Consider the following 70140-nt stretch of genomic DNA (forward strand, 5'->3'; position numbering starts at 1 on the left):
GACAACGTTGTATGTGAAGTTATAAGATCCCCCTGGATGATGTTATTAACACATGTTCCAAATCCCACAGCTCTGCCCAGGCAGAAGTCAGGTCTGTCCTACACAAAGGAAGGAATGTGTGCTTGCCTTATATTGCATTTAAGTGGCTTAGAGAGTCATCAAGCAGGAATGGAAAACAAAGGAAGTTCAAACAGGTTGAAGAAATCCACAAGGAACAGCCTTCCACATAGACTTTATCTCCTGGGTCTCAGCTGCAAGTATTTTTCAGGAGGAGAACAAACTAAAAAAAGGAAGGACAAACACCTCCAAGGTGCCCCACTCTCTCCCTGCCCATTACAGTCTCTGTACCCAAGGAGAAAAGGAACTTTCCCTGGACTTGGGGGGCTGGGTCCTGACCTGAAAAATTTGGTCAATAACCTTGCTAGAAATATGTAGTGAGAAAGTTTGCTTTGCAACTAAGTTAGTTAAGTAGATACTAGTAAGCGTTTCATCATTACTGTTCTTGTAACCATTTCTGATTTATGTCTCATTATTTATACTCATTTAAAATCTCTGTAGTTAATAAACTGATTTTACCGTTTGATCTAATCCAGTGTGTTTAAAGAAATGTCTGGGTAATTATTTAAGGTAATAACTTGGCATGTTTTTCCTTTAAAGGAATAATAGACTTAATATAGTGGTCCCATCCAGGAAAGGGCTAGGCAGTACAGGACATGCATTTCTAGGGGGAGATCTGGGACTGGGGATGTGTTAGGGTCAGGGCCGGTGCAACCATTTAGGTGGACTAGGCGGTTGCCTAGGGCGCTGAGATTTGAGGGCGCCAAAAAGCACCCCCCAATTTTTTTTTAAATGGTTGAGCAGCCGCTGCTGCTGGGACAGAGAGGGAGTCTGAGCTGCCAGCGGCAGCCGGCAGCCCAGGTTGTCCCTTGGGTCAGGGCGCCGCCGTGGCAGCCAGCAGTCCAGGGTGTCCTCTGGGTCAGGGCGCCGCCCCGGCAGCGGGCAGCCCAGGGAAACTCCGGGCTGCCGGCTGCCGTGGAGGCGCACTGACCCTGGGTCAGGGCGCTGCCGCGTCAGCCGGAAGTCCAGGGTGTCCTCTGGGTCAGGGTGCCGCCGCGGCAACCGGCAGCCCAGGGTGTCCAGAGGGGGCGGCAGACAGCTCCCGTGGAGCTGCCGCAGTCGTGCCTGCGGACGGTCGGCTGCTTGCGCGGCTCCAGTGGACCTCCTGCAGACACCACTGTGGCAGCTCCACCGGAGCCGCGGAGCACCGGACCCTCCGCAGGCACCACTGCGGCAGCTCCACCGGAGCCGCGGAGCACCGGACCCTCCGCAGGCACCACTGCGGCAGCTCCACCGGAGCCGCGGGACCAGCCCGCGAGGTGGCGAAATTGCCATCCGCGTAGGGCGCTCAAAACCCTAGTGCAAGTCCTGGTTAGGGTCACGCTTCAGTATAACCAAAACTGGTGAGAGCCAGGATGTAGCTGGCAGGCTGCAGTTACACACAGACACTCAGGGTGTGGCTTGTATGCTAAAAGATTGTGAGCAGCCCAGACATTGTAAGGCACCCAAGGTTACAGGGAAGGGGTGACACAGCCCCCCGCACTAGTCTGAACTGTATCCCTGGTATGTCACAGCATTACAGCAAAATATCCACAGTGAAATATATTTTTTGGTTGAAATAGTTTGATTTTGGGGTGTTCATTTTTTCCAATACATTAATCAAAGTTTTCCATGGAAAACAGATTCTTTTCACAAAGACTTTTAGTCAAACCCCCAAACTGTTTTTTGACAGAAAATTATGGCTAGCCCTCTTGGAAATATGTCAGGGATTCAAACTGCTGTGAATCTCAGATACTCAGGATGAGCTGCCACTGGTCAATGTGTGTTACTCATCCTCCCCTGTGCCTGATCACAAGAGGAGATGGGTCTGTTATATCTCAGCTTGAAAGCTTGGGTCTGTCACTCTAACTGCAGAGACTAATGCTTTTTGCTCTAGAGATTCCCCCAAGGCAATCTCTGATGATGGCTAAAATGGTGTCTATCACATGAGCAGCTTTGGAAATCTATAGTCACCTTGGGCCAGTTTTGCCACCCTTACTCACCCTGGAGTGTAGTACCTTACTCCACAAGTAGTTCAACTCATGTCAGCCAAAGACATGAAATCTGGAAGAAGAATCTGGCTGGAGAAAAATGTCATTGCTGTCAGTCCCAATGCTGATGGTGCAAGATATTACTCAAGGTGAGTAGGGGTAGCAGAGCGGAACTCACTGGTAATTTTACTTTTATTGATGAACTGCTTCTCATGTCCATTTTGGCTCCAAGTGTCTTAGCCAAGAAGTAGGGCCACCTAATGTATCTTTAAAACAAAGGTGCTCTTCACATATGGAAGTATTAATTTAGAAAGATGCACACTCTATCCCATGACTAGCATGCATATTTTAAATAACTGGCTGAGCAAGTTTAAAACTAGTTTGACTGCACCATTAGGAGTAAAGCTTTTATTAATAGGCTCATCTTTAAGCACACCAGAAGTGGTGTGTCTAATACCACGTACAGCCATTAACTGGTTGGCTTTCTGTCTGTTAGAAAAAATTACTGTGCGAAAAAAGTTCAAGGCTTTGAGTGTATTTCTGGTGGTTTTTATGGACTGAAAATAAAACAATAGGTAGAGCAAGATGAAATACATAAAAAATTACTCTTCAGGCTCACAACACTTGTTATTAATTCAGCAACTTGGATCCCCACCAAGCACGATTGCTGGATTAAGTCAATCTGCCTAATAGCAAGACAATATTTCCTCACCTAGAGGAGCATTCCTGTTGCAAATTGGGGCCTCCATTCCTAGTGGTTGATGCATTACCTTTGAGAGGAATGAGAGTTCCCTTTCATTTCACCAGGGTAGGAGTCTAAGCCCTTCACTATTGCAAATTTTATGTGGATTATAAATCTTCTCACACACACCCCTTCTGCCAGTCCCCTTAAAGGGAGAATGTACTTGTAGTGTAGACATGCATAAAAGGATCTAGAGCTTCAGGATATTGTAACAGGGAGATCTACTCACAGCTGGGGTGACTCTTGGTGGCAGCATCTGGCGAATAGCTCTGCCTAGTCTGACTCCCTTTCCAGTTTCTAGTTTGTGTTGTAGCACCTCTCACACTCCAGGAGTTGCAGTGCTTCCCTTTTGTGACGTGGGTGCCCTCTCTTCATGGCTTAAGTCTCCAGCTAGGTCATTATGGTTTCCCCTTGCCAGGGTATTTAGTCTCTCAAGACTAACTATCCATCCACCATGCCAGACAGTCCTCCATGCCAATTCCTATGCTGTGCCGCTTCTTTAGGGGCCAGGAGGGGAACCTAGGCCTACTTACTACTCCAGCTCCAAGCCCAGGGACCCTATCAGTAGCCAAGGTCTACACAGGCTCAACTGTCATTTCTCTTTCCCTGGGCTTTTTCCTGCTGTGCCTTCTACAGGCTCACTTCCCTACACCTCCTCTGGGTAAACACCTTCTGCCAGGACAGGCTCCTGGGGCTCACACTCCCCTCAGGTTTCTTCCTAGCCACCTGTCTCTGCCCTAAAGGGTAGCTGCAAACTGCCTCCCTAGTACCCAACCCAATTCCCTTTCTCTCCAGGGAGCAACTGCAAAGCTTCTACCTACAACACCCTCCTGTTCTCACTACTTGGCCTTATATCAGCCCTGTCTGCTCCTGTTCATCTGGGCTCCATCCTCTATCAGGGATTGTTTATCAAGACTAATCCTCCTTCAGGTGTGGTTATCAGGTTACTTAGCCCCTCCTGAGCCACATTAACCCTTTCCAGGCTAGTGTGGGGGTGAACATCCTGTGACACTCTGTACCCCACATTCATCAGAATGGTAGGATTATGATATGACATAAGGATGATGCATTTTCTGCAAAATGTGTCATATGAGGTGTCAATGGAAAAGTTATGGTTTACTGAATATGATTATCCTATTTGTATGAATGTCTCATTTTTTTATCTGGAGTTTTGAATATTGACTATGGGCTAGTCTATACTGGCAACACTAAAGCTCTGCTGAGGCAGGGCTTTAACGTGGCTTGTGTGGTCACAGCACAGTGCTGGGAGAGAGCTCTCCCAGCGCTCTAAAAAAACCACCTCCATGAGGGGCATAGCTGCCAGTACTTGTGCACTGTCTACACTGACGCTTTACAGTGCTGAAACTTGCTGCTTTCAAGGGGGTGTTTTTTCACTCCCTGAGTGAGAAAATTGTAGTGCTGTAAACTGCCAGTGTAGACAAGCCCTATGTATCTGTATTTCAAATGTGCTTGCACCTGGGTAACACCCACAAAGCTTTCCATACAGCCTGCCAGCACATTGTCAATAGCCTATTGAAGTTGAATGGCCCATCAGCAAAGACAATGGGGAAAGCTTATCTTAACCTGATGAACTGTCCTATGGATAATGGCTGCCATGACTCATCAAAGCATGCAAGGGCATGTGACTAGATCACATGATACTGAACTCCATTTTGGTACCTGTATTTTTCTACAAACTGGGCTGGAAACTTTGCTTGGAACAAAGAGGTTCCTGCCATATGGAAGAAGTTATAAAAGGGGGACATGACATTACAATTGGCATCACTCTGCACACAAGAGAGCACCTGAGGAACAGAAACTAAACTGGGAGAAGTGCTGGTTCCAGGCAGGAAAGAAGGAAGGTGAGACACTGCTTAATTCAAAGCCTGTCTAGTGTATTAGGCTTAGATTGCTTTTTGTTTATTTGCTAGGTAATCTACTTTGATCTGTCTGCTATCACTTATAATCACTTAAAATCTATCTTTCTGTAGTTAATAAATGTTTTATATTTTACCTAAAACAGTGTGGTTTGAGTGAAGTGCTTTGGGGGGAAAAATCTGAGCTCAGGAACAAGAGGTGGTGCACATCCACTTTCCTTTGTAGAAGTGGCGGACTGGGTAATAACTCATATATTGGTCAGGCTTTTGACCAGGGTGGGATAATACAGCTCTGGGTCCTAGGTTGGAGAGCTGGAGTATTTTGGCTGGAGCTTCATTTTCTTGTCAATTCTTGACTGGCTTAGGAGAAGCATTCATGTAACTGCAGCTGGCTGTGCCCCTGCCTGTGTGAATCCTAGTGGGAGTGCAGAATCGGGAGCGGTCTTCAGCTTCTGACAGCAACACAGAGTGAGCGGGAACTAGGCTGATAAGACAGAAGGCTCAATGGTATCCCAGTTCCCGGTTGCACCCTGGGAGGATGGGGGGAGGGGGAGGATATTGTCTAATGTTGCTTTGCAAAGCTCTTGTTTTGGCCTCAAACTAGAGACAATTTAAAAAAAAAAAAACTTCTGGCTTGGGCAGGGGAATGTTGGCCAACCTTGGCATTTGATTTCTCTAGTTAGCTAGCAGGGTATCCCATGGTATCTCTTTGGTTAGTACCATGCCTAGGATGAAGATGACTCCCCTATGCTCTGTGGCTACCAGAATTACCTGCAGCCTCAGTTTTGATCTGTATCTTGCATGACTCCTCCACTAAGTGAAAAGTTAAAACCACCTTTGACCTCAGCAAAACAAAAACACTTACTGTCAGTTTCAGTGGGGCAACATTTTCCCACATCTCTACTTGTGCAATGTTTATTGGAAATTACAAAACGTGTGCCTGTTTTCAGGGCATCTAATGGAATCAGAAGGAGCAAACATATTTACGAAGTATTCTATGCTACTTTATAGCTTGTAAGGCTGAACTTGAAAAAAACCAACTTCCTACAGATCTTCTCAGCTAGACTTGCAGCTTCCCAGTTCCAGTTAGCAAACATAGTTGTTTTGATAAAAATGTGTTTACAAATGTCACTGTTTTCTAATAAGCACAGTAATGTCTTTCAGTCATTAGGGTCTCCATAGAAACAACCACTAAGAATCCATAATCACTTTTGCCATGCACAATGGTTTAAAAATTACAGTTAAAGGGAGAACTGCTGTTAATAACTATTGATAGTTATCTTTAGAGCACAAAGAAAAAGTCTAATGTGCAATTGTCTTACATATATTTGTTTTTCCATAACTATTAAGGGGCAATTTCAAATGGCAAGTACAACATATTGTTTGAGGGTACTTCCTATATCATGAAAAGTTAGCTCCACCCTGTCACCTCTTCAGCTGGTGAAAGCAGTGTAAATCATGTAGCCAAGCAAGCGGCTGGACTAAATCCAGGAAGTACTGAGACATTCACCAACTACCAAAGAGTATAATTATACTTGCATTACATATTCCTCATAATCTGAGACCAGTCAAGAGACATAAGAGCTTGGCATTATTATTAAAGGAGGTCTCGTAAGACTCTCTGCAGTTGTACCAGCCCAAGTTTCACCCCTAGGGCTAAACAGGTGCTTCTCGCACTGCCATCCTTCCCCAGGGGATCCACTGTGGGAGGCAACCCTAAGTTTTGGCCAAGGCTCCATGGAAGTCACAGTAGTGGAGACTGCCCAGGAAATGTACTCTAATGAGCACATCTCCTAGCAACTAGGAACTCAGCGTGTAGTAACAAATACCTCTCATTTAACTCCAAGTTTTGCATCACCACTATTGCTATACTTTTCCCATGTACTCTATAAGTTCTGCCCACAGCATGGCGTGTCTTGTTTATCTTGTCATTTCTTAAACATATATGCCAATCATGAGGCTGAAGAATTGTAATTCTACCCAGGTGTAGGATTAATGAAAAAAATATGGGGCAGGGAGGTGGAAGTACATGATTAAAGACTGCATTGTAAAACATATGTGCAAGGAAGCTGAACTTTCACTTGTGTGATGTTGTAACTTAAAGATGGCTCTTTTAATACATATTTTTGATATGTAATCCAATATCTCTGTTACAGCAGAACCCATTCAAAGACCCACAATAAGAAATGGAACCCCACTGTTGTATAAGTGCTGTACAAACACATAGTAATACTTACCTCTTTTCAGCAGTAAAACTCAAAGGATTTTATGAAGGTGGGAAGCATTACTATCCTGATTTTAGAGACAGGGAAACTGAGACACAAGAATGTGGCTTGACTTTCTCAAGATCACCCAGTAGGTCAGTGGTCAAGGCAGGATTTGAACCTGGAAGTCCAAGTCCAGTTGTCTAGACACTGGGCAAACATGGTTCCTGCCCCAAGGAGCTTATGTGAGGAAACACTTTGTTTACCCTTGGTGACAAGAATTCACTCTCTTCTTGTTACCTGTTTTCTTTATCATCTTGTTACTTACTACTGACTTGCAGGATAATTATTTTAAGAAACCCTAGAACATTTTGTAACCCAAACTGGTGTTTTCAAGTGTAAAATCAGAGAAAAATGACTCCTCATACTTGCCTACAAGCTGTACATTAACCGAACTGAATTTGCTGACAGGATGGTATTACCCTCCCGTAGGCCAGGCAGAGACATGATTATAAAATGGTTGAAGCATCAGGTGAGAGGGAAGAGGCTAGTTGCATCAGCCGTGCTTTTGGCACTTTTCAATGTAATTCCCACAAGACAATCCTCATAATGAATGACAAGTTTCGGACTGAGCAGTGCTCCAGAAAAGAGAAGCTTAAAGACTTCTGTGACAAGACCTCATTGGGGGACAGATCGAAGCTAAGCTGACACATTTCAGTTTTGATTGTACTAATAGAGTTGGTTTTCTTTGAGCGATGTTTTGTAATGATGGCATTATAATTATTGCCATTGGTTTTCAGGGTATTGAACAGAAAATATAAAATCTAATTCTAACTGTTTATCAATATCTAGACTAGGGTTGCCAACTTTCTAATTGCACAAAACTGAATACCCTGGCCCTGCCCCTTCCTTGAGGTCCTGCCCCCTCTCACTACATTCCCCCTTCTTCTGTGGCTTGATCTCCCCCACCTTCACTCACTTTCACTGGACTGGGGCAGGGGATTGAGGTGCAGGAGGGGGTGAGGGTTCTAACTGTGGGGGCAGGCTCTGAGGTGAGGCTGGGGCTGATGGGTTTGGAGTGCAGGAGGGGGCTCTAGGCTGGGGGGCTGGGGCTGAGGGATTTGGGCCAGAATCAGAATGGGGCTAACACTTGAGCATGCCCGTCGGCGGTTCAGAGCCCTAAGGTGGAAACCAGATGTGTCATTTACCCAGCACGCCTACAACATTAGAAAGAATTGGAATGCCTGGATATCAGGAGCAAATGTTAACTCTCTGGAAGAGCTGTCCCTCCTAATGCAAATGGAACAGTTCTTAGAGGGTGTTCCTGAGGAAATAGAAAGGTACATGCTAGATGGGAAACCCAAAACTGTAACCGAGGCGGGGGAGATTGGAGCCAGATGGGTGGAAGTGGCAGAAAAGAAAAAAGCTATTAGCAAGGGTAGCGAATATCACAGAGGTCAAACCGAAAATAAACCCTATCACAGAGGGCAACCCAAAACTTCACCTACAACCCAAGGAAAACCCCAGACACCCTATTGTCCCACCTCACCAGTCTCCAGTAACCCACCTCGGCCCAGTGACCAGTCAGCTTGGCGATGTTTTAAATGTAATGAACTGGGACATATAAAGGCCCACTGCCCCAAGAACCCCAACCGAGTGCAGTTCATTACACCACCATTACACCAAAGATTCCCAGGCCCAGATGCCTCTCAAATACTCTCAAATACCCTCGGAGCGAAGGGAAACCTTGACAGTGGGTGGAAAGAAGGTTATCGCATGGAAAGACACGATGGCACAAGTGTCAGCTATCCACCAATCCTTAGTGGACCCCAAATTCATCAGCCGAGAGGCCCAAATGGCAATTTACCCATTCATGTCAAAATCTGTAAACTTGCCTACAGCTGAACTGCCTGTCCAGTACAAGGGCTGGTCAGGAATGTGGACTTTTGCAGTCTATGACAATTATCCCATCCTCATGCTACTGGGGGAAGACTTGGACAACTAGGTGAAGCGGGCCAAGAGGGTGGGAATGGTTACACGCAGCCAAGCCAGGCAAGCTTCCAGACCCATCCCTGTTCCTGAGCCGTCCACAAGGGCCCCATCTGTGTTACCAGAGACCCAGACAGAGGTGGTGGACCCGGATCCCCTGCCAACGACTGCAACAGCCATAGTGCATCCAGTCCCAGAACCAGAACTGGAAAAGCAATCAGCACCAGAACCGTTGCCAGCACTGACGCCAGCGCTTGCAAACGCATCTCCAACCCCAATGCCAGAGGGCACCAGCGGGCCTGGACTGGCAGAAGCAGCAGACAACCCTACCCAAGAGGCTCTGGCAGAGCCTGAAATGTTGCATAGTGTACCAATGGAAAGCCGTTCACCATCAGCGAAAACAACCCCATCACCTACATCGCTTCCAGAGGGACCAAGCCCAAGTCCACAGTCTAAGGAGGAACTGGGGTCTCTAGCCTTAAGGGAACAGTTCCAGACTGAGCAGGAAGCAGATAACAGCCTTCAGAAAGCTTGGGCGGCAGCACGGGGCACCCCACCGCCTCTCAGCTCTTCTAACCGATCCCGGTTTGTTGTAGAACAAGGACTTTTATACAAGGAGACTCTTTCTGGTGGACACCAGGAAGACTGGAATTCTCAAAAACAGTTGGTAGTTCCAACTAAGTACCGGGGAAAGCTCTTAAGCTTAGCTCATGATCATCCCAGTGGCTATTCTAGGGTGAACGGAACCAAAGACAGGTTGGAGAAGTCCTTCCACTGGGAGGGGATGGGCAAGGATGCTGCTAATTATGTCCGGTCTTGTGAGCTGTGCCAAAGAGTGGGAAAGCCCCAAGACCAGGTCAAAGGCCCTCTCCAGCCACTCCCCATAATTGAGGTCCCATTTCAGCGAGTAGCTGTGGATATTCTGGGTCCTTTCCCAAAAAAGACACCCAGAGGAAAGCAGTACATACTGACTTTCGTGGACTTTGCTACTCGATGGCTGGAAACAGTAGCTCTAAGCAACACCAGGGCTAAAACTGTGTGCCAGTCCTTAACAGACATTTTTGCCAGGGTAGGTTGGCCCTCCGACATCCTTACAGATTCAGGAACTAATTTCCTGGCAGGGACCATGAAAAATCTGTGGGAAACTCATAGGGTGAATCACTTGGTTGCCATCCCTTACCACCATCAAACCAATGGCCTGGTGGAGAGGTTTAATGGAACTTTGGGGGCCATGATACGTAAATTCGTAAATGAACACGCCAGTGATTGGGACCTAGTGTTGCAGCAGTTGCTTTTTGCCTGCAGGGCTGTACCACATCCCAGTTTAGAGTTTTCACCATTCGAACTTGTATATGGCCACGAGGTTAAGGGAGGGGTTTACACCTTCTCCAGGAACTAACATTCTAGACTTTGTAAGCAACCTACAAAGCACCCTCCGACACTCTTTAGCCCTTGCTAAAGAAAACCTAAAGAATGCTCAGGAAGAGCAAAAGGCCTGGTATGATAAACATACCAGAAAGCGTTCCTTCAAAGTAGGAGACCAGGTTATGGTCTTGAAGGCGCAACAGGCCCATAAGATGGAAGCATCATGGGAAGGGCCATTCACAGTCCAAGAGCGCCTGGGAGCTGTTAATTATCTCATAGCATTTCCCACCTCAACCCTAAAGCCTAAAGTGTACCATGTTAATTCTCTCAAGCCCTTTTATTCCAGAGACTTAAAGGTTTGTCAGTTTACAGCCCAGGGAGAAGATGATGCTGAGTGACCTGAAGGTGTCTACTACAAAGGAAAAAGTGACAGTGGTGTGGAAGAGGTGAGCCTCTCCACAACCTTGGAACATCTGCAGCAGCAACAGATCAAGAAGCTGTGCACTAGCTTCATCCCATTGTTCTCAGCCACCCCAGGACGGACTGAATGGGCATACCACTCCATTGACACAGGTAATGCTCATCCAATTAGAACCCCACCCTACCGGGTGTCTCCTCATGCCCAAGCTGCTATAGAACGGGAGAGCCAAAACATGCTACAGATGGGTATAATCCACTCATCTACCAGTGCATGGGCATCTCCAGTGGTTCTAGTACCCAAACCAGATGAGGAAATATGCTTTTGCGTGGACTAACGTAAGCTAAATGTTGTAACTCGTCCCGACAACTATCCAATGCCACGCACCGATGAGCTATTGGAGAAATTGGGATGTGCCCAGTTTATCTCTATAATAGACTTAACCAAGGCGTACTGGCAAGTACCGCTAGATGAACCCACCAAAGAAAGGTCCGCCTTCATCACCCATGCAGGGTTGTATGAATTTAATGTGTTTCCTTTCGGGCTGAGAAATGCACCCGCCACCTTCCAAAGACTTGTAGATGGTCTCCTAGCAGGATTGGGAGAATATGAGGATGTGGCCGTTTTTTTCTGATTCATGGGCAAAACACCTGGAAAAAGTCTTTGAGTGCATCAGGCAGACAGGACTAACTGTTAAGTCAAAAAAGTGTCAAATAGGCCAAAACAGAGTGACTTACCTTGGACACCAGGTGGGTCAAGAAACAATAAACCCCCTACAGGCCAAGGTGGATGCTATCCAAAAGTGGCCTGTCCTGAAGTCAAAGAAACAGGTCCAATCCTTCTTAGGCTTGGCCAGATATTACAGGTGATTTGTACCACACTACAGCCAAATCGCTGCCTCACTAACAGACCTGACCAAAAAGACCCAGCCAAATGCAGTTAAGTGGACTAATGAGTGTCAGAAGGCCTTTACCCAGCTTAAGGCGACACTCATGTCTGACCCTGTACTAAGGGCCCCAGACTTTGACAAACCATTCCTAATAACCACAGATGCATATGAACATGGTGTAGGAGCAGTTTTAATGCAGGAAGGACCGGATCAAAACTTCCATCCTGTCATGTTTCTCAGCAAGAAACTGTCTGAGAGGGAAGCCACTGGTCAATCAGTGAAAAAGAATGCTACGCCATTGTGTATGCCCTGGAAAAGCTAGGCCCATATGTTTGGGGATGGTGTTTCTAACTACAAACTGACCATGCTGCGCTAAAGTGGCTTCATACTGCCAAGGGAGACAACAAAAAACTGCTTCGATGGAGTTTAGCTTTCCAAGATTTTGATTTTGAAATTCAACATATTTCAGGAGCTTCTAACAAAGTAGCTGATGCACTCTCCGTGAAAGTTTTCCAGAATCAACTGGTTAAAAATTGTCCTTAAAATGTGAAAAGTCTTGTAGTTTACATCATTAGTAGTATATGTAAAGGTGCATGTGTTTTATTAACCTGTTTATTCTAAAGTTCTAGGAAGAAATCACTGCCAGTGTGATTCCCCACTGTCTGCAATTTGGGGGGCGTGTCATAAACAGATAGTTAAGGGTTAATGTCTCTTTTACCTGTAAAGGGTTAAGAAGCTCAGTAAACCTGGCTGACACCTGACCAGAGGACCAATAGGGGGACAAGATACTTTCAAATCTTGGTGGAGGGAAGTCTTTGTTGTGCTTTTTGTTGTTCGCTCTTGGGACTGAGAGGGACGAGACATCATTCCAGGCTTTCCCAATCTTTCTGAATCATTCTTTCATGTTTCAAAATTGTAAGTAATAGCCAGGCAAGGCAGATTAGGCTTATGTTTGTTTTCTCAACTCGTAAATGTGTCTTTTTGCTGGAAGGATTTTTACCTCTGTTTGCTGTGACTTTGAATCTAAGGCTAGAGGTGGGGGTTCCTCTAGTCTATATAAATCTGAGTACCCTGTAAAGCATTTTCCATCCTGATTTTACAGAGATAATTTTTACTTTTTCTTTCTTTAATTAAAAGCTTTCTTTTTAAGAACCTGATTGATTTTTTCCTTGTTTTATGATCCAAGGAGTTTGGATCGGTGTGAAGCCTCTCAAGGCAACCCAGAGAGGGGAAAGTCTGGGGGGAAAAGGAGAGGGATGGTTCATTTCTCCTTGTTTTAAGACCCAAGGGGTTTGGGTCTGGGTTCCCCAGGGAAGGTTTTGGGGGAACAGAAAGTGTGCCAGACACTAAATTCTGGCTGGTGGCAGCATACCAGACCTAAGCTAGTAATTAAGCTTAGAAGTGTTCATGCAGGTCCCCACTTCTTGTACTCTAAAGTTCAAAGTGGGAAAAAAACCTTGACAGATCCAAACCCAGTCCTTTATTACTTTAGTTAGGGACTTGCATATTCTGTGTAGGCCATTCCTCTAGAACAAGGATCGGCAACCTTTGGAACGCAGTCCCGCCAGGGTAAGTATCCTGGTGGGCCAGGCCGGTTTGTTTACCTGCCACTTCCGCAGATTCGGCTGATCGCAGCTCCCGCTGGCCGCAGTTTGACACTCCAGGCCAAGGGGGACTGTGGGAAGCAGCATGAGCCGAGGGATGTACTGGCCGCCACTTCCCATCGCCCCCATTGGCCTGGAGCGGCAAACCGTGGCCAGTGGGAGCAATAATCGGCTGAACCTGCGAACGCCGCAGGTAAACAAACAAGCCCAGCCCGGGTACTTACCCTGGCGGGCCACGTGCCAAAGGTTGCTGATCCCTGCTCTAGAAGAGAATTTAAACTTGCATTAACTGATCCTGTCCAGCAGAGGGCAGCAATGATAGGTATAAACACTGCAGCCAATCTATTAGGTGCTTTATCTACTGCAGTCCCCTGAACCATAGCCTGCATTTCAACTACTGCACTGAAGTTCTAAGTGGTGGTGGCCCCTTTGACCTCCATGGGCCAGATTCTGAGGTTCTTACTCACAGTGGGTAACTCATCATTCCACGTACTTTCCCACTGAATTCACTGGGACTACTTGTGGAGTAAGGTACTATTTAGCATGAGTAAATGTTCAGAATTTGACCCTGGTAATTTGGAATAAAGAGTGGATTTGCAAAGGCACTTGGTATTGGTCTAATTCTGTTCCCATTGAAGTCAATGGGAGTTTTACTGAGTAATAATTTAAATTTCTCTCATTAGGTACTAGAATTTGTTTTGATTTTCATGCTACAGCTAGAAAGGCCATCTCTGTGCTGCTCCTTAGAACTGTCTCTGCTCCAGTCCAACCTTGTTGATTCTGATTTCTAGCCAGGTCATGGGCTACAGCTGTTTGGAAAAAATACTCAAGAAGTGGAAGAGCAGCTGTCAAAAAATATCCTGCCTAGCAGAGAAAGATTCCTGCCAACTGTATGTGGAAATCTGCCAACATATTTGTTTTCATAAATTATTTGCACCAAGAATTCTCTTAGCTAATAACTATCCAGATGGATCTCTCATTAAATGTTTGTTGTTTAAACAAACAGTGAGCTAAATTCTGCCTTGACTTGCACCCTGTGTACCACTGCTGTAGTCAGTACATATACAAACTGTATGTATTGTCCACAGGTCACTTCACTTACCGTTGACATGCTCTGTGGCGGATTAACAAATTTGCTGCCCGTAGGCTCTCAAAAAATTGCTGCCCCCCCCACATGCCAGCTCACCCCTGCTTCCCCACGGCAAGCCTGGGAGGGAGTGGGGAGAAGGGGAGTAGTGGCATGCGCGGGGGATGGAGGAGGTAGAGTGATGGTGAGCTGGGGCAGGGAGTGGTTCCTTGCCCCCCCTGAAGAGTTACTCCCTGCGCCCGCCGGCCCCAGGTCACCTCCGCTATCCCCTGAGCACGCTGCTACTTGCGTCTCCCTCCCTGCACTTTTGTGCAGCAAGCCTGGGAGGGAGGGGGGAGAAGGGGAGTTGTGGCGCTTGGGGGATGGCAGCAGTGGAGTGGAAGTGAGCTGGGGCGGGGAGCAGTTGCCGGCCCCCTTGCCCCCTGGGTTACTTTTGCACGGCAAGCCCGGGAGAGAGGTGGAAGGAGGGAAGCGCGGCATGCCTGGGGGAGGAGTTGGGCCAGGGATTTGGAGAAGAGGCGGAGTTGGGGAGGGGGCGTGAGCAAATTTGCTGCTGCTTCAAATTTGCCGCCCTAAGCTTAGGCCTTGCTGGCCTAGGCAATAATACGCTGGATATGCTGTCACTAACACAATAACAACCTAACCCAACACTTCCTTAGATGGAGAAAGATGCCTCCAAATCAAAGAAGTTTAGACAGGAAGAATGTACTTAGCCACATTGGAATTTAGCCAGACTACTGATGTTTAGCATGGCTACTCGTGTGAAAATTGCTCGGAATCTGTAATGAGTACAGAGGTCAAGACATCAGTTTTATGTCTTATCCTACAGAAGTGACATGTTACATCTTACAGAACGACTGCTAATATTCTGTATGGGTGTTAGTTCTGTAATGATCCAAAGGAAAGGGTGCTACCTATGTAATCACTCATATCACTTCCTGCAGCATCTTGCATTTTCTTGAAGGTCTTCTATCTAAATAAATGTACACATCTTGAGTCATACACTCCCCTGACTTACATCCCAAGCAGCTTTCTTGGACAGAGCTTTGATCCTGGAGGGCTGGGGCCCAGTGCCTTTGCACAGTTCTCCAGTACCTTCCTCTCACCAGCCCCCAATAGCAGCTCACTTCTACAGTCAAATAATTATCTAAAAAAATAATACAGAGACTTAGGTTTGTAGCAATCAAATTATCCCTATGCATGACTTCATAATTTTTGCCATGCCTGCCATAGCTTTGTGGCACTCTTCAGCCTAGTCTACGCTACTAACATAGGTCAACGTAAGCTATGTTGTCTATTTAATAATGTATGTGTCTATACTACCGAGTCCCTTCTGCCAACTTAAATGACCTGTAAGGTCAACTTCTGTACTCCACCTTCGTGAGAGGGTGTAGTGCTTGATTCAACATCCACAGGTTGACATGGAGCTAGTGTTGACACTGCATTGTGTAATTCAAATGAATTGGCCTCCAGGAAGTGTCCCACAGTGCTCTGTTGTGACCGCTGTGGAGAGCACTTTCAACTTCCCTGCATGTCAGCCCTGGGAAGTTTTGAATTTTCATTTCCTGTTTGATCAGCATGGAGAGCTTGCCACCACAGCTGATCATGGAGACTCAAGGCTGCAAATGTGCTCCAGCATAGAGTACACAGGAGGTGGTGGACCTTATTGCTGTGTGGGGAGAAGAACCAGTGCAGGCAGAGTTTCTGATCCAGCAGAAGAAATGCTAACATCTATGCCAAGATTGTGCAGGGAATGGAGGAGAAGGGCTACACCAGGGACACGCAGCAGTGCCACGTGAAAATAAAGGAGCTCTGGTATGCGTATCAGAAGACAAGGGGAGGCGAACAGTCACTCTGGTTCTGCCCCACAGACATGCCGCTTCTATGAGGAGCTGCGTGTGTTCTCAGTGGCAATTCCACCACTGCCCCAAAACGCTCCGTAGATACCTCCCAGGAGCCCCGGGTGACCTCCAGCAACAATGAGGAGGACATTGTTGATGACGAGGAGGAGGAGGAACAGAATGTAAGGCAGGCAAGTGGAAGATCCATTCTCCCCGATAGCCATGAACTGTTTTAACCCTGGAGCCCATCCCTTCACAGGACCAGTTGGCAGCGGAGCATGATGCCAGGGAAGGCACCTCTGGTGAGTACACATTTCCAATCAAACTGTAGGGGTTACATGCTGCTATTTTTTATGTTTAATCTGAACAAAAAAGTAGGTGTAGTGGGTATTGGTGGCCACTCCAGCTATGCAGAGGGTGCTTGCAAAAAAAGACTGTTTATGTGCATGGGGATGGCCCAGGAATCCTCCATGGAGATCTCTAGGAAGCATTCATGGAGGTACTCTGCAATCCTTTGCAGAAGGTTTCTAGGAAGGGCTGCCTTATTTCGTCCACCATGATGGGACACTTTCCCACGCCACTCCAGTATTAACTCTGCTGGCATCATTGCAGAAAATAGCATTGCAGCATAAGCACCAGGTCTGTACCTAGATACTTGCAACATCTGCTCCCTTACCACCTCTGTTACCGTTGGGAGAGTGATATCATGTAGGGTCACCTAGGGGAAACGGGGGAAGTTTTTAATGCTAGGCCTTCAACCACTAACAATTCAACAAGTAATCTGCCTCCTGTTTAGTGAGATCTGAATCACACAATCATGCTTTTCAAATGTGCCATGGCAGTGGTTGAAAGGGATCACCATGTATGGCAAGCAGCATTTAAAAAAAAAGCGGGGGGCTTTGTTACCCAGGGTTCTTTCAACCCAAAGCTCTTGGTAACTTTTTACTCTGTGTGAAGTTGTGTCAGGAAATAAATCAAGGAGACACAGCCGTCCAACTGATAGATGGCTGGCATGAACAGGACAACACAAGAGTGCTTTCACTTAAAGCTATGCTTTACTTTGTCTCAAGCACTTATATACACCCACAACAGATTAGTAAAACACCCCTAATTTTTGATAATTACCAAAGCTGAGTGTGGCTCTTGAGTGAAACAGCGGCAGGCTTCCGGTGGCCAAATCTTCCATCTGCCCGTGGGGACCGTGAGAGATATCCAGAGGAAGAGTCCAGAAGAGTCCCCACACCATCCAACTATCTCAAACTTTTTCCCCTTATTTATACATTAGTAATAGAATGACATGTCCCTTAAAGAAAACTTGTTAAGCAAGCAGTTCCAATGGGCAAGCAAGAGGTTCCTTCTGATTATTGATTAACCAGGTGTGGGTTTTTCCAGAGTGTGCAGCCTTGAGACCCCAGTAGACATTCCTGGGGCACATCCTGCTCTTTTAAAATGAATGTATCAGCAACTTCCACACAATTATTATCAGGAAGACTACGGGGTCAAGCTGCCCTTTCTGTGGCACCCCAAACCCTTTCTCCTCCTGCCTTGGTCAGGCTGAGACTGCTGAATGGTCAATTTACAGCTTGCTGACTAGGTTACCTTTAACAATAAGCCATAGTGGTTTTAGGCACTTTAGTGGTTTGCCAAAGTCTCCCTGTACAGTTTCCTGTTTGTCTCCCTTCCCCACAACCTGGTGCCGCTGTTCTAAAAAACCAAACTAATAGGGGGGCTTTACACTGGTGCTGTCCTCAAGCACCATCCAGGTTGCTAGGGGAAACGGGCCTTTTCTCAAGTTCCAACCTGTGATCCTAAGGATGTCTTCACAAAAGCAGCAGCATAAGACCTCTCTCCCATGCCTCGTGGCCTTATTCACCATGGCTGGAGCAGCAAACCGACTTGTAGTAGCCAGCAGTTGTGATTACATTGTGGCTTGCAGTGAAGTGTATTGAGGGGTTTTTAATTAAAAAAATTAACTGTGTACCAGAAACAATGTATGCACAGTCAAGGCTACCCTTTGCATTCCTTGCAGTTGAAACTTTTTCTATCGGTGCATCCTCCACACCGGGATAGAGACCTTCCCAGGTTAGAAGGCAGAAAAAGAAGACTGGGGAGGACACGTTCAATGAGTTAATGCGCACCTCCGAGAGTGACAAGACAGAGCTCAGAGCATGAAGGATTATACTGTCTGAGAACTTGGACATGGACAGGGAGGACAGGAGATCATGCAGGGAACAAGAGCGTGCTATGCAGGGAGATGCTGATTATGAAGGAGCAATCAGACATGTTGAGATGTCTGGCTGAGATTCAGAAAAGGCAGCTGGATGCTGGAGTCCCTCTGTAGCATAGGCTGAACCTGCTGCCATCATTGCCCAGTTCTACATCCTTCTCCCACAAACCTCCTGTGTGTGTGTGAGGGGAGCTCACTATCCCTTGCACTCAACACCAGGGGAGGGTACAAGGACCAGAAGGCATCCATTCCTACACCTTTGATTGTTGTTGCAGTGCATCTGTAAGCAAGCTTTCCTTGTTTCTCTCCCCACAGTGTTATCAGCCCTTCTGGCCCAGGTTATCTTACTTTTCTTTGCAGTCTCTGCATGTTTGTGTGCATAATAAAACTGAACAGATTGAGGAGAAAAGGCATTTTATTCATTCAACACATGGTGATTGGTGGGGGTGGAGTTTTAAGGGGAGAAAATGCAACGGAGGGGACAGTTTGGCAAGGAACAACACAGATAAATGTCACATGATTCTGGCTCATTGCTGAAACTGGTTTTCAAAGCCTCACAGAGACACAGAGCCCTCAGTGTGCTCTTCTTATTGCCCTGGAGTCTGGCTGCTCAAAATTGGCTGCCAGGTGATCTAGCTGAACCCCCCATCCTGGCGGAAACTTTTCTCCCTTTGTTTGTTTCACAGATATTACGGCGCACTGTAGCGAGGCGGTCTGGTTCCCTGCTGCCCCGGAGGAGGACAAGTCTCTCTGGATGCCAAAGCGGAGTGAGCAAACCCTGCACCCACCCCTCAGAGGTCAAGGTGCAGGACAGGAAGTATTAAAGCCCGACCCCAGAGCTAACTTGAAACACTGCCACCAGAGAGGCCAGACGCCTGTGGTGTAGCTCCCAGTTGGGAGACCACAGAAATAGGTGGCCGGCTGGAGGACTGGCCAGACCACCCAATGCCTTATGCTAGCCCGAGCTCAGAGATGCTGCCAAACTTGCCACTCTCCAGTTACCCCGAGGAGCTGCCAAGCCAACTGTGCACCAGTTACCCCAAGGAGCCCATGGTGTGTGACCCCTTGGAGGACACCATCTGGATCCAGGTACCTCTAGAGGGGGAGGTAGGAAATAGCCCGGGGCAGTCGACCCTAGTCAGGCTGCAACACTGCCAGAGCCAATGTCAGTGTGTTGCAGCCAGAATCCTCATTGACACAGCAGTGGGCCTTCTGCTGCTGCTAGGGCCCCGGTGGGATGCAGTGGAGTGGGTGGGCCTGCGTCCCCCCTGCCACCCACCTTGCAGGTGGCAATCTCCCCCTCTCCCAGGCTGCTCGGGTTTGCTATTGAACTGTTTGCTCCGTCCTGCCTGAGGGCCTGAACTGCTGACTGTTTGCCGCACAGTCAGGCTAGTTCCTCGACACACCTGACCGAAGTAACAAGGTGGTCTGGTACCCCGCCACCCTGGAGAGGGACGAGCCCCAGCCAAACCTCCCTATACCCACACAGCAGGCAGCAATAACAATAGGGATATTTCTTTCATTGAGGTCTAACATAGTGAGCAAACAATGCCAGTGATCTTTAAAATGTCCAAAGGCACATTCCACCATGATTCTGCACTTGCTCGGCCTATAGTTGAACTGGTCCTTACTGCTGTGCAGGCTGCCTGTGTAAAGCTTTATGAGCCATGGTAGCAAGGGGTAGACTGGGTCTCCCAGGATCACCATTGGCATTTCAACATCACCAATGATTATTCTGCAGTCTGGAAAGAAAGTCCCTGCTTGCAGCTTTCTGAACAGACCTGTGTTCCTAAAGATGTGTGTGTCATGCACCTTTCGCAACCAGACCATGTCGATGTCAGTGAAACGGCCCTGTGATCCACCAGCGCTTGCAACACCATTGAGAAATACCCCTTTCAGTTTATGTACTCTTTGGAAAAGGTGGTCTGGTGCCAAGATAGGGACATGTGTTGTGTCTATTGCCCCACCGCAATGGGAGCTGGAGAGCTGGCACTTGGGGAAGGGGCAGTGTGCAGAGCCCTCTGGCTGACCCTACACATAGGTGTTGGTCGGGTGACATGCTGCTGCTTCCGGGAGCCATGTGGAGCTATGCCAGGCAGGGATCCTGCCTTAGCTCTGCTGTGCCACCGACCGGACTTTTAACAGCCTGGTCAGCAGTGCTGACCGGAGCCGCCAGGGTCCCTTTTCAACTGGATGTTCCAGTCAGAAAATGGACACCTAACTCCACTCCCTGGAAGAGATGTCCGCTCTGCACATGGCCCAGCCCCAACTGAGCTCCAGGGCTCTCCTTTTATACTTCCCGTTCTGCCCTCGTACTTCCGGCAAGGGGGACAGGATGGATTTGGCTGCACCCAACAGGCAGAGTGTAATGGTTCCTTGCTTTCCAGTTCTGAGAGAGGCCACTCTGCCTTGCTACACATTCCATAAGTTAAAATAAGATAAATCAAGTTTAGGCCACAAAAGAAAGATAGTGACTCCACATTGCCAGCAGAGTTATGGCAGCAGAGTCATGAAAGGGAACACTTGAAAGTTAAGATGCACGTGATGGTGCTGTAAAAGGGGAAATGAAAACTTGCACTCACTCACTGATCTTTAATACTGCAAGGAAGATACAGAGAAACTAACAGTAATAATAGCAGTTGCCACTTAGATCTCAATTTTAATGTTCAAAGCACTTGAATGTGATTTTATTTCTTTGCTTAAAAAAAATGTGTTGAAATGGCGGGTGAGGGACACAAGGAAATAAAGAGGTTGCACAAAAGAGTGCTGTGCTAAATTAATTTAAAAATATTTGAGGACAGAGCATATCTGTATAAAGAGCCCTTCCATAATTTATCAAGTCATGGGTCAAAATGACTCATCTCTGTAATTACTTTTACCTGAAGTTAAACTATGCAAAATTTAGGACACTTATCTCATTACGGTGATTGCCTATGCTCCCCCTTTATAAAAGGGTCACCAACAACTTGAATCTTAGTCTATGTCAGGTATTACGCCTGGCCTGACTGTTCCTACAAAAGTTTGTGCTTTTATAACTAGAGTTTTCTGTTTTTAAAAAAAAAAAAAAAAACAAAAAACTTTTCCCCTTATGTTATACTATGAGAAAAACGTACCCCATACAGAGAAACTGACTGACTACGCAGGAGAAGAATGGAACTAACTATTCAGAAAGTGCTGGCCCTATGCACAAAGTAAACAAACTGAAAAAAACAGAGACAATATTATTCTCTACTGCCCTCTAGTTCTAGTAATAGTAGGCATTCCTTCTAAAAACAGTAGGCAATGTGATTTTTTTTTTTTAATTGATGCTGTCCCTTTGACAGGAAGGTGTAATTGTTCTTAATGGGCCATTCTTAGTCACATCCATGCAGCTCCATTGAAAATGGGTTACTAAGAGCAGAATTTTGCTCAAAATATGACACATGAAAGAAAAGAAAAAGGCTAACTGGTTCACAAGATTGGTTGATTCCATTTTAGTGGCGCTTCCAGCAGAAGATAAAGTCCTTTTTGAAAAGAGTAGATGATAACCTTAGTGTCCAGCCTTCCCTCTCTCAACATAATATTTTAGAGCCCAAGACTGTACATGAGCTATCAGTGTGCACATAATGGTTGCTTTCATTTGTCCACATGCTCATTGCAACACCAGCATCTGCTACAACTCATTGCTTTGTAAAGCACTTTCGGAAATGTGGACTGGAAAAGAAAACACATAAAACTGGATTCAATTATGTTCCAAACGTTGTTGTTACCTAAACAATATCTCTACTCACATGCTTCAGAACTATGATTGAAAATGGATTTCTAATCTGCCCATTTCCTCCTGGTTTTTAAAACTGCTTTAGGATAGGTCAATTATTGGTTGGACAGTGTCTTCTAGTAAGCAGATGTAACTATCCAGGTTGCATGTTAATAATGTGGAACACCATACCAATGGTCTATAAAAATTGGTGTATATGTATATATTTAATATGACTTTGGGGTGACTAAATTGCAAATTGAGTTATGCAAATCCCAACCAAGTACCTTCTTACATAAGGCAATAAATATCTAATTTAAGAGTCATCTTTTGAAATACTTTATTTCATGTAATAAATAAGACAGGCCAGAGTGCTGTCTTGAGTAACACCACTGTGGGGCACAAGTGGTAATAATTATTAATAATAATACAATAAGAATTGGAGATCATACAACATGTGACAGATGTGTAGTCCTGTTCCTTAGAGCACTGCTGGAAAGAGCTCAGACACCACAGTGCTAAGCATGATAGAAGTACCTAGATAGAGTAGATCTTTGGGTGAGAGGCTATAGAAGGGCAAAGTGCTTTTACAAGCACTGGCCAAGGGAACTTTTCTAAGAATTTGAGCACATTTTCAAAGTGAAAAACTGAGATGGTTGTCAGGGGAACAGTTTAGGGAGGCTGGGAGTGTTGGAGGAGAAGGGAAAGGCCTTGGTAGCTGAGGAAAAAGTGGTGCCTAGCCTGCCCCTTCCTATTCTTAGCTGAGAGCACCCTATACTCACTTGCTTCCCTCTTCCCTCCCCTCACAATAAAACTGGGACACGTTACAATAAACGAATGGCAGAAAACAGTGTTTACCCAGATACTTCCTGTTAGTCTTTTCTGCTAATCCCCTTTACTGTATTTTCTATCCTTCTCCCTCTGTTCCCCTCCATCACACACATGGCTTTCAAATTTCTCTTTCCCCCAGCAGGCCTCTTTTCAGACCCCTGAAGTACAGGATTTGAGACGTCTTTACCATCCTGGGGGCAGCTTGAGAGAAGGAAACCCTGAGCAATGTCTTCAACCCCTGCAGGGGCTTGAACTGTAAATGCAGACGGTTGGGGGTGAGAAACTGTGCTGTGGTAAAAGTTCCTTATTTTATCAGTTTCTCAGGAAACCCCCTGTCAAATATGGTGGCTGCTAGGAAACCGAGGGAAAGGGCTTCAGAGTCTTAAGCTGTAAAACTTGAAATGCAGCCTTGTGTGTGTCACTGGATGTAGGAGCGATGATACAGAGTGGCAAAGGAGTCAGAACTGCTTATCTTAGAGGGTATAATAAGCTTATAAGAAGTCTGCTCTTCAGCTTGGAGATAGAGTTTTCCAATTGTTTTTCCTTCTATAAGGAAAAGCATTTAAAAAATTCTTTACCTGCCAATATTATTTCCTCACTAAAAGCAGTTTCCATCTTCAATTTGTAAATTGTGAACAATTTCTCCCATAAAATGTATTACAAAACCTGAAGAATAAGTCCCAAAGTGTTCCTTGCGGCTCTTAGTTTTGCATGAGTGGTACAAACTGTTCAGAGAAGTCCCTTGGAGGTGAATGTCCTGTCTGAACAACTGGTTCTTTTCTGTTCAGGAGCTTATGCAATACTCATCCCTGTGGTATCTGAGCACCTTTTCTTCTTTTGGGAACAGACTGTATCTTTTAAATTAATCCATATTTGTTGCAAAGAAAATTTCATGCTTTGCTGAATTATAACTTCTTTAAACAATCCAAAGTAGTGATCTCTGGATAAAGTGCCTACTACTTTTTTGATAAATAGACTTGGATCATTAAAGTAAAACAATGGTATTACCTTTGACTACCTGAAGTTGGAGAAGTGTTTGTTTACTGTCCCCTCTCCTAAGCTTGACTTTCACCTTGACCAGTACAGATAGAAATACTACTTCTGGGGGAATTCTGTGCCAAAACATTAAAAATTCTGTGCACAAGATTTTAAAATTCTGCACATTTTATTTGTCAAAATAACACTATATAATCACACCAGTTTCAATTATCTTGAAATGTAACTATGAAAAATGCTGTCAGAGAAATGGAAGATGCTGTGGTATTCCAAAGATCCCATGCAAGTTTATGTATAAAAATAATTATTTGTAAGGCATAGATTCTCTGCATGGTACTGATAAGCATGTATGTGATGATCATCCAGTGAACCTGAAACAGGTGCAAAATATTTCCCAGAAAGAAAAGGAAACACTCCCTCCAATCTCTCTCTCTCTCTCTCACACACACATCTTTAAAGATGAAATTGTCAAATTGTCAGCATCTTCAAAATGGCAGCCACTCTTACATCTGACATGATTATGTGCTTATAAAATATAACAGTTTCACGTGGTCATCACATGTCATGAAAGAAGATGATGCTGTTATGGCTTTGTTCAATCAAAATACACCTTTGAGCCAGCTCCTATCATATGATGCAATATTTAACCTGGCAAAAATCGGCATGTCCCAGCCTATAATAAGAACCTTTACTCTGACTGCAACTCTATCTTCAAGGGTTTTTCAACTTCATAAAAAGAAATGTACCTCTACCCATCAAGATTTGTGTGAAACTATAAATGAGTTAGAAGATCACACATATTCCACAGATCATCAACAGCCAACGCACTATCTTTCTGAGTTGCCGGGGAGTACTAGGCTCCACTCCACCCCAGACTCTGCTCCAACTCCACCTCTTCCCCCAAGTCCCACCCCCACCCTGCCTCTTCCTGCCTCTTCCTCCAAGCGCACCCCACCCTCGCTCCTCCCCCTCCTGCACGTCGCTGAATAGCTGATCCACAATGGACGGGAGGTGCTAAAAGGAGAACCAGCTAATTGGGGGGGCTGCCAGTACCCACTATTTTTTTCTGTGGGTGCTCCAGCCCCAGAGCACACATGGAGTCGGTGCCTATGATCAACAGTGCAAGGGCATTCTGGTGCCTCTACAAACACATTTCCCTAAATCCCCAAAAGTTACTACACAAGTAATGCTATGACAGATATAGCCACTAGGATAAGGTAAGGAAAAGATGACCTGAAAAGTCTGGAAAGACCATGTGAAGAAATTAACAAATACAGGATTACTGAAAGAGTTTCACAACCATGATGAGAAGTCCTGTTTAAGATGGAACTAAGACTTCAAACACTTTTTGATAAGGAGCTCAAAGAATGCATGCCAAAAAAAAAAGTTGCAAAACTTCAGAGTTGAACAATTTGCAGCCTTCAGAAATGGCACCAGTGTAGTCAATACCAACTGTCAGTGCATGAGCAGAGTCCTAAAAAAAGACCAATGAAAAGAAATGGCAGTGGATGCAATGTTGCTTGCAGTGTACTAGCTGCAGAATAACCATCTCAATCAATTTTAAGTGGCATGTTATGAAGTAGGAAACTGATTTTAAAAAGCCGTTTTCACGTATGATGAAGTCAGTAACACAGAGAACATTCCATTTTCAAATCTATTGTACTCCTGGGGGAATTCTGCGCCACTGTGCATACGCAGAATTGTGGATATGGAAAAGTCTGCCGATTGAAGATAATGTTGAAGTGCTCATAAAGGAACACTTTTTGGGTTTTGTACCATTAAAGGAGATGACTGGAGCATTTATGACTGAAACTTTTCTACAAGAGCTTGAAACAATGTCCTTATCTGTTGAAAACATAGCCAAAGCTATGATAATAGGAGTAATATGAAAGGTAAAGACAATGGTGTGCAAAGAATGATGGAAATCAATCTTACGGCCTTTTTTGTTCCTTGTAGTGCGCATTCTCTGAATTTGGTTGTCAATGATGCTGCAAGATGCTGTTTGGAGACAAGCAGTTTCTTTGACCTGGTGCAATGTGTTTATGTGTTTTTCTCAGGCTCAGCACACCGTTGGGAGATTCTGACTTGCCATGTGAATTCTCCAACTGTGAAACCACTTAGACAAGATGGGAGAGTCGCATTGATGATTTAAAGCCTCTTCGCTATGAAATTGGAAACATTTATGATGCCCTAATTGAAATTTCTGATGATACTACCTTTACTGGATCATCTGGCAATACGGTACGTTCAGATGCAGAAGCTCTTGCAAATGGCCTTTCCAAGTTCAAATTTGTGACTTCACTCATTTTGTGGTATAATGTCCTTTTCAAGATTAACCTCACTAGTAAACAGCTTTAGGAAAAGAACTTGAACATACATTCTGCTATTCAAAAATTGCAGCAAACTAAAAATATTCTGGAGGAATTCAGAAGTGATGAAGGGTTCGAAAGAACACTGGTAGAGTCTCTCGAGCTTGCTGAAGAAATAGACTTTCCAACGGAATTTGAACCAGAGCCAGTTCACATTCAGGAAAAGAAACAGGAGTTTTCATATGAAGGACAAGACATAACTCATTCAGAACCCAAAACAAAAGTTCAAAGTGAATTTCTACTTTGCAGTCCTTGATACTACTGTTCACTTGGTCGACAAAAGATTCCAACAGATGCAGCAGACAGAGTCAGAAGTTGGCTTTCTATGTGATATCCAAATAGAAAACAGCAAAACAGATAAGAGAATTTTGTATAAAACTGGAGTTGGCATTGACTCATGAAAATTCAAAAGACATAGATGCTACAGATTTCTGTAGTGAGCTTCATGCTTTTTCAAGACAACTTAAGAAACATTCCACTCCTGAAGTACTGAAGTTTGTTTGTGAAAATAAACTCTCAGACAGTTTTCCAAACATTTTTATAGCGCTACACCTTCTTTTAACTTTGCCAGTTACCGTAGCTAGTGGGGAACGTAGCTTCTCAAAGTTAAAATTAATACAAACATATCTGCGTTCAACAATGGTGCAAGAGAGACTTGTTAAGACTTGCCACAATATCAATGAATAGAGCATGAAATAGCTGGGAAACTGGAGCTAAAAGAACTAGTGACTGAATTTTCAAAACTTAAAGCAAGAAAAGTCATGTTTTAAGAGCACAGAATGTTTTTTCTCCGGAGTGTTTTGTAATACAGGTTAAAATTCATTAAAGAGTTTTGTTATTTCTTACTGTATTGGATGTGGTGGTATGGCAGTTAAAGCAGAATAGTGTAATGGATGATTTTGGATTTGTAATAATAAAAATTATAATTAACATTTTAATGCATTTTTATTTGAAATCGGACTGAAATATCATCTAGCTGTTGTGTACAAATCTATTCTGAAAATTTCATGTCTCTATTTTATCTGATCTCAGAAACATTGGATGGACAGACGGACAAACTGAATAATTACGCCTCTGTTTCAAAAAAAAAAAAGAAAAAAAGCTTAAAAAATATTAAGAGGAAATAAGGGGCAAAATGTTTCCCAGTTTACCAAAAATCTCAGCCTAGATGTGCCCTTGGCGTTTGGGGGCGGGGGATGTTGATTGCATGGTTCGCCTAGGGCACCAGTTGCTGACAGCTAGTCTAGGGCCGCCCCTACTATGGGGCAGGGGGTGGGACTGGGGAAGACCTGGCTCCCTACCCTGTGCCAGGCTCAGCTGCTAGTCCTGACTGGGCTGGGGAGGATGGGACTTCCTCTTCCCCTGCACGGCATCAGATTTCTCCCCCAGCTCCAGGAAGCTCTCCGAACTACCCTCCCCTCCTGCTTCCTGCACCCATTGCTCCTCAGCTTCAGGGGGAGCAGCTCCCCACCCACCCAATCTCCTCAGCTGTACAGGGAGCTGCTCCCCACCCACCCAATCCCCAATGCATCCAGATCCCCTCATATCCAGACCCTCCCACCGATCCTCCCCCACTCAATGAGCCACACTCCCCCTGCAGCTGAACTACCTCATGAGCCACCTGCACCCAAATTCCCACCCTACTGAGCCCTACTACCCCAGCATCTGGACCCCACCTTGTGCTCCTCACACCCAGACCCCCCCTGCTGAGCTCTATCCTCCCCACATCCAGACCCCCCTAGCTGAGCCCCAACCACCTTCACCTGGACCCTCCTGCAGAGTCCCATTACCGTTGCACCCAGAACCACCCAACGAGCCGCTGTGCATCCAGATCCACCCCCTACCCAGATCCCCTACTGAGCCACCTGCAACCAGATTGCCCCAGACAGCACCCTCTCAACCCACACCGGGATCCCCCCACACTAAGCCCCTCCACACTTGGATCCTGCCTTGCTGAGCATGCCTGCCCACACCTGGTGCACCTGGCACGGGGAGTCGGGGGTTGCTCCTGGGGCATGCCCAGTTCTTGCACTGTGTCAGGGTTGGGTGCAGCCTCACCACTGAATCCATGTCTGGGGTGGGGGTAGCTGCACAGTGATCTCCCACCTCTGTGCAGCCAGTGGCCTGTGCTCCCAAATGCCATGCTGGAGTCACCACATTTGTCTGATAAATAAAATTTGCAGAATTTTAAAATCTTATGCACATAATTTTTGGCACATAATTTTTTAAAAATTTTGGTGCAGAATGCCCTCAGGAGTAGACATTAAAGACTACAGTGTTTGTGCCCAGTTGTCTACGTTTACTGTGCAAGATGTTTATGGTTCCAGAATTTATGGTGCAAAAATGGTACTTGTGACTCCCCTTTGATCCTTTCTGTCAAGATTACGTTACTGCAACATGCTGTCTCAATGGTGGTTAGTTACAAGGAGGGCAGTATTCTTAATGAACCTATTTGGTGCCAGCACTCTGCAACAGAAAACATGGTGATTCTGAAAGCCCAAGATGAGAGAGAGGATTAGGGACTATAATAACAAAGCGGATCCTGTAGTAGGCTTGTTTGGAAAATACAGGGCTAGATTGTCTTGACTAGTTGTTTTTGTTTGTTTGTTTGTTTGTTTTAAACTATGAATATAAAGTGTTGTGTATGACCCAGCTTTATGGGTGGGGGGCTAAAGTTAAAAAATAATAAAACAATAGTTGTGGAATTTCACTTTAACGAGTAGTTTTGTACCATAACTAAATCTGTCCACTTTTAATAACATTAGTTATATGATCTTCTGTTCCAAGTTCAGAGTTTTCTTTTAATAACATTAGTTAAATGATCTTCTGTTCCAAGTTCAGAGTTTTCTTTCTTTATCACTACAATCCCTATATTTTTGAAGAAGTTGCAGGGGGGCGGGAAGGGGCCTAAAGCCTGGCCAGACCCAGAGTTGTCTCTGCCATGTAAAGTGATCAAGTGCTCAAGAATTCAAAAATGAAGAGAAAAGCAATATTAGTTATTTCTAAAGATATTTGTTAATCATTCAACATCAAAACTCGAAGCACAACAAATTAAACAGACCATTAGTGAAAGATGAATTAATTCTGTCTTTGGAATAAGCTGGCAACAAAATGAGCCAAAAACTTGCCAGATGAGATCAGTGATATTAATAAAATGACTGGAACCTGGAAAATGACTTTTTGATGAAGTGATTGGTCATTCTACACTTCACTTCATTTATCACAGATAGTTATACAGAGTTTGGCATGTTGTAGTTACCCATACAAAAATACTGCAGAAGAGAGATATTTTTATAGCTGTTTCAGACAGAAAATTGCTCTCAACAAGACCATTCTTCTGGTTTCATTTAACATTGATATTTAAGGATTTGGACAGTACTGTGCTATATTAGATTTCCCACGCAAGATAAGTAATCATTACTGAGTCCATGAAACAGCATGAAAGAGCAAAAGGAAATGGTAAAATACTGTTGTCTTTTGTAGCAATATAGACTATCAGGTTTGGAAGAGACCTCAGAAAACCATCTAGTCCTACTGCTTGCTCAAAGCAGGACCAATTTCCAGACAGATTTTTGCCCCAGATCCCTAAATGGCCCCCTCAAAGATTGAACTCACAATCCTGAGTTCAGCAGGCCAATCCCTCCCCCTAATTTGATTTGTAATGGGGCACTTGGATTTGAACCAAGACCCACTTGATCTGCAGGCAAACACTCTACCATTGAGCTATATCCCCATGTATCCTCCAACACTGATGCAGGGCAAAGTTTCTTATGAGAATATACAGTTCGCTAAAATAATCCACACGACTATGATATAAACAGTTTTAAATGTAGGTCCACTCAGAACATATGATCCTCTCGCAGACATTATATTACTTCTCTCTCTCCTGTAACTAACAGCTCTTCTCCTCAGCACTTGTGCACGGGAAGGGGCACATGAAACTGAGAGACAATCTCCCTGTTTATAAATATTGTTGCTCCTTGGCCTGAATGATTTAGCCAATAATCAGGGCCTTACTAGGTTGTTTCTGTTAGGAAGAGACATTGATAATATGAGTCAGGTATGTCTTTGGTGAAATCAAGTTTATTTACAAAGTCTGTTCCGCTAAACACAGTAGAAACAAACAACAGCAGGCAATTTTCTTGCTGATAATTTCCAAGCCTGCCTTTTCAGACTGTCCTGCGTCCCAAGGAGCTCAGTCTCTGCTCCCTCTCAGGGACACAGGTGTGTCTACTTCTCTGGCTGTCTGCTTGCTTTCCCTGACTTTTTCCCTGACTTTCTGATTGCTTTGGGTGGGATCCACAAAGGGAAGTAGGTGTTGCAACCAGAGGAACCACTTCGGGTCTCATGCCAGGGGTGTGTGTGTATATGTGTATGTGTGTGAAGTCTAAATAATTTATTGAATGTTTCATGAAATTTTACCCAATAGCATCAGCTATGCGAGCTAACTGAAACAGCAATTCTGAAGTTTATGAAGAAGCGACAAAACAAGCAAGTAATAACTCCCTGGGACTGAGCCAGCCCTGCCCAACCCTGCATTATTAGGAGATGGTGGGGACCAGTAGTGTGCTGCGGTTATCTTGCTGGTTGTAACCAAGGCTTGTGGAAATCGAAGTGGGGCTGTGAAGCTGTAGACAGGCTGCTGGAGTAAGAGCTGCTGAACCAGGCCAGTCTAAGCACACAGACATTCAGGGTCTGACGTGCATGCTTCTTGCTGACTGTGAACATTGCAGGATGGGACCTACAGTAGCAAGGTACCCAGGGTTACAGGGTATGTAGTGACAACCCCTCACTGGTCCAGACTGCATCCCCAACCCTTCCCAGACTGTCACAGTAGGCCTAGAACGTCCCATCCCTCCCCGTCCAGCTGTTCATCTCTAGGTATTACAATAAATGCATCTGAGAGCTTTAAGCTGGCTACACACTTAGGACCCAATCTTGTAATGTGCTTGCACAAACGGAGCCGTGCCCCCAAGGGGGCTCTGTGTGGGTACAGGGGATCTGTCCGCAAAAAGCTCATTGCAACAACAGGAAGCCTTATTAGAAGAATAAGGCCCCCTATAGAAAACACCTTTTCATCAATAAAAGCCACAAATAAAATTATTTGACAACACATTGCAACCTATCCTAATATATTGGAGCAATGTCTGGGGCCTAATTTTAACAGCTAACTGCCTCATGTCTGGAACAAAACATCAGTGGAAACAGATATACATGTACATTTTATGTATGCTTCAGAACTTGCCTAACAATGGCATTATGACAAAACTGCACACATGGGCAGTGGGTGAACACGCCCTTAGGGGAGGCTAGTCCCCAGACCCTCCCCCTCTACCTGAGGCCCTTCCTCTTCTGTCCCCACTCTCCCGCTGGAGCCCAGAGCACCCCCCCCCAACAGCCACAGGCCCCCCTGCATGTCCCCAACCCCAGTGTGCCGGGCAGGCAGTGCAGACGGAGCACCACCAGCCCCAGAGCACGGGGCGGGTGGTGCGGCCAGCAGCATAGTTCCAGTGCCAGGAGGACGGGCAGCACAGCGTAGCTCCAGCCCGGGGGTCTTAGGTGCACCACAGCCCCCAGCCTGCCTGTCCCAGCCTCTCAGCCACAGAAGGGAACAACAGCAGGATTTTCTTGTTCCAAATCAACCTACAATAAAGGACTTACATACAACTCATTGTAGGATCAGGGGCTCAGTGTCTAAGGAATTCATACAAAAATAATAAACCTGGCCCTGATTCCACAAGCACCAATACCCTTAAATTTAATGGGATTGCTCAGGTAGGTAAAATTATGCACATGCTTAAGTATTTGCAAGATCAGGCCCTATGAATGTGGAGGATTTCAAACGGGGGATGAGGGAGGGCAAGAGAAAATGGTAGCAAGTTTCTTTTACAGAGTTCCTTAATATTATTCCTCTTTCTTTGACAGAGTATTTATACACTCAGGAACTAAATTACTGCATTGTAAAATCATCTCTTAATTAAAAAATTATCTATACCAGGGGTTCTCAAATTGGGGGTCGGGACCTCTCAGGGGATCGTGAGGTTATTATGTGAGGGATCGTGAGCTGTCAGCCTCCACCCCAACCCCGCTTTGCCTCCAGCATGTATAATGCTGTGAAATACATAAAAAAGTGTTTTTAATTTATAAGGGGGGTCACACTCAGAAGCTTCCTATGTGAGAGGGGTCACCAGTACAAAGGTTTGAGAATCACTGATCTATACTAACTACTTAGAACTATAGTAGTATAACTGCTCTCAGCGATCAGTTCGAAGCAAGAAAAATAATGCTCATGTGTCGTGCTTTCGGGGGCAATTGAGACCACTGCCGGCCCTGTAACCCTGGGTGCCTCAAATGCTTTGCTATTGTAACTTCTTGCCTGGGACAGTCACAGTCAGCAACAAGAAGGCAGGTCACACTCTGAGTGTCCGTGTATAACTGCAGTCCTGATCCAGCAACTCTGACCCCAGCAGCCTGCCAGCAAGTCAGATTCCCTGGTCTCTACCAACTTTGGTTACAACCAGCAAGGTGACCCCCAACCATTCCCAGTCCCAAATTTTCCCAAAACTGTGTGCCATGAAGTGTCCAGCACACTCCAGAACAGCTCAGAGAAATAAGGTTCATTGTTCCTGTAAAGAGATAAAAACACATTACTACTTATCAGCTCAACAAGGATACATACATACATCCTTCCCCTTAAACACAGCACTGAGTTGGTTTATAGTAAATATAAATAACTGTATTAAAAAAGAGCATAGGTTAAGTGAGTTCAAGTAAAAGGATTGAAGACAGAATTACAAGTAAAGCAAAACAAAATATGCTTCTAATGGCTAAGACTTAACCAGCTACAAGTTTTGCTTAAGATGGTTTCTCTCACCAGCCATTCTTCTCCCCAGCCATGGTTGACTTTCCTTCAGTCGAACTTTCCACAAAAGTAGAAGGCGCTGGCTTCCCTTGTCTTCTTAGGAGAAAATATTTGCCTAGGCAGGTTTCTCACTTATATTCAGCTCAAGACTTCAACCCCCGCCCCACACCTTTGGTTGAAGGCCTCACCTTTCTCAGCTTGCAAGAACTCTGGCCTTCTGTGTCTATCTAGCAATGGATGCCAACAATGGTTTTTGTCCTTGCTTAAATTTTCCAAAGTTCAGTGAATTTGTTTCAAGAGGTAAAATGACCTCATTTTATTTGTTCCTTCCTGTGCGCTTTCCATCCTCTGTATGATTTAAATGTAAATGGCACTTCCATTGTTTCTGATTCCACTATGCTTGATTTACATAGGTGACAGGTAGGTAGCCATGACATTCCCTCCTGTCTGGGCATACTGCAGAGTCTAATATCAATGAGTATTCCTAATTCCTTACATAGTGTTAATACATACATCTCACAATGAGTGTAATCACCACTTTCTCACTAGCTTTCAGAAAAGACCTCACTGTACAATTTTGTAATACTACAATATTGTATGCAATCAGTTGCTTTAGCAGCTTATCATCTGAGGTTCAGCCTCCTGTCTTCATAGACCAGTACACCTTTGATATGGATCCTTCTGAAGAATAAAACCTAGACCAAGCATCTCTCTCCTGCTGGGCATAGACTCCTCGCTGTCTCTTCCCCTACTTGTCAGTGTGACCTTTGCCTCCACCCTTTGCTGGCCTGATGGGGCTGCGTGCTGCTTAGATGTAAACTGAGGGAACACTCGCTTTGCACACCTGCTTTGCACACACTTTAGCCACACGCCCAGCATGGATTTCTAATCCCTAGTGCCCACCACGACCTTACACCACTCACAAATACTAACGATCAGAGAGTTATTACTTGGCCAACGCCATAGGACAGGACACCTTCCAGTGCCAGGCTGTTACACTACCGTGGAGGGCACCCCCTGCCAGGCCGGCTGAGGCTCCCTGCTGGATACCAGGCGGGCTGTGCCTTGCCCTGGGGCTGTCCCTACTGTCACCCCGACCCCTCCGGACAACCCTTCCCAGCCTGAGCTCCCTGCTACAGGGGGAAGGAGCCAGGCCGCCCCGGCCCAGCTGCTGCCCGCGTCTACAGACACGAGCCCGGGCCCGGGCCGGCGCTGACTATCGCCCCGGGGGCGCGGGCACAATAGTCTGAGGAGATCACGGACACGGAGGGCCAGACTCCTCCCCTCCCCCTCCGGAATCTCATCTAGCCCCGCCCCTTGGGAAGCTCGCTAGGCCCCGCCCTCCTGGGGCTCTGGGCGGGGCCTCGGCACCCGCAGCTTCTGCCCCTCCCGTTGGCCGCCAAGATGTCGCGTGACCGAGCGGAGCGTGACGTAGGAGGAAGAAGACGCCATTAGAGGGAGAGGGGCCAGCGCCGTGACAAGTGCCCTGGTTCCATCCCGGGCTCTCCACGCGGCTCGCCCTTCGGTCCCCGCATCCCCGGGCTCTCCACGCGGCGGCTCCCGGGCGGGCTCGGTGTCCGGCTGCGCCCTGCGGCCGCTGCGTCGCTGATGTGAGGCCGCGGCCCGGCGAGCGGGCGGGTTCGCTGCGGATGGCGGCGGCGGGTTCCGGCGCGGGGGGAGGCGGCCGGAGCTTCTCCTTCAAGGTGGTGCTGCTCGGGGAGGGCTGCGTGGGGAAAACCTCCCTGGTGCTGCGCTACTGCGAGAACAAGTTCAACGACAAGCACATCACCACCCTGCAGGTGCGGGGGGACGGGCCCCGAGGCCGGGCGGGGGGCGGTGCCGGGGGACCGAGGTGTGTGTCTGCCTGTGGATATAGGGAGGACAGTCTGGCTGTTGAGCTATCTGCTCCCAGCGTACTTCTTATATGCCGCCCCTTCGGTGTCAGTCCACATCTGTGTCTCCGGGCTGAGTCCTGTTCAGATGGCTCTGTCACTTTCTGATACTGTCGTTGCTGCTGTTGTGAGGTCCAGCCTGGTACTATCATCTTTTCCTTGGGTGAAGACTGGCATGCGTGTATTAATTATTTCTCCCTCTTCCTGCCTTCTTGATTGTTGGTGTTAAGTGGCCAGGCTTGCTCCTTTCTGGTTACTTCCCGGTTTAAGGGAGTTCGGTAGTTCCGTTTATACCCGAAATGGTAGGGGTTTGGGTTTAAATACTTATCTATCTTCTCTGATTTCCATGACCTGTTCAGGCTCTTAGCTTTCTGCATGTGGGCCTTTGTAAGCCTGGTATGGGGAAACATGATCTGAAAGTGTTAATTCCTGCTCACTAACCAGGCAACATGAGTGGCCTGATGACTAAGTGTTATGTGCAAATTCCAGCTTTAGTTGCTGTGGTTAATGTTCTGAGTGGTGAAAGTTAAGCTGCTAAGTATTGAGGAAAGCCAATAACTTCAAAGAAATTGTGAGTGCCTTCTGATTTTGTCTTTAGGTTTTTGAAAAACTCAGTGTAAACAAACATCAAGAATTTTGAGTACAACTTCTAGTAAATATTACTGCTGAAATGTGCTAAATTCTCCAAACTTTCTACTTTAGCCTTTTTGCAGTATGAGGACTAAGCCAGTTTTGGGTAACATCCCAGTTATTGAAAGAGCCACTCCATGTAATTGTTCATGACAGCTAAAATGTTTGAAAATAAATCCTGTCTAAATTATTGGCCCCAGATTTGCAACACCAAAATCCTGTAATTCACTGTAAATTTATTTGACCTGTATTGAAGTGCATGTACAAGCTTATGTATCATATATAAACTCTCAGACTTCTTGGGTGTGTCTACACAGCAACTAGACACCTGTGGCTGGCCCATGCCAGCCAACTTGGGCTCACAGGGCGTGGGCTGCAGGGTTGGTTGGTGATGCCCAGACATCTAGGCTCTGGCTGGAACCTGAATTCTGGTACCCTCCAACCTCACAAGGTCTTACAGCCTGTGCTGGAGCCCAAGCCTGGAAGTCTACACAGTAATGAAACAACCCTGCAAGCCTGAGTTGGTTGACCTACACTAGCTGCGAGTGTCTAGTTGCTGTGCGGACATACCCTAAGAGTCTGGAACCGCTTTTTAATTTGTCTTGTGTGTCCCACTGCTCTGTGAACCACAGTTCCAGATATACTGTTCTGGAGTGAGAACAAACTATTAGGGATGACAACATAGAGTAGAACTGCAAGCAAGTTGTGCATTATGTGTTTCAAGAAAAACTTAAATTTCTTTCTCAATCAGGTCTGAAGAAAATTTACACCTCTAAATATTTAGAGGTGTGTATGATATTACAGTAGTGGAGACCAGAATGGTAACTGTAAAGTGTTAAGTATTTAGGTATTTCCTTTATCATAAGGGCTTGAAGTATTTTTAAACCCTTCATAACCATGAAAATAGTCTGATCTGTATTTTTTTTTCTTTTTTTTTTCCTGGAGGACTTCCTGAGAGTCGAGTTGTGAGCTTGCTCACCTTAATTGAAGGTGCATGGCTTGGGGTTGATTCTTTAATGAACCTTTCTTCCCAAGCTTTTCAGCTCTAGAGAGGTGTTAATGAAGAGTTTAAACTGTGACTAAATACTCCTGTACTTGCTGACAGCGGATGTCTGCAATGGAGTCAGTTGTAGCAGAACCATGATAGCATCACTTCAGATGTAATAAGGATAAAGTGTGTGACACTACTTAGAACTAGCCCAATCCAGACCAGGACTGCTGGGGGGCAGGGGGTGCAAGTAGGGCAATTTGCCCCAGGTCCCGCAGAGGCCCCACGAGCCCTGGCCTGGTGGCGGTCCAGGTCTTTGTGGCACCAAAATGCTGCCGAAGACCTGGACCGCCGCCAGATGGGTACAAGTACCACAGCTACCTCGCTTTGCCCCAGGGCAGCCCTGATCCAGACTGTCTTGGAAAATCTGTGCCCCCCCCCCCCCAAAAAAAATGTAGTTATACCAACCTAATCCCTGGTGTGGACAGTGTTATGTCAATGGGAGGACTTCTCTTGTCTGCATAGCTACGAACACTTGGGGAAGTGGCTTACCTATGCCAATGGGAGAAGCTCTCTCAGCAGCATTGGTAGGGTCTCCCCAAGCACTACAGCTGCCCCATGGTAGCACTGCAAATGTAAACAAGCCCTGTGCCTCTAGTTTTGCATTAATATCAGAACTTAGTTACCCACTAAAGGCTGTGACATTAATACTATTAATAGTCTTGTCATCTGATGTGTATCAGTTTCAGCCAAGCATGTTAGTGTAATTTGTAGTTGGAAATTGAAATTCAGGCACTTCTTGAGGTTTAAAGTGAATTGAATCAATACTCTGTGGATATTGGGGAAACAGAATGAGGGAAGCTACAGGTCCACCACAATTCAATTTAAAAAAAAAAATGAATTTTTTCCTCTGTGGATTTATTGCTTTTAAAGGAAACTTTTTTTACCTCCTGTAAACAATCTTTTTGGAGTAGGGACTTATTGGGGAGAATGCACTTCCTTTTCACATGAAAAGGGATGGCACTCTATCCTTAGTCCTTGGATATACAAAAATATCTTTATAGGGCTGTAACATCACTAGACTTAGCTGACTCACTTATAGGTTTTGATATTGTCATCTCTTAAATAGATGCTGTGTGCCACTTAAGACTAAATTAAGAATTCTCTCTTCCCCCCCGCCTCCCCCAGTGGGTTCCAGGACTAGCTGCTCCAAGAAGCAGTCATTAATGGTGTCTAGAAATTCTATCTCTGCATCTGGTGCTGAGGGGTCAGGTCCAGAAATGTACCTCTATCTTCAGTCAATCCTACTATATATCCTCTCTACAGTGAGGTTCTTCTCTCTTTCCAACATATTGACCCCTAAGTTCTAAAAACATTGAGCTGCAGGGTCAGTTGGTGTTGAAACTTACTGTGTGAACAGTTCACATTTCAAAACTACTTCTCTTATTATAGTTGCTTTCCTGTATCCTATTTTAAAGTATATTTTACTACCATATATGGTCAGCATGTGGATTAAACTAAGGGGTCGCACACTTCCTGCTTTCTGAAGACTAAACTTGTTGCGTTTACCAGGGGCTCCTTATGTCCCTCCATTTTTTCCCCCAAACACTCCCTGCATGCCACCCTTGCATCCTCTAGTTCAGGGATGCTCTGCAACGCCCTCCATTTTCCTCCTGCCAGGGATTCTGTGTCTCCATTCTGTCTCTTCCCATTCCAGCATTTTCTATTCTCCCACATGGCAGGGGCTCTGTTCCTGTTTCCCATGCCTCCCTCCACAGATTAGCATCCCTCAGCTTCTCTTATGCTCCTATCTCTGTACTGCATGCCTACATGGACCCAGTTCTGCTTCCCCCACTGTTATAGGAATGACTGAGTAGGTTGCACAAGGGGAGAGTGTTGTAAATGTGAAAGTGGAGTCATAGTAAAAGTTTGATTCATAAAAAAATTCTATCTTAAAATTTCTAGGGATACAAATTCCATGCTTGAATAATCATGTAGTAGAAGGAACAATCTCAGTCACCATCCAGGTCATAAAGGCTCAGGGAGACCAGAGAAGCTACAGAAAACCCAGTAAATTGGGATTTTAGTAACAAGCTAAATGAATTATTATATATATATATATATATATATATATATAGTTGGGGACATGCCACCTGAGGACAGGATGCAGAGAGAATTTCTTGACACCATTAATGACTGCTTATTGGAGCAGGTAGGCCTGAAATCACAAGGAGACACAATTCTTGATTTTAGTCCTAAATACTGCATGAGATTGGGTTGAAGAGATTATTATAGCTGAATCACTCAGTAATAGTGACCATAATGTAACTTAAACTTAATGTCCTGGGGGCAGGGGAGAATATCAAAGAAGCCCATCACAGTAGAATTTAACTTTAAAAAGGGAACTATACAAAGGAGGAGGCTCATTAAATGGAAATTAAAAGGAACAGTCACAAGAAGGAAATGCCTGCAAGCTGCATGGAAATACTTTGAGTCTTTTTTTTAAAAGTGTGTCTGTGTGTCTGTGTGTGTGTGTGTGTGTATATATATATATATATATATATATATATATATATATATATATATGTACACACCAAAATTAAAAATATAAGGGGACCAAAAATCACCACTGTGGCTAAACAGAGTAGAAGATTCAGTTTTTAAAGGATGCCTTTTTGTCTCTAACTGCAAGTCCCATCCTACTGAAGAAAATAGAAAGGAACAAATTGTGGCAAGTCAAATATAAAACATATAATTAGGCAGGCAAAAAAATGTGAAGTGCAACTAGCAAAAGGTAGATTGGCAGGCTTCCAGCTTCTGATGTGTTTAACTTGCTGGACAATCAAGGTGTACTCAAAGTCACGGTTGTTGTGGAGAAGCTAAATGAATTATTTGTGTTGGTCTTCACTGCAGAGGATGTGAGGGAGATTCCCACATGAGCCATTATTTTTAGGTGACAAATCTGATGAACTGTATTTGTTCCAAAATCTCTTCTATTAACAAATTAATAAACTAAACAATTGTAAATCCCCAGGACCAGATGGTATTCACACAAGAGTTTTTGAAGGAACTCAAATATATTGCAGAAATACTTACCAACTATGGTGGGTATTGTATTGCTTAAATCAGCCTCTGTACCGATAGGTTTCATATTAGTTAACTTCAGTACAGTAGCTCCTCATTTAACTATGACATTATGTTCCTGAAATGCAACTTTAAGCTAATCCAATTTCCCCATAAGAATTAATGTAAATGAGGGGATTAGGTTCCAGGGAAAGTGATGATTGTGAAACTTGGTTGAGGTGGAGGAGTCAGGGTGGGTTATATCCCTTACTACTAAATGACCTAGCAATTGGCTGAGCCCTCAAGGGTTAACTCTCACTCTACAAGACAGCAGGAATGGAGGGAGATATGTGCATTTCCCCATTAAGTATATACCCTTCTTAATTAGATCAGCTTGCTGAGACTGCAGCTGTTGCAAGCTCCCTCCATCCTGAACCCTGGTGTGTCCCCCTGCTCTATGGAAGATGGGGGGTAAGCAGGGAGGAGGGGGACACTCTGACATTAGTCCCCATTCTTCCTTCCCTCCCCCCACCCCCTCCCACACAGCAAACAGGAGTCTTGGGGGAGCAGCTCCAAGGCAGAGGGCAGGAGCAGCACATGGCAGTGAGCTGAGGGACAGCTGCTGTACAGGGAGTGGGGGGGAGGCGCTGCTGATCCACCCTGGTTCCAAGCTCCCTCCGGCTAGCTGCAATAGGCTGCTCTTCCTGCAAGCAGTAGACAAAGCAGACAGCTCCCAAATGAGTTAGAAGGGAGCATATTACACAACTTAAAATGAGCATGTTCCCTATTTGATCAGCAATGTAACAACAAAACATTAACTGGGATGACTTTAAGTGAGGAGTTACTGTACCAGGCAAACTGGGTTGCAACTATAATTTAAAAAACAGAATTATCAGACACACAGATAAGCACATGTTGAGGATGAGACAATCTGGCTTCCGTAAAGGAAAATCGTGCTTCACCAATCTATTAGAATTCTTTGAGTGGGGATCAACAAACGTGGACAGGTGATTCCAGTGGATGTGGTGTATTTGGATCCTCAAAGCCTTTGACAATGTCCCTCACCAAAAGCTCTAAAGCAAAGTAAGGAGTCATGGGATAAGAGGGAAGGCGCTTTCATGGATCAGTGACTGATTAATGGATAGGAATAAATGGTCAAGTTTTTTTTTACAGTGGAGAGAGGTAAATAGAAGGGTCCCCCAAGGATCTGTACTAGGACCAGTGCTGTTGAACATATTCATAAATGATCTGGAAAAGGGGGTAAACAGTGAGGTAGCAAAATTGGCATATACAAAATTATTCAAGATAAGTCTGAAGCAGACAGAGTTACAAAGGGATCTCACAACTGGGTGGACAACAAAATAACTGACATAATTCAGTGTTAAATGAAAATTAATGCACATTGGAAAACATTACCAGCTATACATAAAAATGATCTAAATTGGCTGTTACCACTCACAAAGTCTTGGAGACTGTGGATAGTTCTCTGAAAACATCTGCTCAGTGTGCAGTAGCAGTCAAAGTTAACAATGGTTCCTAGGATTAGGAAAGAGGTAGATAAGACAGAAAATATCATGTCTGTATGCAAATCTATATGTCCACACCTTGATACTGTGCAGTTCTTTTTGACCCCTCTAAAAATACCGATAAATAAAATCAAATCTGTTGGAATTGGTGAAGATACAGAAAAGGGGAATACACATGATTAGTAGTATAGAACAACTTCCATATGAGGAGAGATTTAAAAAGACTGGGATTGTTCATCTGAGAAAAGAAGCTACAGAGGATATGATGGAAATCTAAAAAATCCTGAATGGTGTGGAGAAAGTGAATAAGGAAGTGTTGTTTACTGCTTAACATTACACACAAACCAAGGGGCACACAATGAAATTAATAGGCAGCTGGCTTAAAACATAAGGAAGTACTTGACCCAACACAGTCAACCTGTGGAACTCATTGTGAAGGTCAAAATTATAACTGGGCTCAAAAAAATTACATAAATTCATGGAGGATAGCCATTGATGTGGCTGTTAGCCAAGATGGTCTGAGAGGCAACCCCACAGTCTGGGTGTCTCTAAACCTCTGACTGCTAGAAGCTGGGAGTGGACAACACATTAGAATCCTCAGTAAATTGTCCTCTTCTGTTCACTCTCTCAGAAGCATAGGGCCCTGGTCACTGTTAGGTTAGGTGGACTGTCATAGGGTTAGGTGGACCATTGGTCTGATCATTTGTCTGGCAGGGAAGGCTTTATCTATACTGCAGAGCCTCTGCCAATATAGGAACAACACCTCCCTGATATTATCTGTGCCAATAGAAACATTCATGTTGGCATAGCTTCATCTGCATCAGATGTCTTATTGGCATAGTTACATCGGTTTGAGGTGTGGGTTTTTTCAGACCTCTGACATAAGTATGCTGATATAAAATTTAAGTGTAGATGAGTCCTTCATTATTCAGCGTGTCAATATGTTAAATGTTGTTGGAAGGATAAGCAAGATGAGATAGGGATATTAATGGGTGCTGTCAAACAGTTTGTTTTTAAAGACAGTTGGAAAAGTGCTTGAAGCTGTGACTGCATGAAATAGATGGCAGGGCTCCATATGTCCTATTTTTTTCCACTCTTCATTTTCTGATCTCTTTTCTGCTCCCACCCCCCCAATAGAGTTCTGGTCACTGATGCCTAGAACATTCTCTGAAACCTTATGAATTTTGAATGGTGCATCAGATCAGTTACCACATTAGACAACAAGGTGTCATAAGCTCAGCCGGTTATGACTTGACAGTGAAACTGGCAGAGACTTGAAGAATGTATTCTCATCTATCCTGAAACATATCAAGCAATGAAATGGTGTGGTTTAAATTGTGCTTAGGCAGAGTTTTTGTTAGTAACAAATCATGTTTATAGTCTAATTTAATTCAGTAAGGACTCAGTTCTGCATTATGGCTCCAGTCAGCAAGGTACCTAAGCATATGGGTAGTTCCCTCTGAAGTTGATGATGAGCCAAGAAGCACTGTTGCTTTCTTTAAAAATTACCCTTTGCCATGCACCGTGCAATGTGGCTTTTGCTAAACTCTCTCTTGAAAAGTTAGAGCCATTCTAGCATGCAGGAGGGTGGTGAGGCATTAGCCCTGTCCAGAAATGCCTTCAATGGGGCCAGCTAGCCCTGTTTGCAGAACTGGCTCCCTCCCTAGTATTGGAAGATGGGCTGTACCCACTCTTTATGGATGGAGACAGGCTTCTTAAATTTTCCTTACCTAGTACTTCCCAAACAAGGAATAAACCTAGTATGCCCAGTGGTCGGTGATGGGATGGAATCTGAGTTACTGCAGAGAATTCTTTTCTGAGTGCTGGCTGGTGAGTCTTGCCCACATGCTCAGGGTTTAGTTGATTGCCGTATTTGGGGTCGGGAAGGAATTTTCCTCCGGGGGCAGATTGGCAATGGCCCTGGAGGTTTTTCGCCTTCCTCTGCAATGTGGGGCATGGGTCACTTGCTGATGGATTCTCTGCAGCTTGAGGTCTTCAAACCACAATTTGAAGACTTCAGTAACTCTGACATAGGTTAGGGGTTTGTTATAGAAGTGGATGGGTGGGGTTCTGTGGCCTGCTTTGTGCAGGAGGTCAGACTAGATGATCACACTGGTCCCTTTTGACCCTAAAGTCTGAGTCTAGTTCAGCTATTATAAATTCATCAGTATGAACTAAAATATTGCAATACTCTTCCTGTAGCTAAAATCCTCAGACCTGTTTGATCTGCTACATTACATGTATCCAGCTCATCCCATCTCAGAGTCCTGTAGTCCTTCAGTGCTACTGTATACACGGATTCACTCACTACAGTGTAGTCTTTCTGTACTAGCAGAATTTAGCAAGATTTTTTTTAAACTGTGAAAGGAATTTTTTTATTGGAAACCACAGGGAGAACTGATAGGCAAAACGTCCATTCTAGGTGAAACTTCCCCAGGACTCTGGCATTAGGATGCTGCTAGTACATGGGTATATGCTAATTCAGGCCTGCACAACTTGTAAAGCAGCAAGGGCCATATTACTCCAAAGAAAATAGCTGAGGGCCAAACCCCCCCAGCACCCCCAAAACACAACCCGCCCAGCACTGCCCGCTCTGCAAAAACAACCCCCCAAGTGCCGCCCACCCCACAGAAACAAACTGTGCTTCCCCAGCACCATCCTGCCAAAACACCCCCCCTGCCACCCCATCCAACCCCTCCTCTCATTCCTGATGACCCCCCGGGACTCTTGCCTCCATTCAACACGGCTGTTCCTTGCCCTCTGACCTCCCTGACCCCTATCCACCCCCCTGCCTCCTTACTGTGCTGCCTGAAGGTGGCTAGCAGCACTACAGCTGCACCGCTTGGCTGGAGCTGGGCCATGCCACTGCCCCGCAGTGCCTAGAGCACTGGGTCAGGCCAAGCTCACAGCCCCCCAGCTTCCCACAAATCAGCTGTTCATGCAGGAAGCCTGGAAGGGCTGAGAAGCAAGCAGCAGCTTCATGCTTAGCCCTGTGGAGGTGGAGTGGAGATGAGCTGCAGCAGGGAGCAGTTTCCCTGCGCGCCCCCTCACAGGTTACCTGCTGTAGCACAGGCAGCCCTCCTCACATCCCTCCGCTCCGTCTTCACCTCCCTGGGCCTGAGTGCGAAGCTGCCACACTGCTTCTCAGGCCTCCCAGGCTTCCCGCACGAACCGCTGATTCACGGGAAGCAGAGGAGGGTGAGAGAAGTGGGGCAGAGCATTCAGGGGAGGAGGCAGAGTGGAGGTAAGCTGGGGCCAGCTGCTGGCTCACCTGCCCCCCCCCCACTGCCCACCCGCTCACCTCCTCAGCCCCCCTCCCTCACCTGCCACTTGCCTACTGAGCCCCCTCTCCCCCCCCTCCCCTGGGCTGCACAGTGAGCCCATGCCGGCTGCATGTTGTGCAGGCCTGTACTAATTAGTCAGTCATGTCAGCCATATTTGATTTCATGTTGGCTCTTAAATAGTATAATAATGCATGTCTATTGCTAAAGTGATAAGCACTGAAAATCACTGAAGTGGTGGAAGTTGCTAATCTGCCACCTTGAGCTGAAGTGATAAACAATTATCTGAAATAGTTTGTTTTTTTGGTCTTCAGGAATTATTTCTCAAATCTAAACTACAGTAAATACAAAGAGGCATGGCACACAGAGTCCAGATGAAGAGGGGCTAATGCAGCTTTAAGTAAACTTTGCACCCTCCAGATTCTGGGTTCCTCTCAGGGCTGGAGCAGCCCTGATGTAATTTAAGTAGATTTGGGGGCTTGTCTAAGTTATGACCATGTCCCTAGATTGCCATATAGGTTGCAGCACTATCTGGAATTTCCAGTGCTGCACACAATGACACCCTGCACCCAACATGCCCCTGGCATTCCCCCTACATCAGGGCTTGAGAGAATCCTCTCCTAACTGGATCTGGGGATTTTAGAGCCTCTTTTATGCTGCTTAGACTCTTATCCAGCACAAAGGGGCTGGAGCAGGGATGAGGCTCTTGCTCTTTAAGGGAATGATATTTAACACTTCAGTGTGCCCATAGATGGAAGGACGTTTCTTAACAATTGTAGGCGATTAATGAGTTAAGCATAACTGAATTTAGTGTAAATTAGAGGTTGAAGCATTCACTGGAGATCAAAGGCTCTTAATGCATAAAGAACTAAAAAGTCATAAGATATCACAAGACTCAATATAACAGTAGTAGTTGCAGTTTATTTCAGAGATGCTTGAGATTATTTGGCAGTAACTTTTGCTCATCATGTTTTGGAAACCACACCCAAAAAATTGCTGTAGAAATAAAGTTGAAAGGAATGACTGGAAGTTAAAACTCATGACTTTCAGATTTAAACTAGCCTTAGTCCACGAAAGTTTTATGTTTGGTAAAGCTACAAAAGGGCTGAAATGAATAAGGATCTATTATTTTCCAAGTTACATTGCAGAATTCTCATAACTGCAGCCCTTAATGTTAAATGAAACAGAAGTGAAGTGACTTCTTGCAACTGGAAACCTAACAGATTAAAGTTGAGCTTCTTAAGAATCCAAGACTAAAATGCACTGGTGTATACATTCTAAGAACATACCCTTACACTGAATATACTAGCATATTTATAGTCACAAATGCTAGAAATGCTAAGTGACTAGGGGACATTGCTTGAGAAATGTACTTAAACACTGTTAACCAATAATGAAGCCTACCAACCAAGGGAATTACCTCTGCTGCCTGACTCCTTATACTACATGGGTAAAGCAGTTGTGCATTGCATTGTAACTCTAGCATATTGTCTAATACATCATAAAAATATAACTTGAAGCCTGCTTTCACTTAGCTTCAGACTAGAGGAAAATCTTGTTATTGAGTAGCTAAGACTTTACATTTGATCAAAGAAAATATTCCTGTCGCAATTTTTGGTTTATAGTCACAAGTAAATTATATGAAATATTTGCTCCTGTGACTGTCAACATTGCTGCTTGTCTGTCTGTTTTTTTTTTTTGGGAATGTTTCAGGGTTTAACTTTAGCTTAGTTTTTGTCCCTAGCTTTGATGCAAACTTAAAATGCCATTTCTACCAGTCTGAGGTATGACAAGAACCAAGACTAATAAATTACTTCAAATTCAAAAGAATCTGAAGAATGTCCATCTGGTTTGAAATCTAAATGTTGAGTACCTTTACCTCCTCATAGTATCTAAAGTGATCTGGTAGATTGACAATACATATGGTTTCCAGATTATTTTATATGGCTGCAGTCTAGAGTTGTAGTATTTTAACCATGTGAATTGGTCGCTGTAGTCTGAATCTGGATTCTGTAGCTTTTCTATGAAAGAAGCTGCCACTGATGGGAGTTTCCTGTTTTCTTGCCCACAAACGTCTTTCTTCAAAGAGAAGGGCCAGTCTATTTCATGTGGGGAAAGTTGCAACATAGTATTTCTTTTTGCCAAACCTCAAAAACAGGGGTTCTCACACTGGGGGTCAGGACCCTTCAGGGGCTCATGAGGTTATTATGTGGGGTGTTGCAAGTTGTCAGACTCCACCCCAAACTCTGCTTTGCCTCCAGCACTTATAATGGTGTTAAATTAAAAACACTTTTTTAATATATTTATATGCGCACAGTCAACCTGTGGAACTGCTTGCCTAAGGAGGTTGTGAAGGCTAGGACTATAACAGGAATTTATCTAGTTCTCTTTTAAAACATGGTGGTTAAGTCCATGTTAGCTTGGATGGGTAAGGAATGGGGTCCCTACCCTCTGTCAGTGTGTGGAGGTGGATGGCAGGAAAGAGATCACTTGATCATTGCCTGTTAGGTTCACTCCTTCTGGGGCACCTGGCATTGGCCACTGCTGGCAGACAGGATGCTGGGCTGGACAGACCCAGTATAGCCATTTCTATGTAAGGCAGGGAGTTGCACTCAGGCATGCTATGTGAAAGGGGTCACCAGAACAAAAGTTTGAGAACCACTGATCAAAAAGATCCCCTCAAAGTAAGATTTCAGTCACTATGGTAGCTGAGGCCACTGTGCCACAACTTGTCATGCCTTGAGCTCTTAACTCTTTAAATTGGCCTACATCTGTCCCAGGCTCAGTTGCCCTGGTATGTTCCAAATGGGAGGGTGGTATTAATGTAAAAAAAAACAAAACACTTGGCTTATGGTATAACTAACAGAGGGGTAGCTGTTAGTCTGGATCTGTAAAAAGCAACAGAGTCCTGTAGAACCTTTAAAGACTAACAGACCTATTCGAGCATAAGCTTTCGTGGGTGAATATTCACTTCATCAGACCCCTAGGATTGAGACCAAGGAGAACAGACAACTCTGAAGGCAAGGATGTTCTCATGGAGGATCAGAAGTGGGCATGTCATAAACAGATAATTAAGGGTTAATGTCTCCCTTATCTGTAAAGGGTTAACAAACAGGGACCCCAAACACCTGAGCAGAGGACCAATCAGGAGACAAGAGAGTTTAAAATCTCGTGGGAGAGAAGCCTTTGTTTGTGGGTTTTGGGTTTGGTTTTGTTCTGAGTCCTGGACGGGGCTAGAGGTGTAATCAGGTTTCTGCAAATCTCCCTGCTACAGTCTCTTATCTGTTCAGAATTGTAAGTAGAAAAGACGGTCATAGTCTTTTAATTTGTTTTCTTTTTCATTTGCATGTGTGTACTTGCTGGAAGTAGCTTAAATTGTGTTTCTGCTGGAAAAAGTTTCTTTCTATTGTTTATAAGTTGAAAGACCCTGTAACTTTTTACCATGTAAAGTGCAGAGATAAACCTGTTATTTTTTTTTCTTTTTTATTAAAAGCTTTGCTTTAAGACCTATTTGAGTGTTTTCTCCTAGTTAAGGCTCAAAGAAGCTTGAGTCTGTATTGCCTGAGGGAGGGAAATGGTAAAGTTCCTCTTTGTGTTAGATTCACGGAGTTGAATCAGGTGATCTCCTAGTGTTCCCAGGGTGGGAAGGAGCTGGGGAGGGAGGGGGAAGGAAATGGTTTATCCCCCTTTGTTGTGAGACTCGGGGAATTTGGGTCTTGGGGTCCCCAAGAAAGGTTGGGGAGTGCCCCAAAACACTATATTTTTGGGTGGTGGCAGCCTATCAGATCTAAGCTGGTAATTAATCTTAGGGAAATTCATGCTAATACCCATATTTTGGATGCTAAGGTCCAGAATTGGGAATTTATATTATGACAGCATGGATGCCGAAGGATAATAGCTAGCTAATAGTCACACTAATTAGGGCTGATTAGTGTGTTTTTTGATTTAACTTGTTTAATGTTCAAATCTTTATCCATTGTTTATGGGTTAAGACCTAACTACTTGTTCTTATTAAACTAGATTTTATCATTAAAAACTTACATAATTTGCTTGGGATGCTAGATCATTTGTAACATAATGCAAAATTCCTGAATTTATCTTACCTGCCTTCACTCCAAACTGAATAAATGGCAGTTACTACTTAAATGCTGCCCAGTGGTGAGGCAATATTGAGATGTTATAAAATTCTTCTAGACTTGCCTGGAGATACTCTGAAAGGCAAGCTGAAAGTGTGGTTTCTTGGAGCTAGGCTAATCCCTAGCCTTGGACAATATTATATGCTTTGGTCTATCACATCCACACATCTTCTGATGGTTACCTTGGCTTGATTAGTGGTGGTCTGAACGGATTTTTTGCTTGAGGATTTTTTTCCTTTTTAAAACCCAGAAGTACAAAAGTAATTCAAATATAAACAACTCTCTGGATAGTCATAAATGTAAAAATTAACTGACTCTTGTCTCTAAACTGTTTCATACATATTTTAATGTCTGTTCTAGGCATCTTTTCTAACAAAGAAGCTAAACATTGGAGGAAAAAGAGTAAACCTTGCAATATGGGTACGTTTTATATCTGCCTCTTATCTGTTCACTCTCCTTTTTATAAACTTCAGCTTTTCACTTTTAAAATGGAATTCAAGTCTGCTTAAAATACTAAGCACAAATAACATGAATACACATTTGAGATTCTGGCTGGATTCTTGCCAAGAACTAAGTTTACTTATTTCTAGTGTTACTCTTGTTCAATAGTTGGATTTCCTTGACTGTTGTCAGTTTTGTCTTAATGAACGCTAACACAAATGTCTACCACATGCAGGATACAGCAGGTCAAGAAAGATTCCATGCACTGGGTCCAATTTACTACAGAGATTCTAATGGAGCTATTTTAGTATATGACATAACAGATGAAGATTCTTTTCAAAAGGTACTGAGACAAATTCATCCATCTCCTCAAAGTAAACAGGTTCAAAGCTTCCCTACAGTATGTGTGCAACTTCAAAGTTTCTATTTCATCAGTAACTAAATGTACTTTCTAATTTAGATAATTACTGCCTTATTAACTTACAAAAACTGCAGTACAGTCAATTTTTATAACTGATCAATTTGAAAGATCTAAATTTTGTTTTTCTTTCTAATAGAAAATCTTTCAACTTTACCGAAACAGAACAGTTTAAGGAACTTTTTTCTTCCTCCTTCCCCCTCTTTGCTCCTGGTAAAACAGTTAAGATTAATGCTGTTATGACACTGTCATTAGAGTTTAACTGCTTATTTTCTGAAGTAATTAGGTCAGAACTACTCTACTACATAGTTACAATTACTGTGCTTAATGTGGTAGTGGTGGAACAATAACATTAAGTACTATATGTGCCTATTGCATAGGTTTCAATTATTTGAAATGTAACATGCCTTGCTTGTGGAATGCACTACTTTACCATAATTTTTAAGTTACTACACTAAAAATCTTTCTAAGAACAATGTGCCCCTTGATTACTAATCTTGTAACAGTAAGTAGAGGTAAGGTTTTGGAGCTTCTATGTCTATATAGAGCTGCTTATATATTCCAGAGTTCAGTCCATAAATCTAAATGATCTACTTATTAGAATATTGGTAAGATTCTGAAGGATTTTCATTTTAATCAAGTTTTTTCCATCATGTACTCTGTTTAAAGAGAAACATGTGTCTTGTATTTGTTTGGGGTTTTTTGTATGTTTTCACTTATGTTTTCACTTTTGTATCATGGGATCTAATTTTTTTGACTTTCTTGCAGTTAACTTCCTCCCATCCTTCATTAACCATAATAAAATAGAAATTCATAAGCTTATACACTCCATTTAGTCTGTGTGGACAAAATATTTTCTATTGGTCCATCTCCAACCATACATGCAAAAGTAGTAATCTTTTCTGCTTCTGTTCCTCCCAAAACAGTCCTCCATTATGTTTAAATTGGATTGTAAAACACTCAGAGCAGGCCCAAGTTCTTCTGGTAGAACACCACGCACACTAACCATCACTGATCCATCTGTGTAGCAGTCAATACAGAATTCAGATTTGACCTAAAAGACAACCTCATGTGCATTTACATCACATATGTGATAGGCAGCTTGCTCTTTGGGACTGGGATAACAGATGCTGGATTACCTTTAGTACAACTCAGAGGTGCATAGCTTCTCTGGATTCCAGATCACCTGCTCTGACTTCATCCTTTTTAGTCTATAAAGACACTTGCATAGATATGTCTTAGTCTTAAAGCTGTATAGTTGGATCCATGACCTTAAAGTGGTGATAACATGTATTCTCATCTTAAGAAGCACCTAACTCTAATATTTGTATGCAGGTAAAAAGCTGGGTCAAGGAATTAAGAAAAATGTTGGGAAACGAAATCTGTTTATGTATAGTTGGTAAGGCTATTTTATTTTTTTTAAAGCAGTCTGTTTTGAGTAGATGAGACTTGTTTGATTTATTATAAATGGGCAATTTAAACATTGCCATGATTACTTGCTTTTGTGATAATGGAACAGTCTTACAGTACAGATCAGCTTCCTACCAAATGTGAACTCAACAGATACTGTATATTGATACCTAAACTCTTAAGTATATGCAAGATTTGGTGTGGAAAGATAAATTAACTTTAGCTTCCTCAGTATGTATTAAATGGACTTGGGTGTCACACACTGAGCATTGGTGCATAACATTTAGGCACCTAAAAGATTACAGGAACAACACTGCAATTCATAACCTTGAATTAGGTGCCTAGGCTCCCTGTACAATGAATGAGGAGATGGGTGCCTTAGAAAGCAATCCACAAAGCTACCTCGCTAGGTGAGGAGCCACTTCAGCATCTCACATTGGCTAGCTTAAGAGAGGAGGTTGTTCTAAGCATTGCCCCTCTCTTGGAGATAGCAACCTAAGCTGAGGCCATTGGCAAGTACTTACCTCTACTTACTGATTGGTAAACCTGAACCTGTCTCTTGGAGTCATGTGGCTTAAGTACCTCAGGTGTTTCTTGTGGGAATGAGTTAGGTGCCTGTCTAACCCACATAAAATGTCTGGAGGTGGTGGTGCTGCCTTAACTTTTTTCCTAGAGGTTAGAGCACTTGCCTAGCATGTGGGAGACCCCTGTTCAAATCCTCTCCCCCTCTGGCAGAGGGAGGGACTTTAACTTGGATCTCCCACTTCTGCGTGCTCTAACCACTAAGCTATGGGATTTTCAGATGTGGGGCTCCCCCATCTCTCCTGTTGGAGCATTCCATTGTGAATAAATTAAAGTGAGAATGGGAATGAATCTGTAGCCTGGTGGTTAGGATGCTTGTCTGAGAGGTAGGAGTCCCAGGGTTTAGTTCCCCTGCTCCAGTTGCTTTCATTACTTATCCACAGTGGAACATCTTCAACAGACTCCATCCTTGTCTCCCAGTGACTGAGCTGTGAGCCACTCATGTGAGAGCACTCTCTCTCCTGAGAGGTTGGAGACCCCTCCCCCCCTTCCCTGTTAGTCTCTTATTGTCACTAAACAGTGAGGGTAATTGAAGCTGAGTCTCATCTCTCAGGTGAGTGCTATAACCACTGGGCTAAAAGTCATAAGGTGGGCACTCCCTCCTCTGGTGGTCACACTTTGAATGGACTGTGATCCAGCAGGCAGCTCTGAGCATGTCTCCTGGATCAGGCCCTGCATATGAGATGGGCAGGAAAATGCTCTTCCTCAGTTCATGGACACTCTGGAGCTCAGGCTGGAGATGGGTATCTGGACACCTAGAGGAAAGCCAGTGTGCATGACCAAAGGCAGGAAAATAGACACTGGAAAAACTTTTTTACCCTGAAAACTTAAGTACTTAAACTTATTTGGTGCCTACAGGGTTTAGCAGGAGTTTTGTGGTTAACAGTGGAGCCTAAAATTGGGACTTAAAGGTGCCAGTGTACCTTTTTTGGATCCCATCCGAAGTATCTGGGTGAAAGGGGAAAATCTTTAAATACTGCTAACTTTTAACATGTAAAACCTTTTAAGGAACACCAGCTTGATGTTAGGTTATGTTTGAAGGCAGTCTTTGGAAAGTGATAGGAAGAAATCCATACTTTCTAGACTTTCTTCTTTAGTCTGTTCTGCACACACTGCAAAGATCTGAAGACTGGTGTCTCTCTCTGACAGGTAACAAAATAGACTTGGAAAAAGAGAGGCATGTTTCAGTTCAAGAAGCAGAAACGTAAGTTTTTGTTTTCTCCTTGTTAAACTTTGACTAACTTTAAATTAAATCAATTCTGCTGTAACTAGTGCCTTCATCACAAGACTAAAAAAGCAGTAGTGCTTTTAATGAACAGTTGTAGCTAATTACTATAGCTTTTGTTTTATCAGCCAGAATTACTGCTATAGCTAACATTCCATCCATGTTCTACTCCATATATGTATTCAAGGATTTACAAAGCTTCAAAATTATACAGAGCTCTCTTAAATTTGCAGTATATTCTGTAGTGAAGTTAGCTTCTGAAGCATTTTTAAAATAGTAGATGCTCCCTTTATTGCTTTCAGTGATGCTTCTGAATCTACACTATTCATAGAATCATAGGATTGGAAGGGACTTTTGAGAGGTCATCTAGTTCAATCTGCTGCATGCATGGCAGGACTAAGTATTCTCTAGACTATTCCTGACTAGGTGTTTTGTATAATTTGCTCTTAAAAAAAAATCTCCAATGATGATGAAGATTCTATAACCTTCCTAGGCAATTTATTCCAGTGCTTAACTACCATTCTGACAAGAAGAATTTTCTCATGTCCAGTGTAAACCACCCTTCCTGCAACTTAAGTCCACTGCTTCTTGTCCTATCCTCAAAGGTTAAGGAGAACAATTTTTCTTCCTTGTAACAACCTTTTTATGTAATTGAAAAGAACATAAGAATGGCCATACCGAGTCAGACCAAAGATCCCTCTAGCCCAGTATCCTGTCTTCCAACAATGGCCGATGTCAGGTGCCTCAGGGGAAGTGATCAGGACAGGTAGTCAAGTCCCCTGTCATCATTCCAAGCTTCTGTTATCTGTTTGCTAAAAGGTGGGCTTGGGCTGTTTGCACACAGTATACAGGAGTGGTATCAAATTGAAATAGCAAAGTTTTTTTCTTTAATGTAAATATACAAATCAAAGTATGGAGGATATTTGTCTTACAGAGAATATTATACACTTCAAAGTATGAAGGCTTGAAAGAATTTTTGATTTCTTTAACATTCCATGTGGTCTCATAAGTAAAATCTTTTTCTGTATTTGCACTATATACAGATATGCAGAATCAGTGGGAGCAAAACACTATCATACTTCAGCCAAACAAAACAAAGGAATTGAAGAACTCTTCCTTGACCTCTGTAAAAGTAGGTATTGTAAGCTCACCACAGCAAATGCATTGGTACAAGTTGATGGAAAAAGCCCTTATCAGAATTAAGTCCTTTTGGATAATAGGTTGGAAGATTGGGTTTCGCAGATACCTAATCTACTGTAATTTAATTTAGTAACTGATCAGTCTTACGAATGATCAATTGTGTGAACTAATCTTTTGATGCTAAACTTTCTATAGTTGAATGTCTTCAGTCTTTGAGCCAACATTCAAGCTGCTGCAGGATTGAAAAGACTAAGATTAGGTGCCAAAGATGAGAGAATCAGGCACACAGCATATACTTGATATGTGCATATTATTGAATGATTAATACATTATCTTGTGCACTGTACCTGTAATTTTGAGACCTTCAACTGTGAACTCAATCCTCAATTGGTTAATAAAACAGGGGCTCTAGTGTCCAAAGTAAAAATGAAAACCAAGTTTAAGGCTTGCTCAGGCTATTGGGAATATAGTGTTTCGAAGTGTATTTGTTCAAAATTTCATTCTTGTACTGCTGCACGCTGTCCAAGGTCTCTCCTTCACCCTATCTGAGCACTGGTTGGTTGAAAACAGGAAAGTACATAAATGCACTTTCCTCTTCCATTTTCCCTATGACTATTTTCTCCTTCTACTATTGCTCCCTTCTAATCCTCCATCCCCCAGAAACTTGGCTTCAGAATTCTTGATTTGATGTTCTCTCTCTTCACTTGCTGTCCAGAGTCAACTTGGAGTTTATTGCACAGATCTTAAACCACATTCCAAATAGTCTGGATTGGAATATAGGTGCCTTATTCCCTGCATCTGTGAATTCTTTGTGAACACCTGTGCCTTAAACCTTCAAAGGAGCCAAATTAGGAAGGAAGCGGATCTAGCATCATTCAGCTGTCTGCTGTTGCTTTCCTTTATTTGTAGAATTTTCAGCGATAATTTTTTGTTCCTATGTACTAGCCCTAATGCAGTAGTTAATATGGTTGAGAGGTCATTTATTTAGGCCCAAATAGCCTTACTAACTCAACTACCGAGCACACAAATAGTCCTGTTGAAGTCCAATTAGAGCTGCTGGGTGTTCTGAATTGCTGGGATCTAAGTATGGATTAGGACTTTAAATGTAGCAACCTGTTTTACAATGTTCGTCTGTGGTATAAGGTGTGGATCACTTTAAATAAAAGTGGATTTTTTTTGGTATGTTGAAAAATTTCAGTTTGCTTGTGTTGCTAAATGTAATCATGTTAACAGCACTGTGTGCCTTGAGATTAAATAGCTTGTTGAATTCAGAGCCTCGAAATACTTAAAATTGTAATGGAATGTCATTCTGATTTGAGTTTTCATTTTCCAGGAATGATAGATACTGCTCAAGTAGATGAAAGAGCAAGAGGCAATGGTTCCAGCCAGTCAGGAACTGGAAGGCGGGGTGTACAAATTATTGATGATGAGCCACAAGCACAGAGCAGTGGAGGGTGCTGTTCTTCTGGATAACTGTATAAAACTGTGGATTATTGCCCCTCAACATGAAGACTGCCATATTTCAAGTCATGCATTCTTTACCAGTGGAGTAATAGAATTAACAGTATTGAAAAATAATCACTTATAACACTGCAGAGACCTCAAGTGCTAAACTAGTGGAGTCTGAGACCAGAGAATTGGCATTTTCTACAGTGGTTATCAAAGCAATTACCAATGGCCTTTTTACATATTTTTCTTTAATGAGGAATAATATGCATGTAGAAAAGACCTACTTAAAGGCTTCATTTATATTCTTTTAAATCAGATCATTATTTAATAACTTATATACATTGTTGGAATGGTATACATTTTTGCAGCTGTTTGTATTTTGTGGTAGATTCAACTGTATCACTTCTAAACTGCAGACTTTTTTTTTAAATTAGCAGATAACTGAACTACTATTTTTGCAGGACTTACGCAAGTCCATAACTGTCAACTACTTTGATATACTGTATATTCATTCTGTATGCTAAGCTGGTAAAATACATTGTAAATTAAATATTAAATATTTTATCTGCTTTTACAAGTGCAGATGCAGAAATACATACATCATCCTTGTCAGTGATTGTCAAGTGAATAACAATGGGTGAAAAGATGCAGGTTTTTCATTTGTACTTTGTCAGACTGCTTGTTTCTTCACCTGCTCTTCCTGCAGACTCCTAACAGGTGGTTTTTTGGTGTATTCAGTTACACAGAGCTCTTTAAGTCTCTTCTTGGCAAGTAGCAATATGCTACAGAGCACCTCTAGTGACAGGGTGGGAGTGCTTCCTTAAACTTCAGTTAACCCAGAGGGACTTGAGTCCCAGATGAACAGTGGAGCACACTGCCATCTCAAGTCTGCAATTGTTTCATCCTCTCCTAGTCTCCAAGGAAGCTTAATCTTAAATAAATTTAGCCCTTGTCCATCTGGTAGCCACTAAACAATGTTTGTGAAAAGTTGTATTAGTATCCTTGCCTCCTAAGACAGCATTTTAAACTTTAATGAGCATTAGTTGTTCATACTACAAAGCTTGAGTGAACAAGTAAATGAAATTTAACTCTCTTGAATTACTTTTGAGTTTGAGTGGTTTGACTAGAAATGTAAGATGTAAAAACTTACAAGATGCAGTGTAACTATAGGAACACTAGAAAGGACTAAATTATATTCATGCTTTGCTGCTTTTGTAAAGCTTGGTGAAGCCTACTTTAAGGTTTTGGGCAGACATTTTTTGAAAATATTAAAGTGTGTTTAAAAATTATCTGCAGCAGGAACACATGGTGGCAATTAAAACTTAAACTGTTGTGCTCTGACTTTTTTTTTACACGATTTGTCATGTTTGGAAAAACAGTAAAAGTGTTGTCTGACAAAATAGAATATTCTTTGGCTTTCCTTTTTCTGAAGGGCAGAATCAGGATTACTTAAGCAATTGCAAATATACTGAAAGCTGTGGGAAATCTATTATACAGTATATGTGGTGGCAAATCCATTTGTACTACAACAAGAACATGCTGAATATCCTCAGTGTATTCCTTTTTTTTTTCCCCCCCTGCCTCAAAATGATAGAATTTTAACTTAAGTACTTCATGGTGTGTTTAAAAAAAAAAAAAAAAAAAAAAACCAGCAGGAACCTACACTTCTGCAGTCCAGTCTTGGCAACCTTGGGCTTAAACCTGACAGATACATCCAATTAGGTAACTTTTCAAACATTGTGTAAATGGCTTATACATCTTAACTGGCAAGAAAACACAGCATGCTATTGCTTGGCCTCTGTAAATAACTGTGGAAAATATTAATGAAAAGTCTGATCACAAGACTCAAATATTCTGTTAAGACCATGTAAACTAGCTGCAATGCAGAACTATTACTGTGTTGAAATGTACATAATTCTATATCAGCAACTCAAAACAGAGTTACCTCTTGATACCAGTACATGTGTCTCTCTAGGTCTGTCACTGTTCTTTCCTCAAGTTGGGAATAAATTTAACGGTTAACTTATGGATCATTTAAAAATAGCAACTTTTAAACTCCCTAGTGCTTGCTTTCTTTCTGCATCTTGTTTCAGTTCCATAAACATACCGGAGAACATAGCTGTGTAATATGACAGCAGCTCAGTTCTGACTGCAGCATCTTTTCCTTTTCTTAGGAAGAAAGGTGGTACTGATTGGCTTCAGATCTGAATGCTGTCCCACCAATGAATCAGTTGACTCATAGTATACTTCTTTTAGACTACAAACATGGAACTCCTCTTCAGTGTCTGTCTGTAATGCTTTCCAAGTCTGACTTGTCTCGCATTACTATCACATTCCAGTGTAGAGGAAACACCTCAAGCCCTATCTTTGAAGCAGGAACTCAAATTACTTTTGGTACAGATTCCTTTCATGTTGTCTCTGACATTCCTAACCCTTCTTTAAATGTGTAACATACAACTTTAAATACATAACTCAAACTAGAATGAACAAAGACCCCTCACTTCAGTAATTGCTGCTGTACAATTAAAGCTTACAGCTAGGGTGACTAGCATTATTGCAATATTAATACTAATAGCAGTTACCAGTCTAAGAAAACTCAATGAAACTGCAAGGCCAAATTCAAAATCTAACCAGTAAATGGAAATACTTCTGCTGCATGAAATTCAATTAAAGTGGAATGTTTTACCTTGCAAGCTAGGGACAATTTGAGTTTAGCAGCATGCAGAAAAGCATTGTGCTTATGGATAACACTTAAAGCTTGGAAGGGATTTTAAGCCCTCCAACTGGTGTGTAAGCCAGCATCTAGTTAACAATGGGTAAACTCGAAACTTACCTTACGTGTACATTATCTCAAACTGCCTACAGTTAAATAACTGAGTGGTCTCTGTCAAAGGGCAGGATATACTAGACTAGATAGACTATTAGCCTGAGTATGACAATTCTTGTGTGTCTCCAGAAACCCTTTGTGTAAGTATATTTCTGAAGCAGTTGATTTCTGTGAGGTAGAGGTGTTTATTCCCTTGCTACTGTACATGTGCTCCTGGTAGTTTGAGAACTAGCATGTGTACAAACAATAGTGTAGCTGTAGTAGCAGGCAGTGGTGCCATAGCTTTAGTGGGTGGAGTACAATCTCACCTGAAGCCACTGGGTCTGTACTCAGCATAGCTAAACTGTATTGCTGTTGCTGCAGCTACACTACTGGATTGGGAGCCCTCCAACTGCCAGAGGAGGATGGTGACCTTGGAACTTGTAGAGTGGGGATTAGAGTATTTCCCTGGGATGTGGGAGACTCAGGTTTAATTCTTCCCTCTTTATCAGAGAGGGAGAAGATTTAAAAAGGGGTCTCTTACTTCTTAGAAAAGTGCTCTAACTAGTGAGCTATGGGATATTCTCATAGGGGGCTCCCTCAGTTTCTCCTGTTGAATCTGTTCCACTGGATTAATAATGAAAGTAATTGGAGGAGGGGATCTGGACCCAGGGTCTCTAATCTCCCAGTTGGATTGCAGAATCATTCTCTTTCTTAACGACCATTCAATTGGATAAGTATGTAAATAGAGATTGGGCCAGAGAGCAAGAGAAACAAGCTTAGGTACCTAAGATGCCTAGTTCCTGTCAGCCCCAGCAGAACCTTCCCAAAAGTGGGGGAGCTAGGGGCTAGGTCCCACCCTGTGGCCCTCCCCTTACACCCAAGGCCCTGTCCCTGGCCAAGCTGCAGCAGGCCAGGAGCCATGGACCCTCCAGCTGCCTAGGATGGGGGCAGGGGGTGGGCTGAGAGCAGCCCCCTGCCTGTGTCCCTCCCCTGTAGGCCCCCCTGCATGGGACAGGTGGAGGGTTCACAGCTGCCAGTGCAGTTCTTACCCCATCCTGGCTCCAGCCAGGGAATGGGGCCTTGGAGCTGGAGCCACAGCCCAGCCAGGGTAAGTCTTGTGGCCAGGCAGCTGTGAGGAGCCATAGCCCCCTCCACCTGCCCTGGTGAGGGGTTCCAGGGGTGAGTATACAGGCCAGAGGCTGCTCTTGGCTTCCCCACCTCAGGCAGGTGGAGGGTCTGTAGCATGGTTCCAGTTGCCAGCTGGCCAGTTCCTTGGGGAGATGCAGAGGAGCAGAGATGGGGATGCCTGTCCCCTGTGGTGAAAAGTGGATGGGCCAGGCTTGCCCACTTTAAAAAATGGAAGGTCCATGGCTCCCTGACCCCCTCCTATTCTGGTGCCAATGGTTCCTGTTCATGGATTGCTAAGCAGAAATAAGTGTCTCTGCAGCCTAGACTTATGCCTATCTCCAAGAGATAGGTAGGGTTTAGCACACACCTCATCAGCATATCCCATCTGCTAACATAGGTGTGGTGCTGCCTAGCGTACTGGCTTTTGTGGGTTGCATTGTAGGGTGTCTGTCTCTTCCCATGCATCTACAGTGCTGAGATGCTGAGCACAGCAATACTTACGTTCCTTTGCGGATCCCACCCTAGGAGAAGACACTTAAAGACTGACTGGAGTTCAACTACTTCCTGGATTGGAGCTGAACATAGTACAGTTGTCTTGAGAACATCATCCTCCCTCTTCATAGACGTGTCACAGACTTCAGTTGTTGCTGTCTCTGGTAGGTTTAGGAACAGTATCTTTCTGCTTTGGTTGTCTGAACAGGAGGAAATACGAAGGTCTGGAAAGTTCTACAACAGTCACATGACAATTTTAGTAAGGCATACACCCGCTCACTCAAAATGGTATCCTCCATGCAGTGTGACCTTGCATGTAGCACAAGGTTTACAAAATGGCATCCTCCATGCAGTCTGTCAAGGCCAATTCCCCACTCTGGCACTTCGAGTGCAGAAGGTGGGGGCCTGCAAGGATTCTAAAAATTAATACTGGCCACTCCAGGCTTGTATTAAACTCTCAAGGTTACAACTTTTCTCTGACCTTGGATGGGTAGATGTTGCCACCACCCAAGTGCTAAAAACCCCCCCTTGGAACCAGGAAGGCGCACTTGGAAATTCCTTCCTGTGAGGTATCCTTAAGCCCCTTCACTCCCCCTCCAGGGAAGAGCTGAGAGAGAAAACAAAGGAAATCAGCTGTTGCCACCAGCTACTTAACATAAGCACAAACTTCTTAGGATACCAAAATTCCAATCCTGTTCTTAAAAGGGACAAATTTTATTAAAAACAAAAAGAAAGGAAATACATCTGGCTCTTAGGCTTTTGCTAGATTTAAAAATCCCACTTACAAAAGTTAAACATCAAAAATAAACTTCTTGAGGCCCAGCTTAAAGGTTACAAGCAAAACAAAAGTATTTGGGAATCTACTTGATACCAGACCCCTCTGTGTTCTTGGGGAACCAGGGTGCAGTATCGAGCCTGACTCATGAAAGACATTCCCGCCCCCAGTCTCTGCTTAAACCGAAACCCATCAGAGGAAAAAAAGAAAAAACTTGCAGAGTGCAGTGAAGGGCGTTGGGAGACACCTAGACCTCTCCTGACAAGAGTGACAAGATTAAGATATCCCCATTAGCATACAGAATGGAGAGCAGAGACAACTCCCCTAGCCGCATTTGCATGAAAGATGGGACAAGAAGACATCTCAATCTGCATACAGAATGGAGAACCAAGAACCACACTGAATTCTGGGACCAGAAAAAGCAGGGAAGCACTGCATCATGGGACTCTCTGCTCCAGATGCTAATGAACCTATGTCTGCACACACGCAGCTCAGCAATTATCAGACCAATTCTCATAATGAATCCTTAACTGATATCCAAATAGTGAAGCCGCCTAGTTCCATTGTGAGCTCCCTGGAAAAAAACACCACCCATAGCCAAGAGTGATCAGCTCCTTTTGTCTAGTCTAAAGAAAACCCTTGAGTTATCAGCCTTACCTATAAACAAATCTATTGTTCTCCCTTGAACAATTGTATTTTCTCTACAAAAATCCCTACTCGCCCTCCAGTCAGTGTTCTGATGCTCAGATCCAAACTCTGCATCAATTCCACTGGGACTCCATAGTCTCCTGACTGATCGTGCTGGGAACTCTGCCTGCCTCCTACCTTCAGGACCCTTGGCTACCAGCATCATCTGGGAACCCTGACGAGTTCAAGCTTCAGGGAGCGGTGAGATCTCCTTCCCTCTCTCTTTTCATTTTTCCTTTCTACCTTAGGTATTAACCTTTAATAATGTGCGTTATGCTGGTTTAGCCCTCCTTGTGTAGTTATCACTAGTATTCAATAAATAACTTGTATGGTTAAGCTGGTTGCTTCTGTCTCTCTTGCTGAACCTTACTCTTTTGTGTTTTTAGCTTCCTCCATTCACTCTGCAGCAACACTTCTTTTACCTAAGCTAGAGATCCCTGCAGCGCCCAGAATACTGTGGGGTTTGCTTATCAAGTAGGTTACTGCCAGTACAATTGTGTTGTGCAGGTGGGGATAGGGACGTGCTGAATCTGGGACACATGAGGGTAGCAGCTTGAAAGTGCTGCTGGACCCAATCCATGGAGCCCAGGGGCATATAAAGAGAGTCAGCTTGACAGTGCTGCTTCATCCAGCCCAGTGAGTCCAGAGACATATAAGGGGTTAGCTTGACAGTGCTGATTGACCTGGTCCGCTCAGACTTGTTCTGTTAATGTATGTGTGGGTGGCTGTGTGCTCATCCGGTTTTGGAGCTGGAGAAACCCAGCCCTCGGGAACCTAGGTCCTGCAGGATAGCTCCATTGGGAGGGGACTTGCAGAAGGGAGAAGTAGAGCTCCATATGAAAACACAAGCGACACAAGCAGTACATTGATAGAATTACAGAATCCCCTTCCCCAGAAAAGTGACCCGAATAAATGAGCATTCCCCAAAGTAACGGGCAAATCTGGTAACATGCTAGCCATAAGAAATAAACAGAAATAAACCTAATCGTGTCTTTCTAAACATTCCTGATCTACTAAGACATCTGGGGAGTTTCAAATAAGTAGTTCTAGGTATAAGCTGCTGGTTTTTCATACCTGGCTTAAAGCTTCTCATAGCATAACTTCTGCCCTGTTCCCCTCTTCAACAGAGAACAACAACTGACAAAGGGAATGTTTTCCCCCAATTTTAAAAAGTTCTAGCCCTCCCATTGGTTCTTTTGGTCAGGTGCCCACTCCCTTCCTTTACTTGTGGACTTCTTTAACCCTTTACAGGCAAAGCAAGTAGAGAACAGCCACCAACAAGGATTTCATAGCTAACTGGCTGGCTGGGTGTCCATAAAAAGACGTTACTCCCCACCCCCTTCATTTATCACAGGGTCAAGTCAGAATTGTCCCACGGGCCACCAGTTGGACAGCACACAGCTGACTGAGCATGCAGGGCATGCAATGTGTGCCTTGCATATATAAACAGCAGGCCACTGCTCTACGGTGATGTCTAGATATGTCTTGGTAAGTGACTGTCAGCACTTGTATGAGTCATCAACATTCATACCCAGGCTCTGTTTGTGACAGGCTGGCCCTTGCAGGCCTACAGCATGGTTGATTTACACATGAGCACCAGGCCCTATGAAATCAAGCATTTCCAGACTCCTTTGATTTCTGTTAGTAAAGTACATTTTTCCCTCTCTCCTCCAAGTGATCAGATGGTTACCAAAGCAGGATGGGACATACAGTTCTCCTACCTCAGCATGCAGCCCTAGCCATTTAATCAAAGGGGACTGTTTGCCACATTTGCAGGGACAACATGCCAGAAGTGATTCCCCACCCTCAGAAGCCTGGCTTAGCATTTAAGGAATACACGGATGAGGAAAAGCTCCAGTCCAGAATGAGACTTTCTGATTAACTGTACTGGGAGGACACCTGCCTAACAGAAGAAGGTGAGGAGGAGAATGTTTTAAGGGCAACTAGTAATTGAATAGTCTTAGCATTGCTAATATAGGAACTGCTCACAGAACTAGCTTCAGCTATGTGATATAATGCATTTTTAGTGAATGTTTTTTGAAAGCATTGAAATAATGCCCGCAAAATGAATGATTTCCTGTTAATAGAACTAAGATCAAAATAGAACCTTAGAATGCACCTGTATTATATTTACACTGTCATAATACCAGTAGAATACAGTACATGTATGCACTTTTAAAATTACATGTTGGCCCAAAGTACATCTTGACACAGATGTAAAAGTTTACATAGTATTTATATAGGTAATCCTTCTGCCAGGTGGTGTCAGCAGCAGCAAGGACTGTTCAATATGTAGGGTTTCTCTTAACAATACAAAACAGAACTGGCTTGAGCCCGCACCCACTAATCTGGGAAAATTAAACATCCCAGGGTGTCTCTAAGAGGCAATACTTCCCCACACGCATGCACTGAGTCTATTTATAGCAAAAGAAAATTTTTATTAAAAGGGAAAGGGAACCTGGCATTAATTTGGGAAAACACCACAACCACTTTCAAAAGCATGTAACCACAAGCAAACACCCACCCCATAGTGCGTTGGGCAGTGTCCTTTACTTCAGTTTCCCACTTTGCCTTGTGAAAGTTGGATGAACGAATATCCCTTTAACACCCCACTCCCTTTTCCATGAGCTGAACTCCACTCACAGCTAGTTGTCCTTGGTCACTGAAGACCCAGAGTTCAAAGGTGCTTTCGCATGGTTTCACCTCCCGTCCCTGAAAAAGGAGAAAAGGGGTATTGAGCAATGCCTCTGTTGCTGCTGTACTCTGTTGCCTTGGGCAGCTGCTATTTTCTTTCCCACTGTTGGCTGCTTTCTGTGGCTGTTATCTCTGCCACTATCTACTACTCACTGCCACCTCTGCTGCTGCTCAGCTCTGCCTCTGTCATCACTAGGGCCCTACCAAATTCACGGCCACGAAAAATGCGTCATGGCCTGCGAAATCTGGTCTTTTGTGTGCTTTTACCCAATACTATGCATATTTCACGGGGGAGACCAATGTTTCTCAAACTGGGAGTCCAGACCCAAAAGAGAGCTGCAGGGGTTCACAAGGTTACTTTGGCGCTGCCTTCAGAGCTGGGTGGCTGGAAAGCAGCGGCTGTTGTTCTGTCTTCAGGCCTGGGCTCCAAGCCAGCAGTCACTGCTCTCCAGCTGACCAGCTCTGAAGGCGGCACCACTGTCAACAGCAGCACAGAAGTAAGGATAGCAGTACCACAACCTGACCTCAACAATAACTTTGCAACCCCTCCCAACCCCACAACTCCTTTTTTGGGTCAGGACCCCTACAATTACAACACCATGACATTTCAATTTTAAGTAGCTGAAATCATGAAATTTATGATTTTTTATATCTTATGACTGAAATTGACTAAAATGGACCGAGAATTTGATAGGGCCCTAGTCATCACTGCTGCTTCTTGCTGATCACTGCTGCTTCTGCAATGTCGTGTTCTGAGGTTCTGCCACTTAGATCATCTCAGTGATTTCACTGGGTAGCTGGAAACCACACTGCTAGTGCAATCTCTGTAGTGTCTTTCACTGCCCCGACACCAACTCCAAGGCTTAGCCCCTAGATCTAATCATCAGTAAGTTTAGCTCCAGTGATCACAGAACAGAAACAAGGATTGTCCCTTGAGTCTGTGTCAGCGTGAGTTTAAACCCTGAGGAGAGCATCCAGGATTCTTTAAGCGAAGTCTACACCACTACATAGAAACATCCATCTTTTTTTCATTAGATTTGGGCATTGCTATCCCTGGGTGACCCCCCTCAATCAGGGCAGACTAAGTACACTTCTGCAGCTCTTTAGTCATACAATAAGGATAACAACATTTCATCACCCCTGCATTCAATATTAAACTGAATTGTAACCCAAAATCTGCCCAAATTGATCACTTTGGCAAAGCAGCTCAGTCTGTTACACACCCAGGCAGAGGAGGTGTGTCCATGCAAATATGGTCTGTCTGAAGTCTTTTCCCCTAGTTCATTACTAGATGTCATGGGAAAGCTCATTCAGACCCCACTTACATATACTAAAAATAAAAAAAAAATGTAAAGCATTTTTATATTGGTTTCTCTATAAACCATGTGGCATACATAGAATCATAATAGCATTGCATGAAGGTTTTACTGGTGCACATTTGGGATGACCTACATGCCCTCCCTCATTGCTTTATGTGTGAGGAAATCAAATACCACAAACCGAAGTCAATAAAACTTTTATGCTGCACCATGTAATTTATTATTTATCACAAGCTATCTAGAATGTATTAAAATAAAAATCTTTTGGAACTTTTTAAAATGCCATCCACTAGGCTACAAGATATGTTTAGGAGAAGTTTAATAAAAAAAGTGAGAGGCTGATTGTGAGTCAAGAAGATAGAGGAAATCTCTACCCACAAAATTATTTTAGACTTGTAATCCTTAGAGATGAGCTTAAATCAAACTCTGAATGTCTAGGAACATTGGGGATGTTATTTTGAAAGCTAAATTTGTTATTTGCATCTATCTGAAACCCTAGATCCAAACTTGGGGGCATTTGAAATCCAAATCTGCGTTTTGTGGCTTGAGTCCATGTCTGGCGGTGATTAGCTTTTTAAGTTAAACTAGAGTAGCTTGCTCCGGTATTTAGTGAGACAATTAAGCAGTTAGAAGTCTCTTCTGGCTTGCCAGTTTTTCTCAGTGATGACAGCAGACTGTGAGTAGTTACTTGCTTCCTATAATATTTAAAAACATCTATTAATTATTTTATTCCAGCACATTTTTCCTGTCACTCTAACTGCTTGACTCATTGTCAGCCAGTCCTTTACCTTCAATCCTCTCTCAAACAGATGTAATCATTTCTACCCTTATCCTCTCCAAGGTTTCAAGTCAGGTGACGAAAAGGAGTTTTGTAACACATTAAAAGGCCATGGAAGATTAAACAAGCTGTTATGAATGGAATGGAGTTTCCAGAAGAGATAGGATGGTGCAGTGAAAAGTAACAGGGTTAGTATGACTAGTGTAAGAAAGAGGTAAAGAGGGATGTTTGGGACCAGAAGTAGCATAGTTGTCATTTGCAGCTATGAAGAGGAGAACTAAACAGCAGTGAGATGAAGGTAAGTGAGAATGGAAGAAAAGGAGAGGTGGAGGTCATGAGAGCAGAAGGACGAAGTGGAGTGGAAAGAGAAAAGATAAGATAGGCAAGTGAGGGGTCTGGCACTGGGCTATTGAAGCTAGGAAAGCCGGCTCTGCAGCCTCCTGAGCTATTGGGACCTGGTGGAGTTGCTAGGATATCATCTAATGATAGTAATTAAATTATTCAGGTAGACTCCTGTAAATTGGTCTCCTAGGTTACTCCTCCTCAGTGAGTTACCTATTGTTTTAACAAAGATAGAGACAACCATTAACTGTGTGAACAGAATTCCAGAGACAATACAACACATTTAAAAATTGATTAGCCTAGACAGTGAGATGAATGATACTTTCATTAGTGAAATGTCTATAGTTCACTTATTTTGTGGGGCTTGCTCTATCGCTCCTGTTGAAACTGTTCCAGTGTGGATATATAATGAATGCATGACTGGAGCAGGTGGCTGGACCTGGGGTGCCATAACCACATTTAAGCATTTAGCCACACTGGAACAGTCGTTGGGCCAGAGAATGAGAATTACTTTGTAGTCCAGTGGTTAGAGCACCCACTTGCGAGGTGAGAGAAACCCCTAGATCTAGTCTTCTTGCTCTAATCAATCCTTGGTTAATTATCCATAGTGAAACAGCTTCAACAGGCAAGATGGAGGGAGCCTCCATCTCAGAATATCCCGTAGTTCGGTGGTTAGAGCATGCCCCTGAGAAATGTGAAAGCCCTATTCATATCTATTCACCCTTTCTGGCAGAGAGGGAGGAATTGAGGTCTCACACATCCCAGGTGAGTAGTTGAACCATTTGGCTCAAAGTTAGAAGGTTGGCACTACTGCCTTCTCTGGTGAAATTTTGAAAGGGATTCAGTTCAATATGTGGTTTCTGAGCACGCTTCCTGGATCTGGCCTCACATGTGACTTAGGCAGCTGAATGCCTGTCTTCCCCTGGCTTGTGAATTGCTCTGTGGTGTAGACTGGAGATAAGTGTCTGGATGCCTAGAGGGAGCCAGCAGTGCAAGTGCCCAGAGGCAGAAACATAACTGCTGAGGGAACTTTTGCCCTGAAAACAGGCACTGAGTGAGTTTAGGCACCAACTGGGTTTGGCTGAAGCTTTGTGCACTGCAGTGGAGCCAAAACTGGAACCTACGTGCCTTTGTGGATCTGGGCCCTAGCTTTTTCCTCGCAAAGCGTAGGATGACTTCCCTCATTTATCAGAATGAGAATTCCTAAAAAGCTAATTATTATAATTTATTTCTATTGCTGTAGTGCCATGGAGTCCCAGTCATAGCCCAGGACTTTGTGCCGCACAAACACAAAACACACAGATGGTCCCTGCCCCAAAGAGCTCCCAAATCCTGCTTTCTTTTGTATTTTCTGAGCGATATATCTTCCCACCATTTCCCCATGGGTGATTACACTCATTATCAGGAAGGATTTTTCTCTAATTCAGCCTAATTTCCCCCTTTGATAGGATTAGACTGTGCTTTTAAGACATAGCATTGTGTTGTGAATGCACATTAGAGGGAGGCTCTGTCACTGGTTAAATGGATACAGGATGAACTCCTCACCTGCCTGCACCCAGGCCGCTCTGCTGGCTACTGGGAAATGTGGGGTTCTCCTCCTCACTCCCTTTGCAGGGAGCCCAATGCTTTACCTGCACTCCCGAAACACGCTGTGGCTGATCCCAGAACAGGGATGGTGAAGGGGTATGGAAATAAAGAACCTCTCCTCTCCACTTTGTGCATTCATGCAGGGCCAGCCTCACACTAGACCTTGGTTTCAGCCTGTATTTTCCACCCCTATTATTATGCTAAATAGTCCCTTCTACTCTTGGGCTCACTACACTTAATATCCTTACATTTCCTTGACTTTAGTCATTTGGATTATACACCTGGTTGTAGGCTAGAAACAGCACTAGCTGATGATCTCCTCTACCAATAAATGAATATTTTAGATTTGTCAGCAGCTTTTGAGAGGGCTGATCATAATATTTTAGACCTAAGCAGGAGTGGAGAGAACTGAAATAGCAATTATGTCTTTGCCTTGCTCTGATTGCTCTCTCCTGTGGGTGCCTATAATGTCACTCCTCTTTTGTAATGAAGATATGAGCTGTCATAAACAGATAAGAAAAGCTAATAGCACAGAAGTACTTTATATCTCCTTGACTGTAAACGGTTAACAAGTTCAGTAAGCCTGGCTGTCACCTGACCAGAGGACCAATCAAAGGACAGGATACTTTCAAATCTTGAGGGAGGGAAGTTTTTGTGCTGTTAGTTTTGGTTGTTGTTCACTCTGGGGGCTCAGAGGGACCAGACGTGCAACCAGGTTTCTCTCCAATCTCTCCGATACAGGCTCTTATAGATTCAGAATAGTGAGTACTAGGTAGATAAAGCGAGTTAGGCTTCTGTTTGTTTTCTTTATTTGCAAATGTGCATTTGGCTGGAAGGAGTTTTAATTGTGCATTTGGCTGGAAGGAGTTCAAATTGGTATTTTGCTGAAAAGATTTTAATTTGTACGTGTATTCTTAGGCTGGGAGAGTGTTCCCAGTGTCTATAGCTGAAAGACCCTGTACCTATTCCATTTTTTCTAAATGTACAAAGATAATTTTTACTGTTTTTTCTTTCTTTAATTAAAAGCTTTTCTTGTTTAAGAACCTAATTGTTTTTTTATTCTGGTGAGACCCCAGGGGACTGGGTCTGGATTCACCAGGGAATTGGTGGGGAGAAAGGAGGGAAGAGGGAGAGAGAGGCTGATTTCTCTCTGTGCCAGGATTACTTTCTCTCAGGAAGAGTCTGGGAGGGGGAAAGAGAAGGAGGGAGGAAGGTGATCTTCCAGGGTAACCCAGGGAGGGGAAGCCTGGGAGAGGCAACAGTGAGGGAAAGGGTTTACTTTCCTTGTGTTAAGATCCAGAGGGTCTGGGTCTTGGGGGTCCCCGGGCAAGGTTTTGGGGGGACCAGAGTGTATCAGGCACTGGAATTCCTGGTTGGTGGCAGCGCTACAGGTTCTAAGCTGGTAATTGAGCTTAGAGGAATTCATGCTGGTAACCCATCTTTTGGATGCTAAGGTTCAGAGTGGGGAATTGTACCATGACATGGTAGGCAGCATGTGGGATAAGAAAGAATCCAAAAACCAGTGAGGTTTTTATTTCTCTCCCTGCTAGCTATCTGCAGGCAGACTGAGAGGTTTGGGTTTAGAAGCAAAAGCCAGTAGGATTTTTTCTTTCTCTTTCCCTGCTAGCTGTGTGTAAAGCAGGCTAGAGGGGATTGTGTTAAAAGCAAAGGTCTGCAAGTTTTTTTTGGTCTCTCCCTTCTGAGTACTCTGAAGGCAAAGGCATTAGGGTTTAACAAGGATCTTTGTTAAACAAAGGGACTCCAGTTGTGAGTCACCATACACCAGCAAAACACATTTGCAAATGAATGGTTTTTTTTCTTTGTAACTCTGTCAGGAATAGCTAGGTAGAAGGAGTTAAAAAAAAGAACGACTCTGTTGCTAAGCAACCCTAAGGAGGCAACAGAGAAGCAGCATTTCAGGCGGTAAACAGCAGAGTGCGCCCCAACACAAGAAAGCAGAAACCATGACTTCCAAAGACACCCTGAAACAGGAACGAGCAAAACTGGAGGCAGAAGAACAAATCAAAGACGCAGATCACAGGCGAGACATGGAAAAGAAACAACAAGAACTAGAAATAAAACAAAAAGAAATGGAGCTGAGAGAAAAAGAAATGGAGCTGAGAGAAAGAGAAAGAGATGCTGCCCACAGGAGAGAGCTGGAGATAAAAGAAAGAGAGAGGGAAGAGAGGGAAAGAGAGAGAAAGCATGAACTGGTATTAGCACA

General features: G+C 43.9%; 1 protein-coding gene and 1 non-coding gene across 2 annotated transcripts; one reads left to right on the forward strand and one right to left on the reverse strand.

The window, feature by feature from the left end:
• Positions 1 to 29923: 29923 nt before the first annotated feature.
• On the reverse strand, positions 29924 to 29996 carry TRNAC-GCA (transfer RNA cysteine (anticodon GCA)). The gene has a single exon. It is a non-coding gene; the product is annotated as a tRNA-Cys (tRNA).
• A 4554-nt stretch (positions 29997 to 34550) lies between these two features.
• On the forward strand, positions 34551 to 56924 carry RAB21 (RAB21, member RAS oncogene family). The gene is made up of 7 exons (XM_050935917.1): positions 34551 to 34923; positions 49001 to 49060; positions 49317 to 49424; positions 50835 to 50898; positions 52641 to 52695; positions 53760 to 53848; positions 55190 to 56924. The coding sequence occupies exons 1-7, from the start codon at positions 34774 to 34776 to the stop codon at positions 55327 to 55329; spliced, it is 666 nt and encodes a 221-aa protein (XP_050791874.1). The 5' UTR covers positions 34551 to 34773; the 3' UTR covers positions 55330 to 56924.
• Positions 56925 to 70140: the final 13216 nt, after the last annotated feature.

Source organism: Gopherus flavomarginatus, chromosome 1 (assembly GCF_025201925.1).
Source record: "Gopherus flavomarginatus isolate rGopFla2 chromosome 1, rGopFla2.mat.asm, whole genome shotgun sequence".
NCBI lineage: Eukaryota > Metazoa > Chordata > Testudines > Testudinidae > Gopherus > Gopherus flavomarginatus.

Bases quoted from the DNA above. Each gene is read 5' to 3' on its own strand.
- RAB21 (XM_050935917.1), top strand. From the start codon at position 34,774: ATGGCGGCGGCGGGTTCCGGCGCGGGGGGAGGCGGCCGGAGCTTCTCC. The intron at 49,061-49,316 runs GTACGTTTTATA...TACCACATGCAG, and splicing joins GAGTAAACCTTGCAATATGG to GATACAGCAGGTCAAGAAAG. The intron at 50,899-52,640 runs GTAAGGCTATTT...TCTCTCTGACAG, and splicing joins AATCTGTTTATGTATAGTTG to GTAACAAAATAGACTTGGAA.